Genomic DNA, 72,089 nt, shown 5'->3' on the forward strand with positions numbered 1-72,089 from the left:
AACAAAATAACCCAATTCAAAATGGGACACAGAACTAAACGGTTCTCAACAGGGGAATCTCAAATGGCTGAGAAGCACTTAAAGAAATGTTCAACTTGTTGAGATCCTTGATACACTTTGACTTTTATTTTGTGCAGGGTGACAGATATGGGTCTGTTTCTATTTCTCTACATGTGGACATCCAGTTAGAGCAACACCATTTGTTGAAGATGCTATCTTTCAAGGTCTGTAAAGAATTGTCTTGTTAATATGATGGGAATTGCATTGAATCTGTAGATTGCTTTCGGTAAGATGGCCATTTTTACTAAGTTAACCCTACCAAGACATGAACATGGAAGATCTTTCCCTATTCTGATATCTTCTTCTATTTCTTTCTTCAGAGACTTGAAGTTTTTTCATACCAATCTGCCACTTGCTTGGTTAGAGTTAAACCAAGATACTTTATGTTTTTTTGTGGCTATTGTGAAATGTTGTTTCCCTAATTTCTTTTTCAGCCCTTTTATCTTTTGTATACAAGAGGGCTAGTGATTTTTTTTTCAGTTAATTTTGCATCCAACCGTTTTTCTGGGGTGTTTATCAGCTGTATTAGTTCCGTGGTAGAATTTTGGGGATCACTCATATATACTACCATATCATCTGCAAACAGTGATACTTTGATTCTTCTTTTCCAACTTGAGTTCCCCAAATCTCCTTTAGTGTCTTATTTCTCTAGCAAGGGCTATAAGTATTATGTTGAAGAGATGGTGCATCCTAGCTTTGTCCCTTATTTCAGTGAGATTGATGTAATTTTCTGTCTATTTAGTTTGATGTTGGCTATAGGATTGTTGTATATTGTCTTTCCTTATGTTTAGGTATGTGCCTTGTATCCCCGATCTCTCCAGGACTTTAAATATGAACAAGTGTTGGATTTTATCAAATGCTTTTTCAGCATCTAAGGAGATGATTATGTTTTATTTTTCTTTCAGTTTGTTTTTATGATGTATTACACTGATTGATTTTCATATACTGAACCACCCCTGCATGCCTATGAGGAATATTACTTGATCATGCTTGATGATATCTTTGATGTGTCTTGGATTTTGTTTACAAGTATTTTGTTGAGTATTTTTTCATCAATATTCATAAGGAAGATTGGTCTGAAATTCTCTTTCCATGTTGGGTGTTTGTGAGGTTTATGTACCAAGGAAACTGTGGCTTCATAGCATGAGATTGGTAGTGTTCCTTCTGTTTCTATTTTGTGGACTAGTTTGAAGAGTGTTGGTGTTAGTTCTTCTTTGAAGGTCTGGTAGAATTTTGCACTGAAACCATCTGGCCCTGGGGTTTTGTTGTCGTTGTTATTTATTTTGTTTGTTTTTGGATGGTAGACTTTTGATGTCTGTTTCTATTTCCTTAGGGGATATAGGAATATTTAATCTGATCTTAATTCAACTCTGATAAGTGAAATTCATCAAGAAAATTGTTGAATTCATTTAGATTTTCAAAAGTTGTGACATATAGGCTTTTGAAGTAATACCTAATGATTATTTGGATTTTTTCATTGTTTGTTTGTTATGTTGCCCTTTTCACTTCTGATTTAGTTGATTTAGCTAGTGTCTTTCTGCCTTTTAGTTAGGTGGCTAAGTATTTGTCTATCTTCAACATAAAACTAACCACATTAAATCTGTTGGAAGAAAAAGAGGAGAAGACTAGGATCAGAAGGAAGGAGAGGAATACCTCCTCTATAAGTGGACTTGGGGAGGGGCAAGCCTGGAGAAGGGGGAGAGAAAGTGGGATTGGGAGGGAATAAAGGAGGGGTTTATGGGGGATACAAAGTGAATAAAGTGTAATTAATAAAAAGTTTTAATTAATAAAAGAGTTTTAAAAAGTGGGGAAGAGCCTCAAACTCATTAGCACAGGCAACAACTTCCTGAATAAAACACCAACAGCTCTAAGATCAACAATAAATGAAACCTACTGAAACTGAAAACCTTCTGTACAGAACAAAACAACAGCCTTCAGAATGAGAAAAGATCTTCACAAACCCTACATCCTCTAATAGAGGGCTAATATCCAGAATATATAAAGAACTCAAGAAATTAGACACTAACAAATAAAGTAATTTAATTTAAAAATGGGGAACAGAGATAAACAGGGAATTATCAACAGAGGAATGTCAAATGGCAGAGAAACATTTAAAAATGCTCAACAGCCTTAGTCATGAGGGAAATGCAAATCAAAACAACTCTGAGATTCTATCTTATACTGATCAGTATGGCTAAAATCAAAATTTCAAGTGACAACACGTGCTGGAGAAGATGTGGGAAAACAGGAACCCTCCTCCATTGATGCTGACAGTGCAACCTATACAACCACTTTTGAAATCAATCTGGCACTTTCTCAAAAAATTGGGGATAGCACTACCTCAATATCCAGCTATACCACTCGAGTTTATACCCAAAAGATGTCCCACCATTCAACAAGGACATTTGTTCAACTATGTTCATAGCAGCTTTATTTGTAAAAGCCAGACTCTGGAAATAACCTAGATGTCCCTCAACAGAGGAATATATACAGAAATTGTGCATATTTACACAATGGAATACTACTCAGTTATTGAAAACAAGGAAATCATGAAACTTGCAGGCAAATGGATGGAACTAGAAAAGATAATCCTGAATGAGGTAACCCAAAAACAGAAAGACAGTATACACTCACTTATAAGCAGATATTAGCTGTATAATATAATAAAAGAGCCATCTACAGACCTAAAGAAGCTAAACACTAAGGAGGACCCTAGGGAGGATGCTTAAAATTCATTCAGAATGGCAAACAGGATAGACACCAGAAGCAGTGGAAGAAAGGATATAGGATGAAATCCCATTATAGACAGTCTTCTGAAAGACTCCACCCAAGAGAGGATGGAAGCACATGCTGAGACTCACAGCCAAACTTTGGGCAGAGTGTAGGGATCTTATGGAAAAAGGGGAGGCAGGGTATAGAAATACATGGAGGGGACAGGAGACCCAATAAAACTTAAAAAGCCTTAGCCCAGGAGCTTCCACAGAGACTGATACACCAACCAAAGACCATAAATGGAGAGGGCCTAGACCCGATGCTCAGATGTAGCTGATTGGCAGCTCAGTCTCCTGAGTAATGGGAGCAGGGTCTGCCTTTGTCATGAACTCGATTGCCTGATCTTTGTTCACTTGCCCCTTGTGATGCGATCTTGCCAGGCCACAGAAGAAGAGGATCCAGGCAGTCCTGCTGAGACTTGTTAAGCTATGGGTAGAAGGCAGAGGAGAACTCCCCCTTTCAGTGTACTAGGACAGGGGATGAGGGGAAGACAGAAAGAGGGTGGAACTGGCAAGAGCTGAGGGAGGGGACTTCAATCTGGATACATAAGGAATAAATTTTGAAAATATGCTCAACTTCCTTAGTCATTAGGGATATGCAAATCAAAACTACTCTGAGATTCCATTTTACACTTGTTAGAATGGATAAGATCAAACTCTCAAGTTACAGTGTATGCTGGCACAGGGATAGGGAAAAAAGAACACTCCTTCATTGCTGGTGGGAGTGTAAACTTATACAACCACTTTGGGAATCAATCGGGCCTTTCCTCAGAAAATTGGGAATAGCTTTGTCTTAAGATCCTGGTACACCAGTCCTAAGAATACAGCCAAAAGATGCTCCATCATACAACAAGGATACTTGCTCAACTATGTTCATGGTGATTTTCTTCATAATAGCAACAATCAAGAAGCAACCAAGAGAATTCTCAAAAGAGGAATATCAAATGGCAGAGAAACACTTAAATAAATGTTCAATGTCCTTAGTCATCAGGGAAATGCAAATCAAATCAACCCTGAGATTTCACCTTACACCCATCAGAATGGCTAAGATTAATAACTCAAGTGACAACACATGCTGGAGAGGATGTGGAGAAAGAGGGACCCTCCTCCACTGCTGGTGGGAATGTAAACTTACACAGCCACTTTGGAAATCAGTCTGGCACTATCTCAAACAATTAGAAATAGAGCTTCCTCAAGATCCAGCAATACCACTCCTAGGCATATAACCAAAAGACGCTCAAGTATACATCAAGGACATCTGTTCAACCATGTTTGAAGCAGGTTTATTTGTAATAGCCAGAAGCTGGAAACAGTCCAGATGTGCCTAAGTTGAGGAATGGATATAGAAATTGTGGTACATCTACACAATGGAATATTACTCAGCAATAAAAAAAAAACAATGAAATCTGCAGGTAAATTTTGGGGACTGGAAAAGATCACTCTGAGTGAGGTCTCCCAGAAACAGAAATACACACAGGCTATATACTAACTCATAAGTTGATATTAGACATATAATATTGGATAAACATACTAAAATCTGTACACCTAAGGAATCTAATCAGAAAGGAAGACTCTGGCTTAGATGCACAATCCCCATTCATTAAGGCAAAGAGGATAGACATCGGAGAAAGGAGAAAATAGGGAACAAGGCAGGAGACTACCACAGAGGGCCTCTGAAAGGCTTTACCCTGCAGGGTATCTGAGCAGATGCTAAGACTCATAGCCAAACTTTCAGCAGAGTGTAGGGAATCTTATGAAAGAAGTGGGAGATAGTAAGACCTGGACAGGACAGGAGTTCCACAAGGACAGCAACAGATCCTAAAAGTCTGGACACAGGAATCTTTTCTGAAACTGATACTCCAGCCTTGGACCACTCATGGAGATGGCCTGGAACCCCTGCACAGATGTAGTCCATGGCAGTTCAGTGTCCAAGTGGCCTCCATAGTAGTGGAGAAAGGGACTGTCTCTGACATGAACTGATTGTCCTGCTCTTTGATCAGCTCCCCCCTAAGGGGGGAACAGCCTTACCAGGCCACAGAGGAAGACAATGCAGCCACTCCTGATGAAACCTGATAGACTAGGATCAGAGGGAAGGGGAGGAGGACCTCCTTTATCAGTGGACTGGGAGAGGGACAGGAGTGGGGAAGAGGGAGAGTGGGGTTGGGAGGGAAGGAGGGAGGGAGGTACAGGATGGATACAAAGTGAATAAACTGTAATTAATAAAAATAAAAATAATTTAAAAAAGAATATATATATATATATATATACAACCAAGATGTCCCTCAACCAAAGAATGGATAAAGAAACTGTGGTACATTTACACAATTCAATACTACTCAGCTATTAAAAACAAAGAAATCATGAAATTTGCAGTCAAATGGATGGAACTAAAAAAGATCATCTTGACTGAGGTAACCCTGACACAGAAAGACACACATAGTACATATTCACTTTTAAGTGCACTGTAGCCATAAAGTATAGGATAAGCATACTGCAGAGACACAGACCCAAAGAAGATTAATAACAAGGAACATTCAAAGGAGGATAGATGAATCTCACTTGGAAGGGAAGAGAGAATAGACAGAGATATTGGCTGAGGAGGGGAACAAGGTAGCAAAAGTAGATAGTTAAGAGGATGGAGATCATACGTGGAGAGAGTGAGGTCTAGAGGACAGAGGTCTGTAGAGAAAGGAGAAACTAAGGCTGCTTTATCTCTGTGACGAGCTGAAAACCTAAGTCACGGTAGACCCCTGGGAAGACATGAGGAGGATTCCAGCTGAGTCTTCTAGTAGCAGAGGCCATAGGGACTGAAAGGTATACCCTTTAACTACACTAGTTTTCTAGCAGAGGGAGGGGAGCATCAATCCACCCACAAAATTTTTGACCCAAAATTTACCCTGCCTTCAAGATGTACAGGGATAAAGTTAGATTGGAGACTGAGGGAATGCCCAAAGAATGCCTGGCACAACCAAAGACCCCACAATATGAGAGAGTGCCAACCCCTGACACTATGAATGATACTCTGCTAAGCTTGCAGACTGAAGCCTGTAAGAATTGTCCTCTGAGAGGCTCTACCCAGCAATGGGTCAAAATAGGTGTTGAGACTCACAGGCAATTGTTGGATGTTGCATAAGGGATCTTGTGGAAAAGTGGAAGGGAAGAGAAAAGGATGTGGAGGTGACAGGAGCTCCACAAGAAGACCAATAAGGCCAACTAACCAGGACCTAAAGGAGATTGCTGAGGCTGAAGCATAACCAATGATAAAGCATGAACTGTACCTTGGCCCCTTCAAAAATGTAGCAAATGGACAGCTTAGAATTCATATAGGTCTTCTAGGAAGGCAAACGAGGACTGCACTGGACAAGTACTCACTTTCCAGCTTTTTGGGAACTTAAACTCTGGCAGAAATTCCTTGCCAGACCATGGGGGAAGAGGACATGCTGAGTCCTGATGGAAGTTGATGAGGTGGAGTGGATGGGAAAGGGAGCTCCACTTTTTTGAGGAAAAGGGAAGGGTGGAGTGTGGAAGGAGAGTAGGTAGGACTAGGAAGGGAGAAGAAATCGGGCTGCAAGGATGACAAGTAAATAAAAAATTTAAAAATTTATGTTTCTTTTTCATATATTAGTTTATTTACTTTACATCCCAAGGGTGCCCTCTCCCTCCTCTCCTCTCAGCCCTGCTTCCCCTCCTTCCCCCTTCCTCTTCCATTTCCTCAGAAAAGAGAAACCGCCCTCCCCCTGTATCAACCTTCCCCAGTACATCAAGTCACATCAGGACTAAATATCAGGACTGCCAGTCAAGGCAGTCCCGCCAAGGGAAAGTCCATGTTAGAAACAGCCCTTCCTGCTCCACTCACCAGGAGCAATTGTGGTACATATACACAATGGAATACTACTCAGCAATTAAAAACAAGGAAATCATGAAATTTGCAGGCAAATGGTAGGATCTAGATCAGATCGTCCTGAGTGAGATATCCCAGAAGCAGAAAGACACACATGGTATATACTGCCTTATAAGTGGACATTACACATATAATATAGAATAATCATACTAAAATCTGTACACTTAAAGAAGCTAAGCAAGAAGGAGGACCGTGGGTAAAATGAAAAATCCTCATTCAGAAAGGCAAACAGGATGGACATCTGGAGAGGGAGAAAACAGGCAACAGGACAGGAGCCTACCACAGAGGCACTCTGAAAGACTCTACCCTGCAGGGTACCAAAGCAGATGCTGAGACTCATAGCCAAACCTTGGGCAGAGTGCAGGGAATCTTATGAAAGAAGGGGGAGAGAGAAAGATCTGGGAGGGACAGGAGCTCCACAAAGAAAGAAAAAAATCTGGGCACAGGGTTCTTTGCTGAGAGTTCTTTGCTGAAACTGATACTCCAACCAAGGACCATACATGGAGATAACCTAGAACCCCTGCTCAGAGGTAGTCCATGGCAGTTCAGTGTCCAAGTGGGTTCCCTAGTAATGGGAAAAAGGACTGTCTCTGACATGAACTCAGTGGCTGGCTCTTTGATCATCTCCCCCTGATTGGGGTGCAGCCTTACCAGGCCACAGAGGAAGACAATGCAGCCACTCCTGTTGAGACCTGATAGACTAGGATCAGAGGGAAGGGGAGGAGGACCTCCCCTATCAGTGGACTGAAGGAGGAGCAAGTGTGAAGAAGAGGGAGGGCGGATGGGAGTAGGAGGGGATGAGGGAGGGGAGTCGGATACAAAGTGAATAAACTGTAATTGATAAAAAGAAATAAATTAAAAAAGAAAGAAAGAAAACCAAGCTCCCCAACTGTCCCACGTGTGCAGGAGCCCTGGGTCCAGAACATACATTCTCCTTAGTTGATGTCTCAGTCTCTGAAAACCCTCATTGGACTGGATTAGTTGCCTCTGTTGTTCTTCCTGTGAGGTTCCTGTCCCCTCCAGGCTCTTTCATCTTTCCTCCAATACTTCCACAGGACTCCCTGGAGCTCCACCCTGTTTGGCTGCAAGTCCTAGCATCTGTCTCTATCTTGTGCTGGCTGGAGCCTTCCAGAGGACAGTCAGGTAAGACTCCTGTCTGCAAGCAAAGCAGAGTATTATTATTAGTGTCAGGGGCTGGCTCCCCACTGTGGGGTGTCTCAGTTTGGCCAATTATTAGTTGGACTTTCCCTCAATCTCTGTTCCCTCTTTATCCCTGCACTTCTTGTAGGCAGGGTAATTTTAGGATCACCGGTTTGGTTGGTGGGTTATTGTTCCCTCCATCCACTAGTCCTGCCTGGCTAAGAGGTGCTTACTTCAGTCTTCATGACTCCCACTGTTAAGATGTAACAAACACATTGTGAAATAAATTAGGAATAGGGTCATATTTTTAAAAAGTAAACAAAGTGTCATTAATAAAAATTAAAAAAATAAAATAAAAGATGATAGGAAAATATTTTTTAAAAATAAAACCCCTCTCCTCAAAATACCTTGGAGTAAACCTGATGAAGAAACAGAAAGATCTCTGAAATTAAACCTAAAACACTGAAGAATGAAATTTAACAATGGTATAATGTTAAATGATGGTCTAACATCTAGTGCTCAGAAACCGGAGAACAAATATTACAAAAATGGTTATAACATCAAACGCAATCTAGAAATTCATTGATAAACACCCTTTGAAATCCCAATGTCATTATTCACAGATATTCATAATGCACCTTTAAAATTCATATAAAGTACTAAAGAGCTTAGATATCCAAAGCAATTTGAGCATAAGAATGATACTAAAGGGATTACCTATTTGATTTTAAGTTATACTATAAAATCACAATGAGTACAATAGCAAGGAACTGTCATGTAAGCCAGTGCAATAGAATAGAGGATCCAGGTATAAATCGCATAAGCACAATCAACTGATTTTGGCAAATACACTCAAAAACTCTTTCTGGGAGAGGCAATAACTTCAACAGACAATTCTGGGAAATTTTGGCATCCACATGTAGATCAACGAAACTAGATTAATCTCTTATCATCTATAAAACTTAATCCAAAATATCAACCTTACTCTAATATCTGAAATTGTTACAGAAAAAAGTAACTTAAAAACTTCAATATATCATCATAGGCAAAACCTTTCTGAAAAGGATTCCAGTTACTCAGGGAATAATGCCAAAAATTACTGAAGTTATCCATAATCCCAGACCTCAAATTATACTACAGAACTATAATAATAAAAAGAAGCATGGTATTGGCACAAAAACCCATACATAAATCCCAGATCTAATTCTAGACAGCTATGGATACTTGATTTTTGACAAAGAAGCCAAAATACACTCCAGAGAAAAGATGCTATCATCAGCAAATGTTGCTGGTCATAGTGGATGGCTGCGTGTAAAAGACTGCAAACAGACATGTATACATTATGCTGAACAAAACTCAACTCCAAATAGATCAAGGACCTCCACACAAGACCAGACACCTTGAAACTGATAGAAGAAAGTGTGGAATAAGTTTGAACTCATTGAAGGAAAGAACAGAACACCAAGAGCCTAGACATTAAGACCAATAACAATAACTGGGATTTGATGAAACTAAACAGCTTCTGTATGGCAAAGAACACCATTATTTAGGCAAAATAACAGTCTATAGAATGGTAAAATACCTTAGCAACTGTACATGTGATAAAGAGTTTATCTAAAATACATAAAGAACTAAAAATGCTAAGCATCAAGAAATCCAATAACCCCATTTAAAAATAGAGTATGGAATTAAGCAGGGGATTCTCAAAAAATTAAACACAAGTGGCTGAGAAACACTTAAGAAATGTTCAAGGTCCTTAGCCATCAAAGAATTTCAAGTAAAAAGTTCAGTATCCAAGTGAGTTTCCTAGTAATGGGAACAGGGACTGTCTCTGACATGAACTGGTTGGCCTGCCCTTTGTTCACCTCCCCCTCGGGGAGTGGGGGGGGAATGTAGCCTTACCAGGTCACAAAGGAAGACAATGCATCTACTCCTGATGAGACTTGATAGAGTAGAATCAGATGGAAGGGGAGGAAGACCTCCCCTATCAGTGGACTGGGGGATTGGCATGGGTGGAGAAAAGGGAGGAAGGGTGGAATTGGGAAGGGAAGAGGGAGGGAGCTATAGAGGGGATACAAAGTGAATGAACTGTAATTAATAAAATTACTTACATATTCCATTTCAAACCAATCAAAATGGTCAAGATTAGTAAAAACAAATGACAACAGGCTTGTCATGATGTAGGGAAAGAACACTTACTTGTGTCTGGTAGGAGTACAAACTTGTACAGCCACTCTAGAAATGAGTGTGGCAGTTCATCCAGAAACTGTAAATAACCTGTAGCATTCTTGGGCATATACACAAAGTATTCTACATCCAGTTACAGAGAGACACTTGCTCATCCTTGTTCATTGTTGCTCAATTCATGTTAAACAGAAATTGCAAAGAGCCTAGATGTTCATCAACTGATCAATGGATAATGAAAAGGTGGCACATGTGTGCAATGGAATATTATTTAACTGTTAAAAATGAAATTGGTAGATAAATGAATAGAACTATATAAAAAAAATCATCCAGAATGAGGGAACACACACCCAAAATGCAATATTATGTTTTCACTTATATGTGGATATTAGCTTTTAAAATTTTGGTATGTATGTGTGCTGCAATCTTACAATTCTTTGTAAGGGAATTGGGTGATGACAGAATTTTCCAACAAAGAGAAAATAGAATATAGTGTGATGGAGAGAGAAAGAAGAAACTAGAATGAAGGATTAAACAATGATGAATAGAGAGTAAAGGAATTAATATTGGCAGAGACAGCACACACTAAAGGTCATTTGAAAAAGCATGTAGGTTTTCTGTAGAAACTTCCCAAAATATGTACATATGAAAGGAATCTAAATGGAGTCTCCAAGTAATAAAGGAAAAATATCCCAACTAGATATCATATGCCACCACGTAAAGCCTTCAGTGACAGGAATGGGTTATATCTTATTAAGTCCTTGGCCAAAGAGGCCCCAGGGAAATCCCAAAACACCAAAGGCTATTTCCAAGGCTATTTGTTACTCTTCTGAATCTGATGGTGAGATCCTATTGCTGAAAACTGCACTTATGTCATCAAACACAGAGAAATTAGGCTGAGGCTTCACTAGAATCTCTTATCCCTACTGACAGGTACTCCACACTGTACTAGAAGAGAAAATAATCATCAATGAATCCCAGCTATGAATGCTGTTATCTACAACAGTGACCTACCTGCAAGATATACTGTTGCAATAATGGCACAGATGTTATGGGGGTAAAATAACGATCTCATTGCATTTGAAGGCTCATTCTATGCAACAGAACCCATATCTGACACTGCTAATGTGGCCAATAATATGAGACTAGATCAGCCATGTACCTAGGGTTAAGCACTATGGATTTTGTTAAAAGAACATAACAATAAAAAGACTCCTAGTCACATACTGTTATACCCATAGATCATTGCCTCACTCAGCTCTTACCAGAGAAGCTTCTTCTTGCATAGATAGAAATTAACACAGCTAAACACAAACAGACAATGTCCAGAAAGAGAGTGACTTTAGAGCATTCATTTAATGAAGATAGGATGTGTTTATCAAATTCCTCTTCTTAAAGTTCTGGGATCTATGTGGAAGAGCAAGTGCCAAGATTATAAGATCCAGAGGTGATGGTTGACTCTAAGAAAACAGTATCTTCCTGACACAACAGGAATGATAAACATGTGAATTTACAAAGATTGTGGCAGTATGCACAAGGCCGGAAATCCTATATTTTGCAGCAAAGATATGAAACTGGAGGACTTTGTATTGAGTGTAATAAACCAGACATAGAAAAGCAAATATTAAATATTATTTTTCATATTAGAAATAAAAATAATTTGATTTAAATGTAGAATAGTGATTTTGAGGAACTGGGAATGATGGCAGAGATGGAGAAGAAGGGTACAAGAACAATAATTGGAATGACTGGAGCAAAGTGCAGAAAACATGAAAATATCACAACAAAGTCCATTAATTTATGTAAGTAATGCATGTAAAAACAACCATGAATAACTCAAACTTAAAATCACTGAACTCATCATAAGATAGGCAGACACTGAGTTCAGGCCTGTCTGGCAATGTAGTAAGACCCAATAAAAAAAGAAAGGATATAGAGACAAAGGAATAAGAAAAGAGAAACATATCTGAGTCAGGGTCAAATAGAAGACTGTTGCAAGACTTTGTTTAATCTGAAGCTGAGGAGAATTCTTCCTGTGTTCTTTGGACTATAATTGCAAGATGTCAATAAGTAAATTATCCTTTCCTTGATTAGAAAATAAGAAGAAAATAGAAAGCAGAACCCTACCTTTCTATGTCATCACAGTTCCTGAAATCAGATTGGAGTTTTACAGCCAGGGTGACTTAAAAAAAAAAAAAAAAAAAGACACCAGATTAATGTACATGGTCAGAAGGAGAGGAACCTTCTAGCTAGGTGAAGGAACAAATCACCCTTTTATAGCATTATAATTGGAGAATGGATTAAGAGGGTGAGATCGAGAATAAGAGTTACCATGATGAGGTGTAGGTGGTGAGCGTTCATGTGTATGATGATGGCAGGTATAGATTGGGAGGGTGGGTGTTGGTTGAAACTATCTGGGATACTCAGGATGAAGCAAAGAAAACCATTTTATGGCTAGATATCATAGATCATTTATGAGAAATGTATATCTCATCACACTAATATCTCTTAGCCAATAAATAAAATATAGATTATGTAACTTGCAATGAGTGATTATATGTAAAAATAAGGTCACAGATTAGAACATAAAGCATTTGGTTTACAAAATTTTAATTTTAAAATGAAAGATTTTTATTTTAGTGAAAATAAAATAAAAAGTCTTAGCTCAACAATATGAAAAAAATGTATTTCAAAGAGGACAAATAATTCAGCATAGGGATGTGTCAGAAAAATTAAAGAGGGAAATTAGAAAAAATTAATAAGCCTCTAGGTCCCATACACCACTGGGGCTAAGCATAACTTAAATCCGGACTATTCTAGTAGTTACAGTTAAAGAGAACTTTGACAAAATCTTTGACACAAATCCAAAGCTTCGACATTGGGGGCGGAGCCAAGATGGCGACTAGCACACACAGTTTCTGAGCGGTGGGATACCTGATCTTCTGAGTTGGAGAATGGAAGGACCCCCAACCCAGGATAACCACAGCGAGGCTTTCTGAACACCAGAGAACATCGCAGGAGGTGAAAACTTTGGCCTCTGGTCACCCGGAGACTTGCTTGGGGAAGGAGAGAAACGATCCTTTGTTCTTGCGGCACTCCCTTCCCCCAGACCTCCTTCCTCCTCGGCATAGCGGCACAGCGGACTCATCTTTCTCAGCGTAGACCTAACTGCCTGGGGTATACAGCCGCTGAGATGGAGCACCAAGCACTTTAGCGGCAGACAAAAGCCCCAGTACGTGCCCTGGAGTCCCAGATTCGCGAAGCGGCTGCACCATCCTCCCAGGGCGCGAATCTGCGAGACAGCGTACTAGCTCTGCAGGATCACCATCACTGATGGTACGGCCCGCCCAATCCCACAGTGACAGAGAATACACTATATACTCACCAAAACCAGGTGAAACGTCATACAACCTGGACACACCAGGCGCTGGGCCTCCCAAGCTTGGAGAGCACAACGAAGAGATCCCAGGACTTCCCAGAAAGCTTTGGGACTAGCAACCCAGTCTCCAGTTACAGCAGGACATGGCAGCGGAGCAGCACTGAACTGGCGGGGCACCACAGCCCTCCAGTTTAAGACTAACCAGGGCCAAACCAGAGAACAGAGAGCCTAGTTACCCCATCTCTGCTGAAGTGACCACCCTGAAATCTCCAGCTGCAGCAAGACCTCAGAACCTGGCAGTGACAGCAGCACAGAACTGGCGGAACACATCAAAGAAGCAGGGCCAAATCAGAGAGCAGAGAGCCCCGATACCAATATCTCTGCCAAGAGACCTGCCTGTAAGTGAGTGCACCCTTGAGAATCTGCAGTTCCCCAGATCCTGGGTCCTTCTAAATCAGAAGCCAGGCATCGAACCCCCTCCCACCCACATACCCACTTTGGGAAACAGAGGGGCACTAGGGACATTGAAGTTCCTGCCCTGTGGGCCTGATTGAGGAGCTAAGACAGTTAATGCCAGAAATTGCGCTGCGATCATCATTAGCGCCTGCGACATATACAGTGCAGAGCCCCTCCCACACACTCAAGGGTTCAACATTAGCCATCACTCTGTCCCTCGAGAAACTCATCCACGCACACTTACACACACAGACACACACACGCACGTGCACACACACGCTTGCATTTGCCCCGTTTGCGCCTGCGTACTTTCCTCCCACAGGTACAGCTAGTCCTCAGCACACGCTGAGAGTGCTCAGCTTCCTGAAGAACTCTCCAGACACCAGAGAGAGACAGCACCAGTCTGATCTGCAGAATCCAAAAACAAACAGGGAAGGTTTCAGATAAGCCAATGGCCAGAGGTAGGTGAAAGAACACTTCCAACATAAATCAGGATATCATGACTTCACCAGCAAACCGCAAAATCGATGGATACTCCAATTCAGCAGAAGCACAGGAAAATTATTTTAAAGCCATACTTGCCCAATTATTTGAGGCTCATAAGGAGGAAATGAACAAGTCTTTCAAACAGATGGCCAGTCAATTGGAGGCAAAGAAAGAAGAAATAGACAATATCCTTAAAGAAACACAGGCAAACATAGCCAAACAAATAGAGACACAAGTAGAGGAAAAATTAGTGGCATATAAGAAGGAAATGAAAAAAGAAATAGAGGCCATCGTAGAGAGACAGGAATCCAAATTCAAACACATGAAAGAAATGGTGCAAGGCATGAAAACAGAATTAGAATCAATAAAGAAAACACAAAATGAGAAAACCCTTGAGCTGGAGAACTTGGAGAAAAGATCAGGAACCACAAAAGTAAGCATCACCAACAGAATACAAGAGATGGAAGAGAGAATCTCTGGAGCTGAAGACACACTTGCAGAAATGGATACTTCTCTCAAAGAAAAAGTAAAATCAGAAAAGTTCCAATCACAAAATATCCAAGAAATCAAGGATGCTATGAAAAGACAAAATCTAAGAATAATAGGAATTCACAAAAAAGAAGACTCCAGACTCCAAGGTCCAGAAAATATTTTCAAGAATATCATAGAAGAAAATTTTCCCAACTTAAAGAAAAAGATGTCCATAAATATACAAGAGGCCTACAGAACTCCAAATAGACTAGACCAGAAAAGAAACACATCACGTCACATCATAGTCAAAACACTAAATCTACAGAACAAAGAAAAGATATTAAAAGCAGCAAGGGAAAAGGGCCAAGTAACATATGAAGGTAGACCTATCAGAATCACACCGGACTTCTCATCAGAAACTATGAAAGCCAGAAGGGCCTGGGCAAGTATCATGGAGACTCTAAGAGATCACAAATGTCAACCCAGACTACTATACCCTGCAAAGCTTTCAATCAACATAGATGGAGAAAACAAAATATTCCATGACAAAACTAAATTTACACAATATCTACACAGCAAACCATCCCTACAGAAGATACTAGAAGGAAAACTCCAATCCAATGAAAACAAATTCACCCAAGAAAACAGGGCATACAGATAATATCCCAACAAAAATGAAAAGAAAACAAGCAATGAAACAGGGTTAGATCATTGACTCCATTACAAAAGGAACTAACATGCATTGGTCACTATTATCTATCAATATCAACGGACTCAACTCACCAATAAAAAGACACAGGCTAACAGAATGGTTAAGGAAACAGGATCCAACATTCTGTTGCATCCAAGAAACACACCTATGCAACAAAGACAAACAATACCTCAGAGTAAAGGGCTGGAAAACTGTTTTTCAAGCAAATGGTTCCAGAAAACAAGCTGGAGTAGCCATCCTAATATCTAATAAAATAGACTTTCAACCCAAGTTAATCAAAAAAGATAAGGAGGGCCACTATATTCTCATCAAAGGAAAAATCCCCCAAGAGGACATCACAATCTTGAATATCTATGCCCCAAATACAAGAGCACCGACATTCGTAAATGAAACATTATTAAAGCTTAAATCATACATTGATCCTAATACCTTAATAGTGGGAGACTTCAACACTCCACTCTCACCAAGGAACAGATCAACTAGACAGACACCAAATAGGGAAATAAAAGCACTCACAGAATCCCTAAATCAAATGGACCTAATAGACGTCTACAGATCGTTTCACCCAAACTCAAAAGAGTACACCTTCTTTTCAGTACCGCATGGAACCTTTTCCAAAATAGACCATATAGTGGGCCACAAAGCAAGCCTCAACAGATACAAAAGGATTGAAATAATCCCTTGTATACTATCTGACCACCATGGACTAAAGCTTGACCTCAACAACAACAGAAACAACAAAAAGCTGACACGTACATGGAAACTGAACAACTTACTACTCAATGACAGCTGGGTTAAGGAAGAAATAAAGAAAGAAATTAAAGACTTCCTAGAATTCAATGAAAAGGAAGGCACAACATACTCAAATTTATGGGACACATTGAAAGCAGTGCTCAGAGGAAAACTTATAGCACTAAGTGCCTGCAAGAAGAAATTCGTAACATCACATACAAACAACTTAATGGCCCAACTGAAAACCCTAGGAAAAAAAGAAGCAGATACACCCAAGAGGAGCAGAAGGCTGGAAATAATCAAACTAAGGGCTGAAATCGATCAACTAGAAACAAATAAAACTATCCAAAGAATCAATGAAACAAAAAGCTGGTTCTTTGAGAAAATCAACAAGATAGACAAACCCTTAGCCAAACTAACTAAAAAGCAGAGAGAAACTATCCAGATCAGCAAAATCAGAAATGAAAATGGGGACATAACCACAGACATTGAGGAAATCCAAACAATTATTAGGTCATACTACAGAAGCCTATATGCCACAAAATTTGAGAATCTAAATGAAAAGGATAATTTTCTTGAAAGATTCCATCTACCAAAACTAAGTCAAGATCAGGTAGAAAGACTGAATAGCCCTATATCTCCCAAGGAAATCAAAGCAGTCATTAACAGTCTCCCCTCCAAAAAAAAGCCCTGGACCAGATGGCTTCAGCGCAGAATTCTACAAGACCTTCAAAGAAGTGCTAACTCCAATTCTCCTCAAGCTATTCCACAAAATAGAAACAGAAGGAACACTACCAAACTCATTCTATGAAGCCACAGTCACCTTGATACCTAAACCACACAAAGACCCAACAAAAAAAGAGAACTTCAGGCCTATCTCTCCTATGAACATTGAGGCAAAAATACTCAATAAAATACTTGCAAACTGAATCCAAGAACACATCAAAGATATCATCCACCATGACCAAGTAGGCTTCATCCCAGGCATGCAAGGATGGTTCAACATACGGAAATCCATCAATGTAATCCACTACATAAACAAACTGAAGGAGAAAAACCACATGATCATCTCCTTAGATGCTGAAAAAGCATTTGACAAAGTCCAACACCCATTCATGTTTAAAGTCTTGGAGAGATCAGGGATACAAGGCACATACCTAAACATAGTAAAGGCAATATATAGCAAGCCTATAGCTAACATCAAACTCAATGGAGAGAAACTTAAATCAATCCCACTGAAATCAGGGACAAGACAAGGCTGTCCATTGTCCCCATATCTCTTCAACATAGTACTTGAAGTCCTAGCCAGAGCAATAAGACAACTAAAGGAGATCAAGGGGATACAAATCGGAAAGGAAGAGGTCAAAGTGTCACTATTTGCAGATGATATGATAGTATACATGAGCGACCCCAAAAATTCAACCAGAGAACTCCTTCAGCTGATAAACACCTTCAGCAAAGTGGCAGGATACAAAATCAACTCAAAAAAATCAGAAGCCCTCCTATATACCAAAGACAAAAAGGCTGAGAAAGAAATTAGGGAAACAACACCCTTCACAATAGCCACTAATAACATCAAGTACCTTGGTGTGACTCTAACCAAGCAAGTGAAAGACCTGTTTGAGAAAAACTTCAAGTCTCTGAAGAAAGAAATCGAAGAAGATATCAGAAGATGGAAAGATCTCCCGTGCTCATGGATTGGTAGGATTAACATTGTGAAAATGGCCATCCTGCCAAAAGCAATCTACAGATTCAATGCAATTCCCATCAAAATACCAACTCAATTCTTTACAGACCTTGAAAAAAAGATTCTCAGCTTCATATGGAGAAACAAAAAACCCAGAATCTCCAAAACTATCCTGTACGACAACAGATCATCTGGAGGTATCTCCATTCCTGATCTCAAGCTGTACTACAGGGCAACAGTAATAAAAACTACATGGTATTGGCATAGAAACAGAAAGGAGGATCAATGGAACCGCATAGAAGACCCAGAAATAAATCCACACACCTATGAATACTCGATATTCAACAAAGAAGCCAATTCCATTCAATGGAAAAAAGACAGCATCTTCAACAAATGGTGCTAGACCAACTGGATGTCTACATGCAGAAAAATGAAAATAGATCCATATTTATCACCCTGCACAAAACTAAAGTCAAAGTGGATCAAGGACCTCAACATAAAACCAGATACCCTAAATCAATTGGAAAAAAAAGTGGGGAACAGCCTAGACCTCATTGGCACAGGAGACAACTTCCTGAACAGAACACCAACAGCACAGGCTCTAAGAGCAACAATCAATAAATGGGACCTCATGAAACTGAAAAGTTTCTGTAAAGCAAAGGATACCGTCATCAAAACAAAACGACTGCCTACAGATTGGGAAAGAATCTTCACTAACCCTTTATCTGACAGAGGACTAATATCCAGTATATACAAAGAACTAAAGAAGCTGAAAAGCAGCAATCCAAGTAATCCAATTAAAAAATGGGGAACAGAGCTAAACAGAGAATTCTCGACAGAGGAATATCGAATGGCAGAAAAACACTTAAAGAAATGCTCATCCTCATTAGCCATCAGGGAAATGCAAATCAAAACGACCCTGAGATATCACCTTACACACATCAGAATGGCCAAAATGAAAAACTCAAGTGATAACACATGCTGGAGAGGTTGTGGAGAAAAGGGAACCCTCCTCCACTGCTGGTGGGAATGTAAACTGGTACAAGCACTCTGGAAAGCTATCTGGCGCTTTCTAAGACAAATAGGAATAGTGCTTCCTCCAGACCCAGCTATACCACTGCTAGGTATATACCCAAAGTTTGTTCAAGTACACAAAAAGGACACTTGCTCAACCATGTTTACAGCAGCTCTATTTGTAATAGCCAGAACCTGGAAACAACTCAGATGTCCATCAACGGTGGAATGGGTACAGAAATTGTGGTATTTTTATACAATGGAATACTACTCAGCAATCAAAAAGGAAGAAATCATGAAATTTGCAGGCAAATGGTGGGATCTAGAAAAGATCATTCTGAGTGAAATATCCCAGAAGGAGAAAGACAAACATGGGATATACTCACTTATATAGACCTATAAGATATGATAAACATAATGAAATCTATACACCTAAAAAAGATAATCAATTGAGCGGACATGGGGTAAGATGATCAATCCTCATTTAGAAAGACAGATGGGATGTGCATTGAACGTATGACAGGAGTCTACTGAGTGCATCTGAAAGACTCTAACTAGCAGTGTTTTCAAAGCAAAGACTCATGACTAAACCTTTGGCAGAGTACAGGGAATCATAAGAAAGAAGGGGAGTTAGTCTGATGGGGAAAGGATAGGAGCTCCACAAGGACCAAATATATCTGGGCACAGGGTCTTTTCTGAGACTGACATTCAAAACCAAGGACCATGTATGGATATAACCTAGAACCTCCACTCAGATGTAGCCTGTGGTAGCTCAGTAACCAATTGGTTTCCCAAAGTGAGGGGAACAGGGACTATTTCTAACAGGAACTCAATGACTGGCTCTTTGGTCTCCCCACCCCCGAAGGGAGGAGCAGTCCTGTTAAGCCACAGAGGAGGGCTTTGCAGCCAGTCCTGAAGATACCTGATAAAACAGGATCAGATGAATGGGGAGGAGGTCCCCCCATCAGTGGACTTGGAAAGGGGCACGGTGGAGATGAGGGAGGGAGGGAGAGACTGGGAGGGAATGAGGGATCGGGACACGGCTGGGATACAGAGTTAATAAAATGTAACTGATAAAAATAAATAAATAAATAAATAAATAAATAATCCAAAGCTTCATAAGTCCCATAGATGTACAGCTGCTAACTGGGACTTGACACTTTCTCTGACAGGTCCAAATGAAGAAAGAAGGTATAATCTGAGTGAACTAGTTTAGTCATGGTTGACTAGGGTTATGTTCATCTTGGTCTTATCATTTGGTCCAATGGAAGACAAAGAAAATCACAAGAGTCCACAGATGAATAAGGTGGATGTAATTCTTCATGGTACACCCATATTCAATAGTCTCTACAGCTCAGCCCCAAAACCAGAGGCCTGCAGTGCCTGGATGGGCAGATGCCTTTCCACCAAGCTTTGAAGTTCTACATTTAGCCCCAAAAGCTAGAATGAAGACTTTTCCAGTTTCTTAGTGCCTTGACCCCTAAGGTTTTCCACTGGGGTTCCACAAATCTCAGTACAGCATACTGAGAAACCTAGTCCACAAAATTTCAGAGAACATCCAAAACTTCTGCAAACAATTTTCACTTTATTCTCAGCTGGAGTAATACCCCTATTTGAATTCTCATCTCCTCAAAGCCTTTCAAAATTGGAACTGATCATGGAAAAGCTTGAAATACTTCAGTCTCCATTTCAAATCCCAGTATTACCTGAGTAGTAGAATCAGGCACCTGTCTCACTGAAAGTTCAAACTGGGGGAATCCAAGGTGGCACTGCCACCCAGGCATGGTATCTGAACAGCAGCTCAGCAGTGAGAACAGAGCTGGACACAAAATAACTATTAAAAAAAAATGAGTGGCTCTACTGTATACACAAGACAGACTGGCTGGAAAAGAAGCGAGAGAAACAATAGCCACACACACACAGCCACACACACGCACACATACACACACATACACACACACACACAAATCCATAAAGTATCTTGGTGTAACTCTAACCAAGCAAGAGAAAGACTTGTATAAAAAAAATCTTCAAGTCTCTGAAGAAAAAATCTATGAAGATATGAACAAATGGAAGGATCTGCCATGCTCATGGATTGGTAGTATTAACATAGTAAAAATGGCCATCCTACCAAAAGCAGTGTACAGATTCAATCAAATTCCTATCAAAATACCAACAGTTTTTTTACAGATTTTGAAGGAAAAATACTCAAGTTCATATGGAGAAAAATACTCAAGTTCATATGGAGAAACAAAACACTCAGAATAGCTAAAACAATTCTGTACAATGAAAGATCTTCTGGATGTATTTCCATCCCTGATCTCAAGCTGTACTGTAGAGCATCAGTAATAAAAACTGCATGGAACTGGTGTAGAAACACGCTAGTGGATAAACGGAATAAAATCAAAGACCCAGAAATAAACCCACGTATATAGATACTTGATTTTTGACAAAGAAGTCAAAGTCATTCAATGGAAAAAAAGACAGCATCTTCAACAAATGGTGCTGCTCTAACTGGATCTCTACATGTGGAAAACGCAAATAGATCTGTGTTTATCACCCTGCACGCAAGTAAAGTCCAAGTGGATCAAAGACCTCAACATAAAATCAGGCACACTAAATCTGTTAAACAAAAAACTAGGGAAGAACCTTGAACTCATTGGCACAGAAAAATCTTCCTAAACAGAATACCAACAACACAAGCTTTAAGATCAATACTCAATAAATGGGATCTTTTGAAACTGAAAAGCTTCTGTAGAGCAAAGGACACTGTCAAGAGGACAAAGCTATAGCCAACAGACTGGGAAAAATCTTTACCAACCCTACATCTGACAGAGGGCTAATATCCACAATATTTAAAGAACTGAAGAAATTATACACCAACAAACCAAGTAATCCAATTAAAAATGGGGCACAAATGTCCTTGTTATGTAGTTGAGTATATTTTGGATATATGCCTACGAGTGGTAAAGCTTGATCTTGATGTAGCACTATTCATAATTTTCTGAAAAAGCACCAGATTGATTTCCAAAGTGGTTGTATAAGTTTGCACTCCCACCAGCAATGGAGGAGGGTTCTCCTTTTCCCAAATCCTCTCCAGAATGTGTGGTCACTTGAGTTTTATTAATTTTTAATTTTCTTTTTTATATTAATTACAGTTTATTCACTTTGTGCTCCAGCTGTACTCACTTCCCTAATTCCCTCCCAATCCCACCCTCCCTACCTCATCTCCTTCCATGACCCTTTACAAGTCCACTGAGAGGGGAGGTTCTACTCCTCTTCCATTTGACCCTAGCCTGTCAGGACTCATCAGGACTAACTGCATTGTCTTCTTCTGTGGCTTGGTAAGGCTGCTCCCCAATTAGGGAGAGGTGATCAAAGAGCCAGCCACTGAGTTCATGTCAGAGACAGCGCCTGTTGCCCTTACTAGAGAACCCACTTGGACTCTGAGCTGCCATGGACTACACATATGCAGGGGTTCTAGGTTATCTCCATGCACAGTTCTTGGTTGTAATATCATTCTCAGAAAGGACCCCTGAGCCCAGATTGTTTGGTTCTGTTGCTCTCCTTGTGGAGCTCCTGTCCCCTCCAGGTCTTTCTATCTCCCCCTTCTTTCATAAGACTCCCTGCACTCTTCCCAAAGTTTGGTTAAGAGTCTCACTATTTGCTTTGATACACTGCTGGGTAGTGTCTTTCAGAGGCCCTCTATGGTAGGCTCCTGTCCTGTTTCCTGTTTTCTACCTTTTCAAAGTTCCTGAGTTTTTATTTTAGCCATTCTGATGGGTGTAAGTTGAAATCTCAGAGCTGTTTTGATCAGCATCTCCCTGATGACTAAGGACATTAAGCATTTCTTTAAATGTTTCTCTGCCACTCAGTATTCCTTTATTGAGAAATATCTGTTTAGCTTTGTACCCCATTTTTAATTGGATTACTTGGTTTGTTGGTGTTTGCATTCTTAAATTCTTTATATATTCTGGATATTAACCCTCTGTCAAATATATGGTTGGTGAAAATCCTTTCCTAATCTGTAGGCTGTTGCTTTGTTCTGATGAGTGTCCTTTGCTTTACAAAAGCTTTTCAGTTTCATGAGGTCCCATTTATTGATTGTTGTTCTTAGAGGCTCTGTTGTTGGTGTTCTGTCCAGGAAGTGTCTCCTGTACCAATGAGTTCAAGGCTCTTCCCCACTTTTTCTTCTAACAGGTTTAGTGTGTCTGGTTCATAGCATATCTATTCGTAATAGCCAAAGCTGGAAACAACTTAGATGAACCTCAACGGAGGAATGGATGCTAAAGTTGTCCACAACTTTATGGAATACTACTCAGCAATTAAAAACAAGGAAATCATGAAATTTGCAGGCAAATGGTGGTAGCTATTAAAGATCATCTTGAGTGAGGTAACCCAGAAGCAGAAAGATACTCATGGAATATACTCACTTAAAATTGTATATTAGCAAAATAATACAGGATAAACATACTAAAATCATAGACCTAAAGAAGATAAATAAGAAGGAGGACCCTAGGGAGGATGCATAATTCTCTTTCAGAAAGGCAAATAGAATAGGTACCAGAAATGGTTGAAAAGAGGAAACAAAACAGGAACCTACCATAGATATCCTATGAAAAACTCAACCCAGCAGGGATTCTCAGATTCAAAGCCAAACTTTGGGCAGAGTGCAGGGTGGCTTATTAAAGAGTGTGTGTAGAGGTGGGAGGATAGAAGAACCTGGAGAGGACAAGAGCTCCATAAGGAGACCAGCAAAGCCAAAATATCTAGTCTCAGAGGGGTCTGCAGAGACTGATGCATCAACCAAGGACCATGCATGGAGAGGACATAGACCCTCCCCCCCCACTCATATGTAGCTAAGAGGCAGCTCAGTCTTCATGTGGGTATCCTAGTAAGGGGAACAGGGTTATTTGTGATATGGACTCTGTTGCCTGCTCTTTAATCACTTCTCCCTGATAGTGAGGAATTGCCAGGCCACAGAAGAGGAGAATCCAGGCAGATCTGATGAGGCTTGATAGGCTAGGATCAGATGAAAGGGACCCCTTTCAGTGGTCTAGGTGAGAGGGATAGCATGGAAGGGGGAAGGAGGGTGGGACTGGGAGATGAGTGAGGCAAATACAATTGTGACATAAAGTGAATAAATTATAAAAAAGAAAAAATAAAAATAAAAAAGAATGTTTAGATAACTTAGTGATGGTTCACAATTGTCTCTAGCAAGCTCTCTGAAATTATCATTCTTCTTTAGACTAATGAAGTCACAGTCAATAAATTCTATGGAATTTTCCCCTACCATCTCAAATGCTAGGAAAGATTTGAAGAGCAGTGTGAGTAATGCTACTCTGTTTTGAGAGTATAGATTAGAGTCAATATGGTGACTTAAGTTATATTTAAGGAATATAAGACATTGCAATGTATTAGTAGGGTGGGTTGAAGCTGGTGCAGTGACTTCTCAAGAATTCATTTTTTTTCCTTTTCTTCTCCCATTCTGTAATATGCAGCACATTTTCTGATTTTTGGCCCAGTTCCAATCTTTTCACAACTCTGCTAAAACATTGTAATGTCTTATTTTAGACCATAGTTACTCCCATCTTTGGCTAAAAGCATATATCAACTTCAAAAGTTATGTATATTTTATATGACAAGCTACTGGAGACTGGCATTCTCCAAATACCATTGTTTGTGCCAATAAGCCTAGCCATAGATGTAGATTATCTTGGAATAGTTCTACAGACAACCGTTATTCATTATAAAAAAGCTTATATATATATGAAACAATCCTATAGACATTTACAATTCTATAGATCTTCATAAGAGTATCAGTTATAAGGGACACAGCCACAGGATACATTGGAACTAACCATTCAGATAGATCATAGATAACTTTAGAAGTAATAACATTGGCCTATGCTATAATTTATGCAATACCTCTATGAGTTCTGGTTCATATTAAAAGGAAATAAATGTTCCATTTGCAAACTTCTCAGATACTCGTAGCAGATCACAGAATTGGAAGCCTATTAACAACTAGCATGATGCACATTTCATCTAATATAAGGTAAGCAGATTTAACATAGGACAGATGAGGTTTGTCTTAACTAGTAAAAAGAAAAGCAAGAACCATATGTGAAATGGGGTTGGGGAGTATGGACAGAGAAAACTAGAAGCAGGGCCCTGATTTTAAGAAAATTATGTCTTCTCTGTCCACTCTACCCAGCCCCATTATTTCACATTTATTATAAAATTCATATTCATATTAAGCAGGAGTTTCTTTTTTAAAGATAATTAAAGGTTTTTCTAGCCTAAGAGTTGTATCTCTTGCCTTGCCAGTCGTCTGCACTGATGGACAAGCAGAGAGAACTTTGAACCAGACTTTAAAGAAAAGCAGAAGCTAAATTTTCCGAATATGAGACCTTTAACCCTACTGTGAGCCCATTTAATTCTGGGTTAAACATTTGCATGCACTTTGTTATAATTCCATAAGGCAACACAATTTTTCAGAGCAAAATAAAATTCTTCAATGCAAAGAGACTCTTCAGCTGGCAGAGAAAGTCAGGCATGCATTGTTCAGTGCTTTAATTAAAGAGATATTATTTCCAAGTCTTTTCAAAGCTGAAGAAAAGTGATTTGGGGCCAGTTTCAAAGTTATTCATTTATTACAAGCCAGAAGTTCATTATTTGTGGGAAATGTTCTGGAAAATTTCTGACTAAGATGAGAAGGGCCACTTCTCTGCTGTTCCAAGTGTCAAACATAAAGAGGTCTTTATCATTAAAGCTTTTGTCTGCAAAGATTAAAATTCCTCACTGCTGGCTGTGACGGCATTACTCTTCTATAATGTGGAAAAACAGGTCACACATTCAATTTTATCTCAATGAACTTAGCAATGTCTATTTCATCTTTATGCTTTGGGATATTGGGGAAAACAGAATGAGGAAAATAGCTTGTTAAATGTAGGCATCAAAAAATAGAGTATGAGTCCCTATGGTTTTCAGGCCCTGAATGAAGTTCTACATTTATAGGGATAAGAAAAATAATGCAGATGTGCAATTTAATGGTGTTTAAGTAAATGAACTCAGAAACCTGATTTTTTTTTCTCTTACAGATAATATGTTTGGCCAAGTAGATTTACCTGAAATGGGCTTTGTTATGTGATTTGTTTTGCTAAAAAGCAAAGAAACATTTATTTACATCAGATAGAGAGGACACTGACAGACCAATAGAGGACAAATCATGAGTTCATTGGGGGTTACTTACTGAAACATGGTGACTAAAAGGCAGCTAAATCACCAAGAAGTTGTGTTTATAACATACAGGTACCACTAAAGAGTCGGGCTACCACTGCCTCCCTGTAGCACTAAAAGCTGTACCACTGAAGACTCCCACCTTCCACTCCACTGTTGGCATCTTATATAATATCAGGGACAGGAAGGGCTTCATGTAGATCTCATGAAAATTTCTTGACGAAATGCTAACACATTAGGTCTCTTGTGGGTGGTCATCAATTATAGCTACTCTTCAAAAGGCAATGGTGCCATCAAAGATGTCTGGGCTTGACATGTTTGGGATTGACATGATGGGGCCTAAGATTCTGTAATCTTTGGGGTTTGTAAATCTCATTACCCAAGTTCACATAAGGGTAGATCTCTAGAAAAATGACTCTTGGAAATTGAAGAGATGTGAAACCAGCCTTGGAACAAGTGCTTGTGTCATTTATAAGGACTTGTTCATTTCCAGCAAAAAGGTTGACCAGGTCATCTAACACTTTCCTAGAAGCAAAACTATTTTCAGATACGTAGCTATACTTCCAACTTAGTAAAAAAAAAAAAAAAAAAATCCTAAGATCACTATTTTGGGGAGTATATGCAAACTGGAAGTACAGCACATGAGCACTGCCTGATGGCTTCTTCACCTTATGGCAAGAAGGGGGGCTTTGGATTTGTCTCCGGAAATTAGACATGAGTCCACATCAAGCTTGCTTTGTAGTTGTGCAACATAATCCTTGCAAAGAAGTGGTAAGAGTTGGAGAGCAAAAGTTCTCCTAGTTTATGATCTCCTGTAGCTTGAGTTCCAGGAGCTATGATATTGACAAAAATCATTTACTCATTGGTTATGCTACTGGCAGACTGCTATGAAATGCAAGCTATAGGACAGAGGTTAACATTCATAAAGAATGTTCTTGGAATCTATACCTACAGGAGAGTGGGAAAAGACAAGACATGACAGATGGAAGCCTCATGATCTGAGGGTCTTAAAAGGTTGAATATTCTGGGAGAGGGTAATGACTTTGGGTCTGGGATAATAGCAGAAAGAACCTGATTGAAAATTGTTGTCTTTCTATAGCACCTTCAACCTCAGGACAAATGTTTTGTTTTTTGGCTTTTTGGTTTGGGGGTTTTTGTTTGTTTGTTTGTTTGTTTGTTTGTTTTTATATCATGGTAGATGATACTGTATCCTCCATAAGGGTGTAGAAGTTGTGAGGTGCAGAACCTTCACTCATAGTTCCACTTTTTGCAGGGTAAAGATATAAGAAAACCAGTATTGGAGCAGAGATGATTAATTTGAGTATGTATAAACATAAGAGCAATGTACACCCTGGCCTCTCCTTGGAGCTACTGGATTATGCTGTATCTGAGGTGGACTTAGAAATTCACATCAAAATTGTATAACCTTGAAGTGGGAAAAGAATATTCACAGTGAAGAAACTTGGCAAGCAAAATCTAACCAAGGGACCTAGCATAATAAAACCAGCAACACCATGTAGGTATTATGTATAATTGACATAACATGACATGGAAGAAAATTTACCCCTGGGAAACAATTTCTATAACTCAGAACTCCAGTTTAATTATATTCAAATAAATCACAGGACCACAAATTGAGTGTTTCTAGACAACTAGAAACTCTTCCCTAAAATGACCAAAGAAACACTAGAAAGTACCATGGAATAGAAGACACATTAGAATTAAATGCAATACAGAACCGAAAAAGGACACTGATGTAAAAAAAAAAAAAAAACTTAATGGTGAGGAGGAGAGATGGTTTAGTACTTAAAAGCACTTGTTTTTCTTGCAGAGGAGCTGGAGTCAAGTCCCAGGATTCACACAGTGACTTGAAACTGTCCATAACTTCAGTTCCAGAGGATATAAGGCCCTCTTCTGACCTCTATAGGAATGCACATGGTACACAGACATACATTCAAATAAAATATTTATACACTAAAAGAAAATAAATCTACACAATGGAATATTACTCAGCAATGAAAAATAAGGAAATCATGAAATTTGCAGGTAAATGGTGGGACCTGGAAAGGATCATGCTGAGTGAGCTGTCCCAGAAGCAGAAAGACACACATGGTATATACTCATATAGACATATAATATATGATAAACCTCCTAAAATCTGCACATCTAAAGAAACTAATCGAGAGAGAGGACCCTGACTAAAATGCTCAATCCCCATTCTGAAAGGCAAAGAGGAAGGACATCAGAAAAAGAAGAAAACAGAAAACAAGCTCCTGTGTTTGAGAAGGCTTATTTCACTTGGCATAATGATCTTCAGATTCACCCATATTGTTATATTGTTATGGATGGTAAGGTTTCATTTTTTGTAGCTAGAATAATGGCTTAATATTCTAAATTCATCTTCTGTCACTCCAAGACCAGAATTAATGTATTGAATAAAGACTTTGAGAGAGAGAAAGTGTGGAAAGGGACAGCTGGAATTGGGAGGCATTTGTAGGGCAGTATGGAAACTTTCTTCAATCTGTGAGGGTGACTCTAGTGAGAAGTAATAATGGAGGATATAATCTAAACTGACCCTCTTTTTTTTTTAGCAGTCAAGGCTTCCAGTGAAGGCTGCATTCAGTTGAAATGTTAGCAAAGGGTGTCCACAGAGAGCCTTAAACAACCCAGGCTGATGCTAGGAGAGAGAATAACTCTCTAAAAATGACAGCAGGGACCCATTGCTGAGGACAATAACCACAGAGCTCATTGAATGTAGAAAGGTTGAGTAGGTGCCTACATGAAGCCTTCAGCCCTGATGTCTATGGAGGACTGTTTATGTAGGAACTATCTACTATCTCTGGCTCTTACAATCTTTTTATCTCCTTTTCACTAGTCTTAAAGGGGAAGTTTGAATAAAGACATATCCTTTAGTATTGAATACATGAATCTCACCCTGATCACATTGTCTATTTAAATGTCTGTATTAATTACTATCTACTACAAGAAAGTTCTCTGATGAAGGTTGATTAATGCACTGATTTATGAGTATAACAATATGTCATTAGAAGAATTTTATTACCATATTTTTTAATAAGATATTACCATTAGGTTTTCCCCGAGGCTGATGATCTCTCTTGTATCAAGTTCTTGGCCACTTTGGCAAAGTCAGGTATGAACTTCATATCATGAACATGGGTCCTAAATCCAATTATGGAAGTACTCTGTCACTCCCATAACATTTGTGGCATTGCTGCACCAGTATATCTTACATGCAGGTCACTGTTATTAGTCTCAGAATTTATAGCAGGGTGCTATTAATTATTACTTTTATTGCCTAGTAGCATGCAAAGTACCTTCAATCACCAAGAAAACTAGTCAACTAGGGCCAAGTTTCTATTGAGCACAAACTTCATTTATCCTTGTTCAATTCCATGTATAAGTGGTGTTTCCAGGAATAGAACCTTACTTTAGGTTATGGAAGTTAATAAATAGAATTATATACAATGTATACAAATATACAATAATGTATAAAGTTTGAAGAGGGTTAGGGGATCCATTTGGCAGAAGACCCAACAAGATACAATTAACCTATTCCTGCTACTGGGGTTTTACTTAGAAATATAAGATATCTATCTTGGGCACTATCTGTCCTGTTTTCTGGTTACAAAATAATTTAAATCCATTTCATATACAATATATTTTAGGCAGCTTCTAAATTAGTAGGCTTCCATATAGAGTTCCAAGAGACACTAACAATAGTTGTCCCACATACATCAGTTATAAACATTGGAGAAATCAAGTTGCTATTGACTTAGAATCTCTATTAGATAGCTTTCATGGTACTGGAAGGTAATAGGCATTCTTTGTGTATGGAAAAATAGTTATCAATCTTACCCAATCATCTACCTTGTAAGTTACAGTAACAATTGACCTGGCAAGACATGTCTACCAGAGATATTAACCAACTACTTTTTCATTAGGTTTAAGGCCCACTCCAGAAGTTTAAACTCATATCTGGAACACATACCTAAGAAACTAACTTATCTACCAAGACATAGATAGTAATTGTCACTTATCCAAAGTCAACATGTACAAAACACTATGGTCTAAATGACAGTAACAATATTTTCTCTTTGTCTTGACTTATTCCTAGTGAGTCTGAGTCTATACAGTTGATATACAGGAAATTCTCAACAAAGTCTAGCTAAAGTATTCTTGTCAGTTCATATTAATCTACATACATGATCACAATGTTCTCAAATAGGTAATGACATCTAGAGCATAAATATTTATTGCCTAAAATAAGGAGACATATATTTTATTTTATGTATTTTTAAAGAGAAAAGTATTTATTAATGAACATATACACAATGTAGAAGAAACTTACTTTAGGGAGAGCCTCTAAGTGGAATAATAGAGCTTTGGCCTCTTATATTCTCTGTTTCCTTACTGCTATGAATTAGAACATCACTCTTTCAAATGTTCCTTGCAAAATGTTCTCCAACACTACAGTTTGCCAAACTACAGATTCAGCAAACAACAACAAAACAGAATCCTTGAAACCATGGGCAAAGTTAAATCATTTCTTCTTGACCATCTCAACAACAGAGACAGTATCTCAGAGAAAATAGCTAGAAACGTGTTTTCCAAGCAAATAGACCCAAAAAGCAAGCTGGAGGAGCCATTCTAAAATCAATAAAACAGACTTTCAACAAACATTAAACAAAAGATATGGAGAAGAACATTTCATACTCATCAAAGTAAAAATCCACCAAGATGACATCTCAATTCTGAATATCTATGTGCCAAATGCAAGAGCACCCACATTTGTAAAAGATACATTACTAAATCTTAAATCACACATTGAACCCTACAGAATAATAATTGGAGACTTCAACACTCACCTCTCACCAATGGACAGGTCATTCAAACAGAAACTAAAAAAAGAAATAATGGACGGCTAAAATGTACCTAATAGATATCTACAAAACAAATCATCCAAACACACACACACACACACACACACACACACACACACACACCACCTCACAGAACCTTCTCAAAAAGTGACTTGGTCACAAAGTAAATTTCAAAAGATACAAAAATTTGAAATAACCCCTTCTATTTTATCAGACTACCATGGATTAAAGCTGGATTTCAATAACAACAGGACAACAGAAAGCCTAAAAATGCATGGAAACTGAACTAATCTCTACTTACTGACCATTGGGTTAAGGAAGAAATAAAGAAAGAAATTAAAGATTTAATAGAATTCAATGAAAATGAAGAAAAGACATTTCTAAACTTACAGGATAAAAAAAAAGCAGTGCTAAGAGGAAAGTTCATAGCACTAAGTGCCTTCATAAAGAAAGTGAAATGATCTGATACTAGCAACTTAATAGCAAACCTGAAAGATCTAGAACAAAAGGAAACAAAAACACCCAAGAAGAGTAGATGTCAGGAAATAATAAAACTAATGACTGATATCAACAAACTAGAAACAAAGAATTAAGAAAACCAAGAGTTGGTTCTTTGAGAAAATCAACAAGATAGACAAACCCTAAGCCAAAATAACAAATGACAAAAAGACAGCACCCAAATTTTCAAAATAAAAAATGAAAGGGGGGGCATAACAAAAGATACCCAGAAAATCTAAAGAATCATTAGGTCTTATTTCAAACACCTGTACTCAACAAAATTGGAAAATATAAACAAAATGGTGATAGACACCACTTAGCAAAGTTAAATTAAGATGGTTATAGGACAAATAATTTAAATAAACCTACAACTCCTAAGATAATAGAAGCAGTCATAAAAAGTCTTCAAAAATAAAAAAAGCTAGGGCCAGATGATTTTATCTCACAATTCTACCAGACTTTCAAAGAACAGTTACTTCCAATACTCCAGGAGTTATTCCACAAAACATGAACAAAATCTCATTGCCTAATTCTTTCTATGAAGCCACAGTCACCCTGATACCTAAACCATGCAAAGACTCAAAAGAGAAAGAGAATTTCAGAACAATTTTGCTTATTACCACTGATGCAAAAATACTCAATGAAATGCTCACCAATAGAATCCAAAACATCATCCATTATGTCTAAAACATCATCCATTATGACCAAGTAGGTTTCATCCCAGGGATGCAGGGATAGTTCAATATATGAAAATCAATTAACATAACAGGGAGGAGGGAGTGTGGTACAGGGGGGATACAAAATAAATAAACTATAATTAATAAAAATAAATTTAAAAAAGAAATGTTCAATGTCTTTAGTCATCAGAGAAGTGCAAATCAAAATGTCTCTGAGATTCCATCTCAAACCAGTCAGAATGTCTAAGAACAAAATCTCAAGGGATAGCATATGCCAGCAAGGATGTGCAGAAAAGGAAACACTCTACATTGTTGGTGGGAGGGCAAATTTGTACAACTACTTTGGAAATGAATCTGTCACTTTCTCAGAAAATTGGGTACAGCTCTTCCTCACGACCTAACTATACCATTCCTGGGCATATACCCAAAAGTTGCTCCAACATACCAAAACAACACTTGCCCAACTAAGTTCATAGCAGCTTTATTTGTGATAGCCAGAGTCTGGAGACAACCTAGATGTCCCTCAGCCAAAGAATGGATAATGAAACTGTGACACATTTATAAAATGGAATGCTACTCAGCTATTAAAAACAAAGAAATCATGAAATCTGCAGGCAAATTCATGAAACTAGTAAAGATCATCCTGAGTGAGGTAATCCAGACCCAGAAAGACACACATGGATTTTAGCCTTACAGTACAGGATAAGCAGACTACAAGGCACAGGCCCAAAGAAGATGAGTAACATAGAGGATCCAAGGGAGGATGCATAAATCTCGCATGGAGAAAGAGATAGAATAGACAGAAGTGGCTGAAGAGACTGAACAAGGTAGGAGGGGGTGCATAGAGAGTTAAGAGGGAAGAGATCAGACCTGGGGAGAACAGGGGCAAGAGGACAGAAGACCTGTAGGGAAAAATAGAAACTGAAGGTGGGGGTGTCTCTGTGAGTATCTAGATATCTATATCAGGATAAATTTCTGTGAGGATATGAAGGGGACTCCTAGTAGCAGAGGTAATAGAGGCTGAATACCCTTTAATTAGACTAGTCTCCTAGCAGAGGGAGGAGAACTCCAATGCATCCACAAAAACTTTGACGCAAAATCTGTCCTGCCTACAAGATGTGCAGGCATTAATAAACAGCAGCGAGATATGGAGAGTGTGCAGCCTTGCCTTGTCTCTGGTTGCAGTAGGATTGATTTAAGTTCCTCTGTTTAGTTTGATGTTGCCTATAGGCTTGCTGTATATTGCCTTTACAATATTTAGGTAAGTGCCTGGAATCCCTGATCTCTCCAGGACTTTAAACCTGAATGAGTGCTGGGTTTTATCAAATGCTTTCTCAGCTTCTAAGGAGATGATCATGTGGTTTATTTTTTTCTTTCAGTTTGTTTATACAGTGGAATACATTGATGGATTTTCATATTTTGAACCACATACCTGGGATGCATACCTGGGATGAAGCCTACTTGGTCATAGTGGATGATACCTTTGATGTGTTCTTAGATTTGGTTTGTAAGGATTTTTCTGAGGATTTTTGCATCAATGTTCATAAGCGAGATTGGCCTGAAATTCTCTTTCTTTGTTAGGTCTTTGTGAGGTTTAGTTATCAAGGTGACTGTGGCTTCATAGAATGAGCTTGGTAATGTTCCTTCTGTTTCTTTTTTGTGGAATGAGTTTGAAGAGTATTTGTGTTAGCTCTTCTTTGAAGGTCTGGTAGAATTCTTCACTGAAACCATCTGGCCCTGGGCTTCTTTTGGATGGGAGACTTTAGATGACTCCTTCTATTTCCTTAGGAGATATAGGATTATTTAATTTATTTACCTTGATTCAGCTAAGGAGGATCCTAGCAAGGATGCTATTTCATTCAGAATGGCAAACAGGATAGACACCAGAAGCAGTGGAAGAGAGGAAACCTATTATGGGTTGGGAGCCTATTATAGAGAGTCTTCTAAAACAATCCAACCAACAGGGGATCGAAGCAGATGCTGAGACTCTGTCCAAACTTTAGGCAGAGCACAGGGAGTCTTATGGAAGAAGAGAGGGTTGGGGCTACAGAAACATGGATGGAACAAGAGCCCCACAAGGAGAGCAACAAAGCTAAAGGATCTGAGCCCAGGGCATCCTACAGAAACTGATGCAGCAAAGAAGGATCATACATGAAAAGGACCTAGACATCCTGCTCAGATGTGGCCAATTGGCAGTTCAGTCTCCATGTGGATTTCTGAGTAAGGGAAGCAGGGGCTGCCTCTATCATGAAATCTATTGACTGCTCTTTGATCACTTGCCTCTGGTGATGTGACCTTGCCAGGTCACAGAGGAAGAGGGTCCAGGCAATCCTGATGAGATTTAACAAACTATGGGAAGTTGCCAACGGTGGAGAACTCCTTCTTTTAGTGGACTAGGGGTAAGGGATAGGAGAAGAGGGAAGGAGAGTGTGATGGGGAGAGTTGAGGTAAGGGGCTTCAATAGGGATATATAATAAATAAGCTGTGAAGAACAAAAATTAAAATTAAAAAAAAAGATAGGGCAGCAACTAAGGGAATGTCCAACCAATGCCTGGCTCAACCAAAGAACTATCCTGTGGGAGAGTGCCAACCCTTGACACTATGAATGATACTCTGCTAAACTTGCAGACAAGACTCTATCACAGTTGTCCTCTGAGAGGCTCTACCCAGCAATGTCTCAAAATAGGTGCTGAGACTCACAGCCAAACATTGAGTGATGCATAGGGAGTCTTGTGGAAAAGTGGGAGGGAAGAGAAAAAGACGTGGAGGTGACAGGAACACCACAAGAAGACCAACAGGGTCAACTAACCAGAACTCAAAGGGGCTTGCTGAGGCTGAAGCATCAACCAAGGACCATGCATGGACTAGAACTAGACCCCTACAAAGATGTAATCATTGGGCATATTAGGCTTCATATAGGTTCTCAAGTAATGGAAGTGGATACTGCATCTGACAAGGACTCTTTTGCCTGCTTTTTGATCTCTTCAACCTGGCAAGACTGCCTTGTCAGGCCTCTAGGGAAGAAGATAAGCTCTGTCTTGATGTGACTTGATGAGCTGGGGTGAATAGAAAGGGGAGTTATTCTTTTCTGAGGAATTAGGGAAGGTTAAAGGGGGGAGACAGGGAGGGTAGGGCTGGGAGGCAAGAAGTGATAGGGCTACAACCAGGCTATAAGGTAAATAAAAATTAAAATTAAAATTAATAATAAACACATACATATGTATTTCTTAGCCATTTTTATTACTTCTTCTGAGAACTCTGGTCAATTATGTAGCTTATTATTTATTTATTTATTTATTTTAATTTATTCTCTTTGTATCCTGGCTGTAGCCCTCTTCCTCCATCTTCTCCCAGTCCCACCCCCTTTCTCCCCCTATGCCTCTTCCCTAGTCTACTGATAGGGAAGGACCTCCTCCCCTTCTATCTGACCCTAACTTATCAAGTCTCATCTTCCTCTGTGGCCTGGCAAGGCTTCACCCCCGGAGGGGGAGCTGATCAAAGGACAAACATACTAAAATCTAAAATCTATAGTCCTAAAAAAGCTAAACAAGAAGGAGGACCCTAGGGAAGAGGGTGAAACCTCACTCAGAAGGGCAAACAGGATAAACATCAGAAGTAGGAAAAGATAAAGAACAGGACAGGAGCCTTCCACAGGGAGCCTCTGAAAGACTCTACCTGTCAGGGTATGGAAGGAGATATTGAGACTCATAGTCAAACTTTGGGCGGAGTGCAGTAGACCTTATGGAAGAAGAGGTAGATAGAAAGACCTGGAGGGGACAGGAATTGCACTTGTGGCTTACTTTTTAATTGGGTTGTTTCCTTGGTGGTTAGCTTTTAGACTTCCTCATATATTGTAGAGATAAATCCTCTATCAGATCTTCTCCACTTTCAGCTGACAAAGATTTTTACTGTTCTGAGGGTTGTCTGTTCATTCAGTAAATCATTTCCTTTGCAGTACGGAAGATTTTCAATTCCATTAATACCATTAATTTTCAGTTGGTCTTACTTACTAAATAAGTAGAGTTCTATTCAAAAAGTTCTTATCTGAGCCTATATCCTGAGGTGTATACTCTGCAGTCATTCTTCTAGAAGTTTTAGAAGTGTGGATATAACAAGAGATATTTCACTAACTTGAAATTGTCCTATGTGCAGGATGTAAAAGAAAAATCATTTTATATTTCTACAAGGAGTTATTTGGGTTTTCCTAAAATATTTGTCAAAGATGTCTTTTCTCTGATTATGTTTTGGACTTATTTGCCAAAAATCAGGTGGCTGTTGATTCATAAACTTATATCTGTGTCCTCCGTGGCCTTTTAAATTGTTATTCTACAGCACTTTGAATATTTTCTATTGTACAAGTATTTCTCTTCCTGGGACAGATTAATTGTGTTATATTTTATTTTGAGATCATTATAGAAAAGATGAATGAAATAAGGAAGATATATAGAGATAGAATTGCTGAATTAAACTCAATTTGAAATTATGTTGGAAACGAAAAAGTCAATTAGGTTAATAAAACTTCAAAAGAAAGTCTCACCTATAAAGCAGATCATGTGGGAAGCAATCTGGGGTAGAAGACAAGGAAGAGGAATAATTTTACTTGATAATGGCCCAAAATAAAATTAAATATAAATATGGACAGAAAAGAAGAGAGCCCGGGAACACTATGAAAATACCCAACCTTTGTCAAAGAAAGAGACAAACACCATAGGGAAGGTACACAGAAAGTTTTCAAGGAAATATCCTAAATATAGAGAAAGAGATGTCCATCCAGGTACATGAGGCCTAAATAACTTTAAGTAGACACCACCAGAAGAGAGACTTCTCACAACATACTATGGTTAAAATGTGGAATAATGAAAGGGGATTAAAAACTGTAAGAAAAGTCAACGATAAAGGTAGGCCCAACAAAAATAACAGCTAATTATTCAATAGAGACGTTTAAAGCTAGAGGAGCCTAAAATGATGTATTCCAATTTCTGAAGGGCAACAACTGAAAACCCGGTGTATTATACCCAGAAACACTAATAAAATTGAGGAAGAAATAAAAGCTCCCCATGATAAGAAAAGATTAAACAATTATATTGCCACTAAACTAGATCTACAAAAGACTCTTGGAGAAATACTTCCATCTGAAGTGAAGGACAAACATACTCTAGGTGTCAGAGGGAGTTAATAAACAATTTGATAACAAAGTTCATCAATGAGGATCCAAGAAGACACTGTGGACAGCAACAACATCAACAATAAAAGCTTTGGTAGTAATAAATGCAGGTTGGTCAATAATAGCTTTCTTTACTAATGCTTTCAATTCTCCAATAAAGAGATACAGACTAGCAGATGGGATTAGAAAATAGAACCCATCTTTTTGCTGCTGCCAACAAACACATCCCCCATCAGAATTAGACACAACTGCAGGGTAAAAGAAAAGTAAAAAAAAAAAAAAATGGTCCAAGCAAATTGAACCAAGAACCAAGCATGTGTAACTATTCTAATATCCAACAAAACATACTTTGAACCAAAACTAATCAGAAGAGATCAAGAAGGTCACTTCATACTCATTAGAAGAACAATTCACCAAGAATGTATTACAGTTCTAAATATAGATACATCAAACATGTGAGCACATATTACACACACATACACACACACAGAAGTTACTACTGAATCTAAATCTAGCAATTAATACCAATTGGATAGTGGATTACTTCAGTACTCACTCCACTCTCATCAATAGTTAGATCATGTGGGCAAAAACCAAACAAACATACATTTGGGCTAAATGACATCATAAACCAAACAGAACTAACAAAGATCTATAGATATTTCACAGAATGTTTTCCAGAGTTAACTACATATTTCAACTGACAATAGCAAGATAAACTGGATGTCAACAGCAACTGAAACTACAGATATTAGAAAAACTCATATAACCTAAACAATACACTACTGAATGATAGCGGTGTCAGGAAAGAAATCAGGAAGAAAATTTAAACTGTCTTAGAATGGAATGAAAATGAAAATACAATAAGCTGGGTACAGTGGCCCACGTCTGTAATTCAGCACTCAGGGAAGCAGAGGCAGGAGGATCTCTGTGAGTTCAAAGCCAGCCTGATCTTTAAAACAAGTTCAGGACAGCCAATTCTGCACAGAGAATGCCTGTCTTGAAAAGCAAACAAACAAAAAGAAAGAAAACACAATGTAGGATACCAAAATATATGAGACTCAGAGTTTTTATCACTAAATGCCTATCCAAAATTTGAGAGAGGTCAATGAGTAAAACAATGCTGTACCCGAACACTTTGAAAAACAAAAACAACACCCTAAGACAGGAAATAGGAAGAGATAATAAAGGTGAGGGCTAAAATTAATGAAATATAAATGAAAACAAGACAACAGAGAGATAAGAGGAAGAAGTTGTTCTTTAAAAATAATAACAAGCAAAATTAATCAAAAAAGAAATAAAAGTTCAATTAATAAAATTAGAGATGAAAGAGAGACATTATAACAGACAATTGGGAAATTTAGAGAATCATAAAGACATACTTAAATTTTTATTGAGTTTAAATTTCAAAGAAAAGGATAAGTTTTAGATGTATATGGCCTAACCACATTCAATCAAGATGAAGTATATAATTTAAATAAACCCATAAAACCAATGAAATAGAAGCAGTAATTTAAAATCTCACAAGAAAACAAAGCCATGGACAGATGTATTCAGCACAGAATTCCACCAGCCCTTCAAAGAAAAACACACACATCAATACTCCTCAAGTTATTTTGGTTAATTAAAAATAGATAATGAATGAAGACTTTGAAGTCAAATTCCTAGGGTATAGGTCAAGCTGTACGTTACTGGTTATAACTTACAATAGGTATTTTAAATCTCGTTGAGCCTTCTTTCTGGTATTATAAAATAGTTTGATGGATCTAAAGAGCATGAGGCATGTGTGGAAAGTCTTCCTGTAATGACTTGCTGTTTTTGACTCTGCCTGAAAGGAACTGCTGCTCCCGTGAAACCAGCCACAGCTCAGTGGCTATATTTATGCCCTATTGCATCTGGCCTTAGTGGGCCTAGTGTTTGTAGGTGAGTCATTTAAGAGGAAACATGTAATTTTATGTGTCTCCACATCTTCCAGACAGTAAAAGGTAACACAAAATTCAAAAAACTTATACGGTGAATAAGAAACCAAAATCAAGTCATTGCAGAAGTCAATTCCCTGCTCTGGTAGCTTAGGGTGCTCCATGTGTTAAAACAGTGTACAAAATGTTCAGGTTAGCACACGAGAGTCATGGCTCAGCAAATCCGTATTATTGCTCTGATGCTACTCAATGACCCTCATGAATATTGATGATTATATTTGAAACCCTGGTGCTGACAACTTATTTCTTGACTGTTATAGAATTTTGAATGCGGCAAGAGAAGAGCACATAAAGCTCTACTTTAAATACCTGTAGATTGTGTCTAGACACCTACAAAAGACTCATGAGCCAAGGATGGGTGCATGTGTCTATAATTCCAGCATTCTGGGCTAAAGTAGAAGGATGGCAAGTTCAAGGATAGCCTGGAATACAGAGAAGACAGGACCCTGTTTCAAACATTGAAAACCTACACATGACTCAGCTCTTCTCAAAGCCTCATTTATACAATAAGGAAATACATAATAACTGAAAAATTTAAACTAAGCAAGAGAGAGGACCCTAACTAAAATGTCCAATCCCCATCCGGAAAGGCAAAGAGGATGGACATCAGAAGAAGAAGAAAACAATAAACAACCTAGGAACTTACCACAGAAGGCCTCTGAAAGCCTCTGCCCTTCAGACTATCAAAGCAGATGCTGACCCTGATGGGCAACTGTTGGGCAGAGTGAATGGAATTTTAGGTAAGAACTGGGAAATAGTAAGAGCTGGAGAGGACAGGGTCTCCACAAGGAGAGCAACAGAACAAGAAAATTTGAACATAGGGAACTTCCCAGAGACTCATACTCCAACCAAGGACTATTCATGGAGATAACCCAGAACCCCTGCACAGATGTAGCCCAGGGCAGTTCAGAGTCCAAGTGGGTTGCATAGTAATGTGAAGAGGGACTGCCTCTGACATAATCTGATTGGCCTGCTCTTTGATCACCTCCCTCTGGGGGGGAGCAGCTTTACCAGGCCATAGTAGAGGACAATGCAGCCACTTTTGATGTGAACTGACAGACTAAGATCAGAAAGGAGAGGAGAACCTCCCCTATCAGTGGACTTGGGGAGTGGCATGCAAGCAGAGGGAGGAGGGAGGGTGGGATTGGGAGGGGAGGAGGGAGGGGCTTATGGGGGGATGCAGAATGAATAAAGTGTAACCGATGAATAATTAAAAAAAAGGGAAAAAATAAAAAAAATAAATAAAAGGACCAATAGAGTTTACAGTAAAAAAAAAAAAAAATTAATCATGAATTAAAGTTCTGAGTGCCCCTTTCTTCTGCTCTGCCCAGGATTTCTGTTTTTAGCACTGATTCAAGCTCTCCTATCTTCATATTTTAAGTCTCTTACTAGTTCTAAGACTCTTATTTCTCCTGATCATTGATTGCTTCATGGTAAACAATTATTTTGTCAATTCTTATGTTACCAATTTTAGGAAAAAAAATTCTAAGCAGGAGACTATATTCAAAATGCATACAGATTTTACTTAGCTCCATTGCTTGTAGGCCACATGGGTAGAGACGAGCAAATTGAGAATTATTTGTGACTTTAAAACAGCCCAGTCTCCCCCAACCCATATCCTTCTCTGTATAATTCTGTGTTTTCATTCTTGACAGAACTAAGTGGTTATTTCCAAAATGTTGATTTTTCTAGGTAGGCCTGAAAGGTGATGCTTTGGACCTACAAACGTGAGTGTGTCACAGCCCAGGCATCAATGCACACAGCCAAGCACAAGCATGTTCCAACATTCTCATGAAAGTGGCCTTTCAAATCACTGAAAGAAAAACTAATTAAACAAGTTTAGCATTAATCATTTCTGGAGGGGAACCAAGCCCAGGCAGTCACGCCAGTTGGTCTTAATCACAACCCCTTAATTTAATAACAATCTACACTGGGAATTGTAACATCATGTGAGGTGGACCTGGCAAGCTTCTTTATCCGGTTCCAGATGGGAAACTTAATTGATTTGTTCAAATTTGTTCAAAGAGTTTTAAAGCACAGAACAAGACCCGGAATCCTGCTGCTTCATCCCTACCAGATTCTTGCCACTGAGCCAGCACCCAGGGACCAAAGAGAAAAAGAGACTCCATTTTGCGTGGAAAAGCTCAATACTAGTTTTTGCTAAATTTAAAGAATTTATAATGTAGGATAAACATACTAAAATGTATACTCCTAAAGAAGCTAAGCAACAAAGAAGACCCTAGGGAAAATGCTCAATCTTCATTCAGAAGAATAAATGCAATAGACATCGGAAGCAGAAGACAGGGAACAGGACAGGAGCCTACCACAGAAGGCCTCTGAAAGACTCTACCCAGCAGGGTATTGAAGCAGATGCTGAGATTCTAGCCAAACTTTGGACAGGATACATAGAATTTTATGAAAGAAGGGGGAGAAAGAAAGACCTGGAGGGGACAGGAGCTCCAAAAGGAGACCAACAGAACCAAAAAAAAAAAAAAAAAAGAAGGGCCCCGGGGGCCCTGAAGAGACTGATACCCCAACCAAGGACCATGCAGGGAGAGAACCTAAAGCCCCTACTCAGATGTAGCCCATGGACTCAGTCTCTAAGCAGGTTCCCTAGTAAGGGGAGGAGGGTCTATCTTTGGCATGAACTCAGTGGCAGGCTCTCTGATCACCTCCTTTTGGGGGATGCAGCCTTACCAGGCCACAAAAGAAGACAATGAAGCCAGTCCTGATGATACCTGATAGGCTAGGATCAGATAGAAGGGGAGGAGGACCTCCCTTATCAGTGGGCTAGGGGAGGGGTATAGGGAAAGAAAAGGGAGGCAGAGTGGGATTGGGAGGAGACAATGGAGGGGGCCACAGCCAAGACACACATTGAATAAACTGTAATAAATAATAATAATAATAATAATAATGAAACAACAAAAAAAGGATTTAAAGGATGTGATGCTTTCTTACTGAATCCTTTGTTCCTGCTTCCCTTACAGTTTCCTAGGGTGACATTTGTGTGGCAAACTATAAGGGAGGTATTAAAAGCTTGATATCATTTGATGAGAGTAAATGTCAACATATTTTTCATGCTACTTAGCATGAAAACATCATTTTTGTTTGTTTCTTTATTTGTTTAATTAATTTAGGTATTTATTCGCTTTACATCCCAATTGTAGCTGCATCCCTTCTCTCCTCCTGGTCCTGGTCCAAATCCTCTTCCTCCTATCTCCTTCCCCTGTTCCTCCAAAAAGGGAGCCCCATGAACAACAACAACCCATCCCAGCACATCAAGTCTCATCAGGACTGAGTGCATCCTTTGTCCTTGTGGCCTGGCAGGGCAGCCCTGCCACATGGGGTGATCAGAAAGAAGTCAATATAGCCCATGTCAGAGATAGCCCCTGCTCCCCTTACTAGGGAACTCACATTAAGACCAAGCTGTCCACTGGCAACATCTGTATGGGGGTTCTAGGTCAAGCCCATGGATGGTTCTTGGTAGGTGCTTCAGTCTCCACAAACCCAGTTGGCTCTGTTGGTCTTCTTGTGGAGCTCCTGTCCCCTCCAGGTCCTTCTGTTCTTCCCTTGACTTCCACAAGACTCCTTAAGCTTCACCCAATGTTTGGCTGAGAGTCTAAGCCTCTGTTTTAATCCATTTCTGGGTGGCGCTCTGTCTCATCTTTTTCATATTTTATGGTTCAATGATATGGGGTGGATCAGTCTACAGTATACATGTGTATATGTTCAAGAGTGTCATTTAAAAATCAGTGGTAATCCATGGGAATAGACCAATGACATGCTATGGAGAATAACTCCAGTGTGACATAGTGATGTGCATTATCTACAATACAAATTACCATAAACAACTTATTAATTTGACAATCTGTCTAATGTATATTACACCAATGTAATTTCTAGGGATTACTTCTAACTCAAAAAGGGTATACACTGATCTTAAAAAATATAGTAAGTAGAGAAACCGACCTTTTCCATAGATTTTTTTTTTTGGATAATTAAACCATACTGCGTATGAATTAAACCACTCTGCACCCAGGAAAGTGACAGCATAGAGACTTAGTTATATGAATATGAAAATTTCATTAAACTTCAGAGCAGATTGCAAAGAAGATTGAATGTCATTATTCTACCTTTGAGAAAACACAGCTGGAGAGAGACAGAGACAAACGGAGAAAAGGGAGAGAGAGAGAAAAAAGAGACAGAAAGAGAGAGAGCACCATAGTTAGAAGCACAGATTTCAGTAGCATGCTTTTCATTTTACTGTTATCTCTACTCAAAATTATTCCATGCCTGGTATCTGTATAATTAAAATACCATTTAAAAACTAGAGGAAAAATCCACTCAGTTTTTCTTTTCTGATTTACATGGCTCACAGCTTGGCATAAGGCTTAAGATGATTAGTTGCCTTCGCAACCACTTGTCCCTCCCTTTGCTGTGTGACTTTGTGGCCTAGCCAGCTCTCAGAGTGTGAGATTAACATCTATCTGGTTTTAGCACTGTTCTTACAGCAGATTTGTTACTGGCCTGAAGTGGAGACTTTCATTAAAAGCTAAAGTAGGACATCCTATTTCCTGACTGTGAGCTCTCTGACAATGGGCCCATGTGTTTCCTCGGTGCTGGACTGCTGTCCTCCTTCCCATCATCATGGAGGTTCATGGCTACCTGGTAGGACCCACTCAACAGAAGTCTATTGATCCAGTCACTTTACAGATGAGGAGAGTGAGTATTGTCTGCCTGTCTACTATGTAATGCTTTTCTCTATTCCAATTACAGATGGTGGAAGGCCTGACTAACTGGGAGGGGGAGGATCCCAGAAAATAGGGAGTCACATTAAATATCTTTAAATATAAATTTTCCCTTCTGCCCCATAGCTCTAGCACAACCACCAGAAATAACAAATGGTGTTTGTGCTTTCTCTTCATGATTCAGAAAGTTTTTTTTTTTCAGCAGAAAGAACAGGGTACAGATATAAGGGACACTAAGATAACCAAACCTTTAACACGGAATGACCTTTAGAATATTCAACTTGAAATTGGAAGGGAAACCCACGGGAGCAGAAGTGTGACATACTAAGGAAAGAAACTGCAGTATAGGCTGGAGCTGAATATTTAATGCCACTTTTATGAATGAAGTATTCGATGCAGAGCAGATTCTCTTCTCTAGAGTTAGAGCCACAAAGCCAATGTACCACATGGCTACCATGTGAGTTCTGTGCATCTTTTAGGTGAGCCTAAGGCTCAGAATTAATACTCCATGACTTAATGCACATGAGACATGAAATTCAAATACCTTTGACCTTCTTGTCTCAGACTGCCAGAATTCTGTGCATATCTATGTATGTGTTGTTTTCCAAGCATGTGGTTGGCTTGGGTCTGAAATCTTCACAAATGTATGAGGTTTGAATGAGCAGGGCATGAGAGTATTTCTTATTTTTGTTCAATTTTTTCATACATTTTGATCATATTCCTCCCGTCCCCATATTTCCCAGATCCTCCCCATCTTCCTATACATTCAACTTCATTCTCTCCTTCTTTCCCTTTTTTCTCTCTCTACAAAAATAGAATAAAATCAAAACAAATAAAACAGTAAGATAAAACATTAAACAAAAACAAAATAAAAAGCTCACATACACACAAAACATGGAGTCCATTTTGTGTTAGCCAACTACTATTGGGAGTGGGGTCTGCTCTGGAGTATGGTTGATATTGCCAATGACCCTCCAGTGGAGAAAACTGAATTTCTCTTTTGTAGTAGGTATCAATTGCAAATAACTTCCTGGTTAGGGTGGGACTTTGTGTTCATTTCCTGTTCTCAGGACTAGGATCTCATTGAGTTAGCACCTGTTCAGGTTTTGTGCATACTGTCATGGTCTCCATGAGTTCACGTGTGTCAATCTTACTGTACCTGAAAGATGCTGTTTCCTTGGAGTCATCTACCACCTCTTGTTCATTTTCATTTATTTATATTTATTTATTTATTACAGTTTATTCACTTTGTATCCCTGCTGCAGCCCTCTCCCTTGTCTCCTCCCAGTCCAGCCCTCCCTCCACACCTATTGTTCTTACAGTCTTTCTACCTTCTCTTCTGAATAGATCACTGAGCCTTGAAAGGAGGGATTTGATGAAGACATCTCATTTAGAGCTGAGTACTCCAAAGTTTCTCGCTTTCTGTTCATTGTGTGGTAGTCGGTCTCTGTGTTACTATTACTCTGCTAAAGAAACTTAGCAATAAAATAACTCCTCAGACCATAGTTATGGACTCCAAAAGCAGTGTATTTCTCATCCCTCATGCAGTAGATGCTGGTTAATACAAATGTATGTTTTTGATTACAGCCTATTGCCATGAATGTGGCCTCATGCTGCCTTTGGGATACATTACCAATAACATTTTCAAATATTTCTCCTATTCAGTCATCTTTCGGAATGTTTCACTATGTTTATTCCCAGAAGATTCAAGCACCAGATTCACGCCCTATATTGCACATAGGCCCCAGGTTGGATCACAGATGGAGGCCATCAGTAGCTGGAACAGGTCAAGTAAGAAGAGACTTCAAAATTACAGTAATCCAAGTAGCACCTGAGCCTGCAGCCTACAGCACCCAGTAGACCCAGGTCAAGTTCGGGCAGGGCTATAAAGCTATGTGGCTTGGGCAATTGGGCAACTGTGACCTGGGTCTCAAAGAGAAACGCATTTGCAAAAGAAGAGCAAGATATTTCAAGGAGACAAACGATCAAGATTTTCACAAGAGGTAGTTTCAGATTGCCTGGACATGTAGAGTCATGGTGAAGGGGAAGGTCATGGAGCACACTTTCCTATGCCTCCTGGTATGTGGCCCAATTAATGCTGTAAAAGGAATTGTGTTCCGTGTGGAGGAAGCTGATACTGTCAAACTTTCTTTCCGCTAAGTCAAAAGAATTTTTTACAGAGATCATCTCATTACCTTACATTCAAGGCAAATTGCATTAGAAAGAAAATTATTATTTATTTTATTATTTACAGTATGTTTTGAAATATACATATGAATGGAGATTTAAAACATAAGTTTTACTTTCTGTATTTAAGATATATGGAAAAGTTATAAATAGTGAAGTAATTTCTCATGTGTGCATACCTGGCAGAGAAACCACAATCTAGTCACTTTCAAAATTTTGTAAACAGTATGGCTTTACTGGTTATTACTCCTGAAGTAAACTTCCAGACCTCTCCATTCTATGTAACTGCTATTTCTTATCCCTAAACTTTCATCCTCTCTTTTCCTCCCCTTTACCCTTCCTAGTTTATTCTTCATTTATGAATACTTGGCTTTTTAAATATTTAAATATTTTAAGCATGTAAGTGGCATCATGCAATGTTTTCACTTCTGACTTATTTCAAGAGCTCAGTGTCTTCTAAGTCTACCGTGATAGGGTCTCCTTTGCTAAAGCAAATGTGGCACACACACGCACACACATCAATGTGCTGGTTTGAACAAGAACACCCCCAGTTGGTGTCACTACTGAAGGAAGTTATGTGGTGGTTCACATTCAGCGAAGCAGGCTGGAGAGTTTACTGCCTTGCCCTTTTTCCAGTTTATTCTCTGCTTCCTTTTGTAGCTGAAAATATGAATTCTCAGCTTCCTGCTCCAACCAACAACCATAATATCCCCTCCACTGTTACGGATTCTCCCCCAGAATCATAAGCACAAATTTTTTTTCCATCCTTAAGTTGCATTTGCTCACAGTATTTTATCACAGCAACAGAAAAGGAATTAATATATATGTAACTTACATTGGTTCCTACATGTAATGATGAAATAGACACAGGAGATAATTTTAAGAATTATTATTTTACTTCTTTCAGAAATGGGTTCTTGCATCATATGGTGGATCTATTTTCAAATTTGTATATTGTTTTTACCATGGGCTAACAGTGAAAAAAAGGTTATTTTTACCTCACAATCTTTTCACAAACTTTTTTAACTTGTCTTTTTTAATTTATTACAATTTATTCACTTTGTACCCCAGCTGTAACCCCCTCCTTCATCCCCTCTGCACCCCACCCTTCCATGCCCCTTCCCCAGTCCACTGATAGGGAGGTCCTCTTCCTCTTCCATCTGACCCTAGCCTATCAGGTCTCATCAGGGGTGGCTGCATTGTTTTCCTCTATAGCCTGGTAAGGCCACACCTCAACCCAACCACCCCCCAGGAGTTGGTGATTAAAGAGCCAGCCACTGAGTTCATGTCAGAGACAGCCCCTTTTCCCATTACTAGGGAACCCACTTGGAGACTGAGCTGCCATGAGCTACATCTGTGTAGGGGTTCTAGGTTATCTCCATGCATGGTCCTTCGTTGGAGTATAAGTCTCACAAAAGACCCCTGGGCCTAGATTTTTTGGTTCTGTTGCTCTCCTTGTTTTCACAAACTTTTTGACAACAGCCATAGTAACAGATATGAAGCAACATCTAATAGTCACTTTGATTTACATTTCCCTAATGAACAGTGTGTTTAATTTACTTTCAACTAACCTGTTTGTTATTAATGTTTCTATTTTAAAAGAATATCTGTTTGAGTAGCCTTTCATTTAGAGGGCTGAGTATGTTCCTAGGCATCAAACCTAAAGCCTTATATGTGGCAAACAAACACTTTACCCTCTTTTTAATTTATTTTTTTAATTTTTGAGACAGAGTTTCACTAAAGTGCCCAAAGAAGAGCTTGTAAACTTCCTGCTTCAGCCACTCAAGTAGCTAGATTACACATTTTGGACACCAGGCCTCTTTGTAATATATATATACTAATATGTACATACTATATGTTAGTACATATACATATAATAATATGTATATATACTAATACATATATTAGTATATATATATTAAAAATAGTCAAGGAAAAATATATATGTATATAGTTTACTGAGTTTTGTGAGTATTTATACTCCTTAGAATCTTAGATATTGATTTCTTTTAGGTCATTGCCATGATCATAGCAATCAATAAGAATTTCTGTTTTCTATTTAGAAATTTCATGGTTTCAAGTCTTACCTATAGATATCTGTTAGATGTTTTTAGCCATTTGGAGTTGATTTTTGTTTATAACATATGATCAGTTCCGGCTTTATATTTTTGCTTATGGAAATCTAGACTTCACAGCACCTGTCAACACTCTTCACAATAGCCACAATAATATAAAGTATCTTGCTGTAACTCTGACCAAGCAAGTGAAATACCTGTATGACAAAAATTTTAAGCCTCTGAAGAAATAAGTGAAAGAAGACATCAAAAGATAGAAAGATCTCCCATGCTCATGGATCAGTAGGATTAACATAGTAAAAATGGCAATCATAGGAAAATCAATTGACAGTTTCAGTGCAATTTCCATCAAAATGCCAGTGCAGTTCTTTACAGACCTTCAAAGAACAAAAACAAAAAATCCAGAATAACTAAAAAAAAAAAAACTATACGGTAAAAGCCTTTCTTGATCTACATTTCTATTTTCAAGCTATGCTATAGAGCAAAAGTAATAAAAACCATGGTACTGGCATAGAAATAGACTGGTTGATCAATGAAACTGGATGAAAGACCCAGAAATAAACCCACATACCTGTAGTTACTTGATTTTTGACTAAGTAGCTAAAATCATACAATGGAAAAACAAAACAAACAACAACAACAACAACAAAAATAGCATCTCCAACAAATGGTGCTGGTCAAACTGGAAGTCCACGTGTAGAAAAAATGCAAATAGATCCATACTTATCTCCCTGCACAAAATTCAATTCCAAGTGGATCAAAGACCTCAACATAGCACCAGATATGCTAAATCTATTAAAAGAGAAAGTGGGGAAGAGCCTCGAACTCACTGGTCCAGGAGACACCTTCCTGAAGAAAAACACCAACAACTCAGGCTCTAAAGTCTGCAGCTAATAAATTGGACTCTCAAAACTGAAAAAGCTTCTGTAAGGCAAAAGACACTGTCAATAGAATAAAATGACAGTCCACAGATTAAGAAAAGATCTTCACCAACCCTACATCTGATAAAGAGCTTATTTTCAAAATATATAATGAACATAAGAAGCCAAACTGCAATAAACAAACAAACAAACAAACAAAAAATCAATTTCAAAATGCAGTGTAGAGCTAAACAGAGGATTCTCAACAGAGGAGTCTCAAATGGCAGAGACACACTGAAAGAAATGTTCAATTAGTCATCAGGGAAATACAAATCAAAAGGACTCTGAGACTCCATCTCAAGCTGGTCAGGATGGCTAAGATCGAAATCTCAAGGGATAGCATATGCCAGCAAGTATGTGCAGAAAAGGAAACACTCTTACATTGTTTGTGGAAAGGCAAATTTGTACAACAACTTTAGAAATGAATCTGACACTTTCTCAGAAAACTGGGTACAGTTCTTCCTCAAGACACTCTAACACATTTATACAATGAAATGCTACTAAAAATGAAGAAATCATGAAATCTGCAGGCAAATGGATGGAACTAGAAAAGATCATCCTGAGTGAAGTAATCCAGACCCAGAAAGACACACATGGTATGTACTCACTTATTAGTGGATATTAACCCTATAGTACAGGATAAACATACTACAAGGCACAGGCCCAAAGAAGATAAGTAACATAGAAGATCCAAGGAAGGATGCATAAACCTCACTTGGAAAAGGAGATAGAATAGACAGAAGTTGTGGCTGAAGAGACTGAACAAGGTAGGAGAGGGTGCATAGAGAGTTAAGAGGGAAGAGATCAGACCTGGGGAGAGCACGGGCAAGAGAAGAGAAGACCGGTAGGGAAAATAGAAATTGAAGGTGGGGTATCTCTGTGACTATCTGGAGACCTAAGTCAGGAAAAACTTCTGTGAGGATATGATGGGGATTTCTAGTGGCAGAGGCCACGGAGACTGAAGAGGACACCCTTTAACTAGACTTGTCTCCTAGCAGAGGGAGGAGAACTCTAATGCATCCACAAAAACTTTGACCCCAAATCTATCCTGCCTACAAGATGTGCAGGGATTAATAAACAGCAGTGAGATATGGAGAGTAGGCAGCCTTGCCTTGTCTCTGGTTGCAGTAGGATTGATTTAAGTTCCTCTCTGTTTAGTTTGATGTTGCCTATAGGCTCACTGTATATTGTCCTGGGAGGAAATAATAGGGATTCAAGCAAAGACTACTAGTAACAGAGGCCATGGAGACTGAAGAGGACACCATCTAACTAGATTAGTCTCCTAGCAGAGGAAGGGGAACACCAACCCACCCACAAAAACTTAGACCCAAAATTTACCCTACACACAAGATGTGCATGGGAAAAGATAGAGCAGTTAGAGCAGAGGTTGAAAGAATGCCCAACCAATACCTTGCCCAAAGACCCACCCTATAGCAGAGTGCCATCCCCTGACACTATGAAGGATGCTCTGCTAAGTTGTTCTCTGAGAGGCTCTACCTAGTAGTGCCACAAGGCAGATGCCAAGACTCACAACCAAACATTGGGCCATGTGTATTAGAAAGAGGGAGGAAAGAGAAAAAGACTTGTAGGTGACAGTAGCTCCACAAGAAGTCCAACAGAGCCAACTACCTAGGACCCAGAGGAACTTTGTGAGACTGAAGCATCAACCAAGGACTGTGCAGGAAGTGGACCTAGGCCCCTACAAAAATGTAGCAAATGGACAGCTTAGGCTTCATTTGGGTCTTTTGGTGAGGAAAGAGGAGACTGCATTGGGGCTGACTCACCTGCCAGTTTTTTGTTCACTTCCCCCAGGCAGGACTGCCTTGCCATACCACAGGGGAAGAGGACATGCTCAGTCCTAATGCAACTTGATAAGCTGGGGTGAGAAAGGGAGCTCCCCTTTTCTGAGAAAAAGGGAAGATTAGAGGAGGGAAGGAAGGTGGGACTAAGAAGGGAGAAGGGATGGAGCTACAACAAGGATGTAAAGTGAATAAAAAATAAAATAAAAAAGATCAGTGACTAACAGAAGTGAGAAAGAACACATATAGGCTTAAAAATAGTTTTTAAAAGACGAGATTCCATGACTAATAGTGGTGTGTTATGTCCCTTTTCTTTTTCTACCATGCCTGATTGTGTTAACTTCAAATAGACCAACCCAGAAATTTTAGGACCCTCACTGGTGATCCCTTTTTCATTGCTGTCCTTCCCAGCATAAGTGAAAGGTTTAGGGTTTGCAAAAGTTGAGGAAAGTTGCTGCTGGCTTCTTAAGCTGAGCCAACCAATTACAGGACCAAAAGTTCAGGGAAGTCCCTGCCTGATATAATCCTCTATTACCTTTTGAGTGGGGGCAGGGCAGTTCCTCTGTCTAACAAAAATATGAATCTTCAGCTTTTTCATTCCCTCACTTATGGCTCTGTGTCCAACAATCTGAGAAGTTTGCCATTTTTTCTGTCATACAAGGTCACAGGTACATGTTTTAAGTTTGCATATCCCTCTTTTGCTGAAAGCTTATCATTTCATAGCTTAAATCTCACCTCTGTACACATGAGTCTCAAATCAATTTTTTCTGCATCATGCTAATCTATTCTAAATCGTTTTCAATGACTGTATTTGGTATTTGGAGTCTCTACAATATATTCCATATGACAGCAGTAATCAATTCAGCTTGTGCTTTCAATTCCTGTTTTTGTATTCACTGGCATTTACCAGCCAATCAGCCTATTCTGTCATTGTAAAGTTCCAGCACTTTCCAAAGCTGGAGGGATAGTATTTCCTATTGATGTCCAGTTCAAAACACTACAGCAGTGGGTTGCAGCCAGTCTAAAAACTTCTACTTGGGTCTAGTAATTCATCTACTTCATCATTGAACTGCTGGCTCCTTGACCACTATTGATGTTTGTCTCATGATCCTCCCAGATCTGATTTGCAGCTCTACAGTACTTTTCTACAGATTAGAAACAAATCTGTGTCATGTTCTGGAAATCAAGGACCCTGTTACCCACATGGAGGCTCTGACAGGAGATATGAGTAGATGCCAGTAAGAAGACAAAGAGATGGAGCTGATTGTGGGAGTTCAATACACAACCCTCCTTCCTATTATCATGGTTATTACTAATCCTGAGGAATTGAGGAATTTTTAGAGGTTCAAGATCACCTTAACAATAGGCACTTGAGGGTTTCTCTCTCTCTTTCCCTCTCTCTCTCTCTCCCTCTCTTTCTCTTTCTGTCTCTCTTCTCTCTGTGTCTGTCTGCAGTCCCAAGGCCTCATACATACTACACAAACATTCTTTTACTGAGCAGTATCCCTCCCCTTTGGTATGAGAACTTAGCTTTCTAACAAAGAAGTGCCAAGCCCTTCGCTGAAAGCTGCCGGTATACTGCACTCCTTCCTATCCAGTAATGCTCTAATCAAGCAATTCCAAGATTGCGTACACTAGGTTGCTGGGTAGAGGGTGGAAAAATAAAAGTGAGAAGAGAAATTTGTATTGCCTAGCTCTTCAGGTTAAACTAGCAAAAATAAGAGAAACTTATATATTCATTTTCTATATGGGAAAAATTAGCTGTCAAGAAAAGATCTAACTATTTGCAAAATGATCAAATAAAGGAGCTACAGAACGTTTCCATTGGGTTAGCTTCCTATCGCAGGACTCTGGCTGGTATTGTTCATGGCTCTTGTCAACAGTCAATGTAGAGTCAGTGAAATTGATATGTGCTTTCTTCTACTCTAAGTTTCATTAGCTAACTCTTAGATGCAGGAGACATTTTGTTGATGTCAATCGATGCTTCTCGTAAAACAGGGATTTTTCCCCAAATTGTGTCGTATGTTTTGGGATAGCTTTTGAAACAACTAACAAAACACTTTTTCTTTCATACCTATCTCTAAGTTTTTAATATAAAAAAGCATTGATTGGACGTTTATTATAACATAGCTATCTAGCAGACATTGCAGGTACAGGGTTAGAACAAGGTATGGTTTCTCTGTCTTCTGAGTATGGAAAACAAAGAGGAAATAATCACATAAATAATACTTACACTTCTCAATTACTTTATATAAGGGTGTTAATAAATGATATCTCAATGAAGTAACATTGTAGGGGTTGTGAAGGTAGCTCAACAGTTAAAGGGCTTACAACAAAAGCAATCAGAGTGAGGACTGGAGTCACGATTGAAGAACTCATGTAGTATCAGGTATAAGTTGAGACAGGGGATCTCCAAATAAAATTACTCTACGGACTAGTCATGTTGGTGAGCTCTGGGTTCAGGTAAGCAGTCTGTCTCAATAAATAAGGTTGAGAGTAAACAAGGAATAATCCCTTCATCATCTCCAAGCCCCCAAATTCATTTTCACATATGTAAACATGAACCCACAGCCATCCCCATGCATTCTTATACACATGGAAATGCATACATACAGGCATTCACATCACACACAAATGTAAAAAACCTGACTTTACAAAAAAATCATGTAGAAACTTACCACTATTGAAATGTCCTAAAATGTTAGGCCACAGAGGAGGGCTTTGCAGCCAGTCCTGAAGATACCTGATAAGATAGGATCAGATGAATGGGGAGGAGGTCCCCCCCATCAGTGGACTTGGAAAGGGGCACGGTGGAGATGAGGGAGGGAGGGAGGGAGGGGCTGGGAGGGAACGAGGGATCAGGACACGGCTGGGATACAGAGTTAATAAAATGTAACTGATAAGAAAAAATAAAATAAAATAAAAAGAAAGTGAAAAAAAAAGAAATGTCCTAAAATATATTTATTCTGCTACATAAAAATTGTCAAAGTGAAGCTATCTTTAAAAAGGACAGCAATGCCCACTAGACATCAGAGGTTGCCTCTTTTGGCATTAGTGGCCAGTCAGATCCCAAAGATCGCCACCAATTACACAATATTGCTAAGTTTTGGTTTTACTCTTCAGAACTTGATTGTAAAGCTCTGTTGCTGAAGATACCACATACTTAAGTCGTAGAACATGGAGAAATCAACTGGTTCTTACCTGGAAGTTTTGTGCCTGTTATCAGGCCACTATGAATTAAAACCTAGATAGGAACAACAACAGAAAGTTTACCAACTTGTGAAAATTAATGGACCATTCATGGAGAGGACCTAAGCCTCCTGCTCAGATGTGACAGATTGGTAGCTCAGTCTCCATGTGGATCTCCAAGTAAGGGGAGCAGGGGCCTCTATCACAAACTCAGCTGACTGCTCTTTGATCACTAACTGCTCATGATACAGCCTTACCAGGCCATGGAGAAAGAGTATCCAGGCAGTCCTGATCAGACTTAACAAGCTATGGGCAGATGGCAATAGTGGAGAACTCCCCTTTCAGTAGACTAGGGGAAGGGGATAGGGGGAAAAGGGAGTGAGGGTGGTACTGGGGGGAGTTGAGGGAAGGGGCTTCAATCGGGATATATAATGAATAAATTGTGAAGAAAAAATTAAAAACTAAAAAAAAATTAGTCAAGACACATAAAATAATTATAGAATTCGAAGACACAACATATCCAAAGTTATGGGATACAATGAAAGCAGTGCCAAGAGGAAAGTTCATAGCACTAAGTACCTATATAAACAACAACAAAAAAAAAATTGGAGTGATTTCATAATAACAACTTAATAGCACACCTGAAAGCTCTAGAACAAAAAGAAGTAACCACACTCAAGAGGAGAAGATAGCAGAAAATAATTGAGGTGAGTGCTGGAATCAGTGGAGGGCCAGGAAACAAAGTCTGCATAACCCAGAGACATTGGGTAGAATGAAACATGACTGGCAGGAAAAAAAAGTGGGGTCAATGATCAGGACAGGAGCCTACCATTGAGGTCCTCTGAAAGATGCCACCCAACAGAGGATAGAAGCAAATGCAGAGACTCACAGCCAAACTTTGGGCAGAGCACAGAGAGTCTTATGAAAGAAGGGGGAGAGAGAAAGACCTGGAGAGGACAGGAGCTCTATAAGGAGACCAACAAAACCAAAAACTCTGGGATCAAGGGGGTGCTGCAGAGATTGATGCACCAACCAAGACCACATATGGAAAGGACCTACAACCCCCTGCTCAGAAGTAGCCCATAGGCAGCTCAGACTTCATGTTGATTTCTGAGTAAGGAGAACAGGGGAAATCTCTGAAATGAACTTGGTTGCCTGGTCTTTGATCACTTCTCCCTGGTGATGCATCCTTGCCAGGCCACAGAGGAAGAGAATCTAGGCAGTCCTGATGAGAATAGATAAGCTAGGATCAGATAGCAGGGCGGGGAGAACTACCACTTTCAAAAGAACTAGGGAAAGACAATATGGGAGAAGAGGGAGGGAAAGTGGGATGGGGAGAAGATAAGGGAAGGGGCTACAATCAGGATAAAAAATGAATAAATTATAAAAAAATAAAAAATTTAAAACATCAATGAAATGATTAATATTATGCTCTGCTTTGTTCATAGACCAGAGCCTAGCATAATCATCATCAGAGAAGTTTCATCCATCAACTGATGAAAGCAGATCAGAGACCCAAACATTAGGCATAGCTCAGGGAATCTAGAAAATCACAAGGACATGCTTTCAAAGCCTCTTTTTCACCAAATTGGAAAATCTAAAATAAGTGCATACTTTTCTCAGTGGGTACCATGTACCAAAGTTAAATCAAGATCAGATAACCATTTAAACATGCCTATAACCCCTAGTAAAATGGAAGCAAATTCAACCCCCCTCAAAAAAAAAAAAAGCCAGTAGATCAAAATTCTACCAGACTCCATACTTTCAAATATTTAACACCAATTCTTCTCAAATTATTACACAAAATAAAAACAGAAGGAATATTGCCCAGTTCAATTTATGAGGCCATAGTTATTTTGATACCCATACCAGAGTGATAATTACAGACCAATTTCTTTGTGCACATAGAGGCAAAAATACTCAATTAAATACTTGCAAACAGAATCCAAGAACACATTTTAGAAAAGATCATCCACCGCAATCAAATATGCGTCATCCCAGAGATTCAAGGATGATTCAATATAGGAAAATCAGTAAATGTAATCTACCATATAAACAAACTAAAAGCCAAAAACTATACAATCATCTCTTTTTTATTTTATTTTTATTATTAGTTATATTTTATTAACTTTGTATCCCAGCTGTATCCCGCTCCCTCATTCCCTCCCAATCCCATCCTCCCACCCTCGTCTCCTCCCTGCCCCTTTCCAAGTCCACTGATTGGGGAGGTCCTCCTCCCCTTTCATCTGACCCTAGCTTATCAGGTATCTTCAGGCCTGGCTTCAAAGTCCTCCTCTGTGGCCTAGCAGAACTGCTTCTCCCTTTGGGGGATGGGGTAGGGAGGTCAAAGAGCCTACCATTGAGTTCCTGTCAGAAATAGTCCCTCTTCCCCTTATTAGTGGAAACCAATTGGTTACTGAGCTACCACGGGCTACATCCAAGCAGAGCTTCTATTTTATATACATACATGGTCCTTGGTGGAGTGTCAGTCTCAGAAAAGACCCCTGTGCCCAGATATATTTGGTCCTTGTGGAGCTCCTATCCTCTCCACGTCATTCTAACTCTCCCTTCTTTCAATATGTTTCCTTGCACTCTGCTAAAGGTTTGGTTATGAGTCTTACTATCTGCTTTGATACACTGCTAGGTAGAGTCATTCAGAGGCCCTCTAGAGTAGGCTCCTGTCCTGTTTCTTGTTTTCTCCTACGTCCAATGCACATCCCATTTGTCTTTCTAAGTGAGGATTGATCATCTTACCCAGGGTCCTCTTTCTTGTTTATCTTCTTTAGGTGTATAGATTTCATTATGTTTATCATATCTTATAGGTCTATATAAGTGAGTATATACCATGTGTGTCTTTCTGATTCTGGGATACCTCACTTAGAATAATCTTTTCTAGATCCCACCATTTGCCTGAAAATTTCATGATTTATTTGTTTTTAATTGCTGAGTAGTATTCCATTGTGTAAAAATACCACAATCTCTGTATCCAATTCTCTGTTGGTGGACATCTGGGTTGTTTCCAGGATCTGTCTATTACAAATAAAACTGCTACAAACATGGTTGAGCAAATGTCCTTGTTGTGTACTTGATCATCTCATTAGATGCAGAAAAGCCTTTGCAAAATTCAATAGTCCTTCATGATAAAAGTCCTGGAGAGATTACGGATACAAGGCATATACATAAACATAATAAAGACAATTTGCAGGCAGTCTACAGCTGACACCAAATTAAATGCAAAGAAATTCAAAAACAACTCAAAATTCAGAAACAACTCAAAATTGTCTACTCTCTTTATATCTATTCAACAGAGTACATGATATTTTAGCTAGATCAGTAAGACATCTGAAGGAGATCAAGAAGATACAAATTGGAAAGAAGTCAAACTATCTTTATTTGCAGATGTTATGATAGTATATGTAAGAGGCATTAAAAATTAAACCAGGGAACTCCTTCAGCTGAAAAATACTTCCAAAAAAAAGTGGCTGCATACAGGAATACTAAAAAAAAAAAAAAAAAAAAAAAATCAGTAGCCCTCCAATAAACAATGACAAAAGGACTGAGAGATAAATTATGGATACAACATCTTTCACAATAGCCTCAAATAATATGAAATATCTTGAGGTAACATTAACCAAGCAAGTGAAAGATTTGTATGATAAAAACTTCATATCTTTGAATAAAGAAATTTAAAAGATAGCAGATGATGAAAAGATCTCCCATGCTCACAAGTCCTTAGCATACACAGTAAACATGGCCCTCTAACTATAAGCAATCTACAGATTTTTGTGAAATCTCCATCAAAATTCCAACAGAGAGTTTAGTATGATTAGCTTATATTGTATGTCTAATATCCACTTATAAGTGAGTATAAACCATTATGTCTTTCTGCTGCTGGGATACCTCACTCAGGATGATCTTTTCTAGTTCCCACCATTTAACTGCAGATTTCATGATTTCCTTGTTTTTAATTGCTGAGTAGTATTCCATTGTGTAAATTACCACAATTTCTGTGGATATATGCATAGGAGTGGTATAGCTGGATCTTGAGATAGCACTCATCCTAATTGTCTGGGAAAGCACCAGATTGATTTCCAAAATGGTTGTACAAGCTTATATTCCCACCAGCAATCGAGGAGCATTCCCCTTTCTCCACATCCTCTCCTCTGGGTAAGATACTCAATCCTCATCAGAAAGGCAAATGGCATAGACATCAAAAGAAGATAAAACAAGGAATAAAACAGAAGCCTACTACAGAGGGCTTCTGAAAGACTTTACCCAGCAGGATATTAAAGCAAATGCTGAAACTCATAGCCAAACTTTGGGCAGAGTGCAGGAAATCTTATGAAAGAAGGGAGAGATAGAAAGACCTGGAAGTATCTGGAGCTCCACAAGGAGAACAATAGAACCAAAATATCTGGGCAAAGGGGTCTTTTCTGAGACTGATATTCTAACCAAGGACCATTCATGGAGATAACCTAGATCCTCTGCACAGATGTAGCCCGTGGTATCTCAGTCTTCAAATGGACTCTCCAGTAAGGGGAACAGGGACTGTCTCTGACATGAACTCAGTGGCTGGCTCAAGGTAGGAGGGATGGGCAGACTTACCAGACTACAGAGGAAGATTACGAAAGACAGTTCTGATGAGACCTGATAGGCTAGGGTCAGATAGAAGGGGAGAAGATCCTCTGCTCTCAGTGGACTGCGGAAGGAGCATGGGAGGAGATGAGGAAGAGAGAGTGAGATTGGGAGGGGATGAAGGTGGTGGCTATAGCTGGGATACAAGGTGAATAAATTGTAATAATTAAAAAATATATTTGTTGGTATAATGTTCTTTTGAAATGTATACACCTTACCCTTGTTCATTCAAATGCTGATTTATTTTCCCCACTCTCTGGATATTGCATGACCTGTCTCAACTTTGTGTAAACATGACAAAATAAACAACCAACCACAATGTTGAGCAATGGATAGGAAGGAGTAGGAGGGAGAGGAGAGGAGCCAGAGGACAGGAAAGAGTTGGGAGGAGAGGAGGAGAGAGAAGGGCAGGAGAGAACTGAGAGAGCAGAGCTGGAGAGAGGACTTGCAACAACATGGAGAATGAACCAGACCTAAGATTTCACAAAAAGCAAGTATAATGTGGGTGAATCTAAATGTTAGGAAACTATGAGGTTCTTGGGGATTTAGGATGGAGTAACTATTGCCCAGCATTGTGTTCTAGGTTTAATAAATAAATCGTAGTCTCTGTGTGGTGATTTGGGTATACAACTGTTTAGGATTAACAGCAGCATTACTAAAAGATGGATCAATAGTAAATATTATTAATCAACCTAATGAAATAGAGAAATAGAATGAAATAGAGAATCAAGTAATTTTTTCTTAATTCTAACAAAATTCTTTAAAGAACTTGAAAGGACAATTCTAAACTTCATATAGAAAACCAAAAAGCCTGGATAGCTAAAACAATCCTGAACAATAAGAACTTCTGAAAGTCTCACCATTCCTGATTTCAAGTTTGCACTGCATAACTGTACTAATACAGACTACATGTTGATCAATGAAATTAAATTGAAGACCCAGACAGAAATCTACACATGATTTTTTATAAAGAAGACAGAAACACACTAGAAAAGAGACAGCTTCTTTAACAAATAGTGCTGGTCAAACTGGATAGACGCATTTAGAAAATGCAAATAAATCCATACTTATCACCCTTCACAAAACTCAAGTCCAATTGGATCAAAGACCTCAACATAAAACCAGATACATTGAACCTGATAAATGAGGAAGTGGGAAATATAGCCTTGCAATCACTGGCACAGAAGAATCTGTACTGTATGAAGTTTAATTGGATTATTTGGGTTTTTGATATCTAGCTTCTTGAGTTCTTTATAAAATTGGATGTTAGTCCTCTATCAGAAGTGGAGTTGTTAAAAAAAATTTTCCCACTCTGTAGGCTACCTATTTGTCTGACCACATCCTTTGTCTTACAGAATCCTTTCCGTTTTATGAGATCCTGTTAGTTGTTCCATAAACCTCCAAAAAATCCACCCCTGCACAGTAGGACAATATATCACAAGCAGAAGTTTGTTATCAATATAATTTGCAGATATTATTCAGATTTTACCTACTATGTATGCAATCTTCATCTGCATAGAAGTTTATATTTATTTACTGTTATATTACTTATTAAAAATTTATGTAATCACTACCATAGTCAAGATATGAAACAGAGCTATGTGACTGAAAACTGTGAGAGCTGTGCTAAAGACTGTGTAAAAAAAACTGACTAATTCGACTTTGCGATTGTTGAGAGCTGCAATGTAAAAGATCTGGAGTCAAATTTCTTGGACTATCTTTAGCCTCATCACTAATCACTTGTTCCCCACCTCTGTATCCGACATAACATTTTTGTGACTCGTGAAACATTATGTGATATCTTAACAGGCTACCAGTTTGCAACAAGCCATGCTATGGGAAGGACAGGAACGATGGCTTAGTGAAATAAAAAGAGAAAAGTATATACAATACATCATATTCTGTTTTTTGTTTATTACTAAAATTAAAGGCTCACTCAAAAGTTGTCTCTGACCTAGTTGATATGAATAGTGTACAACAAACATCTATATACAGGAGTCTCTGTGAGATGTCAAGGTCCTTCAGGTTTAGAAGAGGTAGCACAGAAGTGGTAGCATTGACTCACATTGCAGATCTATTTTTAGATTTTTTAAGAAACTCATACCGACACTGACTTCTATAGGGCCTTGACTAATTTACATTCCCCCACCCCCACTGTGAATAAGCATTCCCCTTTGCCCAAATCTCCAACAGCATTTATTTTTTTATTTTTCTTAATGACTGCCATTCTGACTGTGGAGATGTAGAGTCTCAATTTGGTTTTGATTTGCATTTCCCTAATGAGGTTAAATATCCTTTTGATGTGCTGAGTGCCCATTTGGATTTTATCTTTTGAGAATTGTTTGTTCATTTATTTAGCCCATTTGTTGATTGGGCTGTTTAATTTCTTGTTTAATTTTATGAGTTCTTTGTATTCTATACATCAGTCACATGTGTAGCCAGAAAGTATTTTCTCTATTCTGAAGGCTGTTTCTTTACTCCGCAGGGATTTTTTTTTTTTTTTTTTTTTGATATACAAAAACATTTTAATTTCATGAAGTCATGTTTGGTAATTGTTGGTATTATTTCCAGAGTGACTAGAGTCCTATTTAGAGATTCCTTGCCTATGAATGGTTTCTACATGTGTCTTCCCTACTTTGGGTGTGTTTTTTATTGTTTGAGAATTTTGCACAAGCATATAATGTTTTTGATCACACGTATCTCCTATTGGTGAAACTCAAATTTCACTTCAGGTCTTACATTAATGTCTTTTATTTGAACTTGATTTCATGGAGAGTGGGAGGTGGAGAATGAGTGTCACTCCTCTACAGGTGGGCATCAGCATTCCCAGCACCATTTGATGAAGATGCCCTCTTTTTTGCAACATGTATTGGTTTATTTCTGGGTCTTAGTTAGGTTTACTATTGTTATGATCAAACACCTTAACCAAAGCAACTTGGACATGAAAAGGTTAATTTCCAGTACTCTTAATCACTGAAGGAGTCAGGAAAGGGTGGGAACCTGGAGGCAGGAACTGATGCTGTGGCAGTGGAGGGCTGGCTGCCATTTACTGGCTTACTCATCATGGCTTGCTTAGCCGACTTTCTTTTGTTATTGTTGTTTTGATTTTTTAATTTTTTATTTATTCTTCTCTCATATATTACATCCTGACTGTAGTTCCCCCTCTCCTCTCCTCCCAATCCTCCCTAAATCTTCCTCCACACCCACTCCTCCTCTATTTTTCGACAGAAAGGGGCAGGCCTCCCAGGGATATCATGGCATATCAAACATAGCATATTAACTTGCAACAAGTCTAGGCACCTCCTCTCATATTAAAGCTGGACAAGGCAGCTGGAAAAAAAGGTCCCAAAAAACAGTTCATGCTCCCACTGTTATGAGTCCCACATGACAACTAAGATACCCAAATATAATATATATGCAGGGGACTTAGATCAGACCCATTCAGGCTCCCTGGTTATCAGTTCAGTCTCTGTGACCCCTGTGAACCCAAGTTAGTTGATTCTCTGAGTTTTCCTGTGTTGTCCTTGACCCCTCTGTGAGAACCCCCTAAGTTCTTATAGAACCCAGGACTACCTTGCCAAAGATGGAGCAAGTTACAATGAGCTGGGCCCTTTTCCATTAATCATTAATGAAGAAAATAATTTGCTTTACAGAAGCTTTTCAGTTTCATGAGGTCCTATGTATTAATTATTGATCTTAGAGCCTGAGCTGTTGGTGTTCTGTTCAGGAAGTTGTCTCTTGTGCCAATGTGTTTGAAACTCTTCCCCACTTTTTATTCTAACAGATTTAGTGTGTCTGGTTTTATGCTGAGATCTTTGATCCACTTAGACTTTAATTTTGTGCAGGGTCATAGATATGGGTCTATTTGAATTTTTCTATATGTAGATATCCAGTTAGACCAGCACCATTTGTTGAAGATGCTCTTTTTACATTGTATTGTTTTAGCTTCTTCATCAAAAACTAGGTGCCCATAGGTGTGCAGGATATATAATGAATAAATTGTGAAAAAAATAAAATTTCTTCCATAAGACTCCCTGTGCTCTGCCCAAAGTTTGTCTGTGAGTGTCTGCATCTGCTTAAAGCCCCTGTTGGATAGTTTTTCAGAGAACATCTGTCATAGGCTCTAGTCCTGGTCCCTCTCTTCTATTGCTTCTGGTGTCTATCCTGTTTGCTCTTCTGAATGAGAATTAAGTATCTTCCCTAAGGTCCTCCTTGTAGTTTAGCTTCTTTATGTTTGTAGATTTTAGAATGTTTATTCTGTATTATATGGCTAACATCCACTTATAAGTGAGTATATAACATGTGTGTCTTTGGGAACTTCTTAATGCAGAAGTTACATAGTATCTGCCACATTATTCATTCTCAAAATGGATGGAAAGGACAGAAATGGACCAGAAAGAACTCTAAAGCCATGCCTCTGCATGTTCACAGTATGCTTGATGCTTTCTCAATCACCATGTAAAGGGAACACATGTGGGTGACACCAATTGCTACTCCTTGTCTGTAAGGCCTTTTTTTATTTAATCCTGACAACAGCCCTAAGACTAAGATCAGAAGAAAGGAGAGGGGGACCTCCCCTATCAGTGGACTTGGGAAGGGGCTTGTGTGAAGAAGGGGGAGGCATGGTGGGATTAGGTGGGGATGAGGGAGGAGTTTATGGGGGGATACAAAGTGAATAAAGTGTAACTAATGAAAGTTAAATATATATATATAAATAATTTTTTACTTCTTTATTAATTACATTTTATTCACTTTGTATCGACCCTATGGTTCCCTTCCTCTTCCCACCCCAATCCCTCTCTTCCTCCACCCTCTGCATGCATGCCACTCCCAGGTCCACTGATAGAGGAGGTCTTCTTTTCCTTCCTTCTGATCCTAGTCAATTAGGTCTCATCAGGAATGGCTGCATTATCTACCTCTGTGGCCTGGCAATGCTGCTTCCCCCTCAGGGGAAGGTAATTAAAGAGTAGGCCAATCAGTTCATGTCAGAGACAATCCCTGTTCCTATCACAATGGAACCCACTTGGATACTGAACTGCCATGGGCTACATCTGTGTAGGGGTCTTAGGTTATCTCCATGCATAGTCCTTGGTTAGTGTATCAGTCTCAGGAAAGACACCTGTGCTCAGATTTTTTGGTTCTGTGCTCTCCTTGTGGAGTTCCTGTCCTCTCCAGATCTTACTGTTTCCCACTTCTTTCATAAGATTCCCTGCACTCTGCCCAAAGGTTGCCCATAAGTCTCAGCATCTGCATTGATAGTCTGCAGGGCAGAGCCTTTCAGAAATCCTCTGTGTCAGGCTCCTGACTTGTTCCCTCTTTTCTCCTTCTTCTACTGTCCGTTCTTTTTGCCTTTCTGGATAGGAATTGAACATTTTATCAAGAGTCCTCCCTCTTGATTAGCTTCTTAGGTATACAGAATTTGGTAGGTTTATCTTATATTATATGTCTATATGAGTGAGTATATACCATGTGCATCTTTCTGCTTCTGGGATAGCTTACTCAGGATGATTTTTTTCCAGATCCCACCATTTATGTGCAAATTTCATGACTTCCTTGTTTTTATTGCTGAGTAATATTCCATTGTGTAGATATACCACAATTTGTGCATCCATTCCTCCACTGAGGAGCATCTGTGCTGTTTCTAGCTTCTGGATATTACAAATAAGGCTGCTACAAACATGGTTGAGCAAATGTCTTTATTGTGTACTTGAGACTCTTTTGGGTATATACCTAGGAGTGGTATAGCTGGATCTTAATATAAAAGCAGACACACTAAACCGCTTAGAAGAAAAAGTGGGGAAAAGCCTTGAACTCATAGGCACAGGACACAACTTCCTGAACAGAACACCAACAGCACAGGCTCTAAGAGCAGCAATCAATAAATGGGACCTCATGAAATTGAAAAGCTTCTGTAAAGCAAAGGACACTGTCATCAGAACAAAATGACAGCCTACAGATTGGGAAAGAATCTTCACCAACCCTATATCTCACAGAGGACTAATATCCAGTATATATAAAGAACTAAAGAAGTTAAACAGCAGCAAATCAAGTAATCCAATTTAAAAATGGAATACAGAGCTAAATAGAGAATTCTCAATAGAGGACTATCAAATGGCAGAGAAACACTTAAAGAAATGCTCAACCTCATTAGCCATCAGGGAAATGCAAATCAAAACAACCCTGAGATTTCACCTTACACCCATCAGAATGGCTAAGATCAAAAACTCAAGAGACAACACATGCTGGAGAGGTTGTGGAGAAAGGGGAACCCTCTTCCACTGCTGGTGGGAATGTAAACTTATACAACCACTCTGGAACTCAATATGGCTCTTTTTCAGACAACTAGGAATAGCGCTTCTTCAAGATCCAGCTACACAATAAGGACATTTGCTCAACCGTGTTTGTAGCAGCCTTATTTGTATAAATAAATTTTAAAAAATAATTTAAATAAAAAAAGTCTTTTTTCTGAGAAGAATGTGGGGACTCAAAAATGAACTCATTTCTGGATTTGCTATAGAATGCATTTAATAAATTGAGGAAGAGCACAGGGGTCTTTCTGAGACTGATATTCCAACCAAGGACTATGCATGGAGATAACCTAAGACCCCTGCACAGATGTAGCCCATGGCAGTTCAGTATCCAAGTGGGTTCCATTGTGATAGGAACAAGGACTGTCTCTAACATGAACTGATTGGCCTGCTCTTTAATTACCTCCCCCTGAGGGGGAAGCAGCATTACCAGGCCACAGAAAAAGACAACACAGCCACTCCTGATGAGACCTAATTGACTAGGATCAGAAGGAAGGAAAAGAAGACCTCCCCTATCAGTGGACTTGGAGAGAGGCATGCATGCATAGGGTGGAGGAAGGGAGAAGGGAGAGAACCACAGGGGCGATACAAAGTGAATAAAGTGTAATTAATGAAGAAAAAAATGGAAAAAAATAAATTGAATTCTTCTCACAATGACCAAATATACTTCTTTTGGGTTTTTTGGGGGGTTTTTTGTTTTTATTTTTTCATAAAAAGAGGTTAAAAGTTTCAGTGACTCTGGTAATATCATTTAAATATTATTAATCTCATTCTTTCTATATAAAATATGAATTTAAATAACAAACTTTGACCCTTAGCTTTGCTTTTAATTTTGAATGAAAATCACGGTCTATGTGCAGCCTGCCTGTGTTGCAGAAAGGGAAAACCCCAGACCAAGCGGAAATGACGGCTTAACTACTAAAACCGAGTTTAATGTACCTTATAAATAAGTATAAGAGAGAGACTTGAAGACCCAAACAGAATCCTAGGCCATGAAGGTACACATTCCCCTCAGCTGACTGATATGAGCCTTAAGCATTTATTGAATTGTCATGCCCCACTCCATACACTTTCATACATATCTGTTGGTCAGGTCTTTTGAATATATAGGAATATGTACATAGTAGCCACCCTGATCTGTATATTTTTCACTCTATAGATGTATCAAAGTATGAAACCCATAAACTTATTATTATTAAATTTCAAATCTGAATTAATAATTAAATTCCTGTGCTGCTGTAGTGCTTAACAATGCTTATGAAACACTCACAGAAGCAGAAATTTTAGGACATCAAATCGACTTCTGGAAACCAGAAAACCGCAGCATCACACAAATGAAATGGAAGGCCGAACAGATACTAAGTGAATATTATTCTTTGAGTTTTACTGAAAGCTTATACTCTTTATTGAAAACCTGGGATTCAATGTGAAAATTAAATTTAATTTTCTTTTTGAAATAGAGAAAAGTAGAAATATCTCCAAAGATTATGTATAACTTCATTTCAGCATGAAAGAATACAAGAGTGGAGATGACTTGACTAGAAAATGCAGAAAATTCTAGTGGTCTGGGTGCTTTTTCAGCCAGAAATAAAGATAGAGCAGAGCACTGGTGAAGAAAGCTCTCTCTGGGCATGGCCAATTCACTCTCACCACAGCCTCTTGTTCTTGAGCTGACTTTACTTGGTGATTCTATTTCTGTTTGTACTGACTGGGGTCTCTGCAGCTAAGCAGAGTCTGGTCTCTGCAGCTCTGCGCTTGGTAAACTGATCAGTGACAAATTTATTTATTTATTTTCTTTTTTTTTTTTTTACATTTTTTAAAATTTTATTTTTTCTTATCAGTTACATTTTATTAACTCTGTATCCCAGCCGTGTCCCGATCCCTCATTCCCTCCCAGCCCCTCCCTCCCTCCCTCATCTCCACAGTGCCCCTTTCCAAGTCCACTGATGGGGGGGACCTCCTCCCCATTCATCTGATCCTATTTTATCAGGTATCTTCAGGACTGGCTGCAAAGCCCTCCTCTGTGGCCTAACAGGACTGCTCCTCCCTTGGGGGTTGGGGAGGCCAAAGAGCCAGTCATTGAGTTCCTGTTGGAAATAGTCCTTGTTCCCCTCACTTTGGGAAACCAATTCGTTACTGAGCTACCACAGGCTACATCTGAGCGGAGGTTCTAGGTTATATCCATACATGGTCTTTGGTTGAATGTCAGTCTCAGAAAAGACCCTGTGCCCAGATATATTTGGTCCTTGTGGAGCTCCTATCCTTTCTGTATCAGACTAACTCCCAATCTTTCTTATGATTTCCTGTACTCTGCCAAAGGTTTGGTCATGAGTCTTTGCTTTGACAACACTGCTAGTTAGAGTCTTTCAGATGCGCTCAGTAGACTCCTGTCATACGTTCAATGCACATCCCATCTGTCTTTCTAAACGAGGATTGATGTCCATCAACGGAAGAATAGGTACAGAAATTGTGGTATTTCTACACAATGGAATATTACTCAGCAATCAAAAAGGAGGAAATCATGAAATTTGCAGGCAAATGGTGGGATCTAGAAAAGATCATTCTGAGTGAAATATCCCAGAAGGAGAAAGACAAACACAGTATATACTCACTTATATAGACCTATAAGATATGATAAGCATAAGGAAATCTATACACCTAAAAAAGATAATCAAGAGAGCAGACATGGGGTAAGATGATCGATCAGTGACAAATTTAAAAAGTAATTCACACTACTGCTGCTGCTGCTGTTATGACTACTAGTACTATTTCTTTTTTTTTCTTTCTCTTCTCTTTCCCCTCCTCCTCCTGTTTCTCCTCCTCCTTCTTGTCTTCCTCCTCTTCCTCCTCCTCTTCCTTCTCTTCCTCCTTCTTTTTCTTCCCCTCCTCCTCTTCCACCTTCTCTTCCTCCTCATTTATTGATACTGAGTTATTTTTGTTTTGGTGTGTGTGTGTGTGTGTGTGTGTGTGTGTGTGTGTGTGTGTGTATAGCCTTGACTGTCCTGGAACTAGCTCTATAGACCAGGCTGACCTCAAACTCAGAGATCTGTCTGCCTCTGCTTCCTGAATGTAGGCACTGAGATTGCAGGTGTATTCCATTATGCCCAGCTTTGAACTTCTTTTTACATATAATCCCCTCTGTGCTCCCATGTCTATAATTTTTTATAACATAATCAACCATGTGTTATAAGTGAGTTCTACTGACATTTATTCTCGAGAGAGAAGTAACAACCCAGTCAAGAACACACTGATTCTGCTTTCTTCTTTCCAGGGTTTTAGATTGGTCCAATTGGCTAAAATAGGTCACTAGTGATGGAACTCACATGATTAATGATTTGATTTTGAAAGAATTAAATACACTAAGTTATTTTATTTTTCAATTAAAAAGTGTAATGCTGATTACCTTTCCAAATATTTCTTAATTATCATATTTTAACTACAAAAAATAATGAGTTTCATTATAATGTTTTAATGTATATGTGTAATATACTTTGATGACATTCAGAGTGCCTGCAGATTGGTTTTAGAGCAACAAGCAAAGGAATTCTGTAAGGGAAGAGATTGAACAACCATGGCCACGTGTAGCCATATTACTGGTGCAGCCATACTGCATATAGTTACATTTCTCTGAAGATGTTAGGTTTGTGAAGGCTGATTTCTCCACAGGAACATGAGAAAAATAATTTCTGAAAAAGCAAGTGTGCGTGTGTGTGTGTGTGTGTGTCTGGTTTTTCTCTCTCTCTCTCTCTCTGTGTGTGTGTGTGTGTATGTGTGTGTGTGTCTGGTTTCTCTCTCTCTCTCTCTCTCTCTCTCTCTCTCTGTGTGTGTGTGTGTGTGTGTGTGTGTGTGTGTGTGTGTGTTTACAAATACAGCTATCCTTTGACAGTCTCCCATCCTAGATCAGGTGTCACAAAACCAAGAATTACTCCTATAAAAAGTTTAAGTGACAGGGAGGCTGCTGAGCTTGTTGGTTTTGATGACACAAACCCAAAATAACTCACTGAACTTAGAGAACAAAACGACTAAAAAATTTACCAGTACCTGGAATACCATTCTTACAGATCAAGTGTGGAAAGTGTCATTTACAAAAGCAATATCAAAACAAATTACTTTAGAGAGAAAAAAAAACTACATTTGCAAAGAAAGTCACTATGTTAATTTTATAAAAGTGTGTCTCCAAGCTAAAGAAGAAATAGCTGTGAAAGTTAGCCTTAGATATGGACATTTTCAAGGATTGCAGCTTCTGTGATTCCTTTATCACAGGGAAGCATTCTAAGATCCATGATGTGTGTGTGTGTGTGTGTGTGGGTGTATTCCTGATAAGATGAAGAATTTAATAAAGAAACAAAGCTAGAAAGTATTACATTATGAGATGCCTTTTTATGACCTCATGTTATATATAACAAATTTTATTAACATTCTCCTTCAAGCTGAGCAATTGATTCTCGTGGTCCAAATAGTGAATCTGTTCTTAACGAATGATTGAATTAACTGTGAGTCTACTCGTTAAAATGTAATAATGCAGCTACAAATACAAGAATATATTATAAAATTTTCAGCTACTATATGAAAAAGAACATGTTTTTATTTGTACTATAAAGAAAAAAAATAACTTTTCTGTCAATCCTAGACTTTTTATTAAAATCTTTTTATAACTTTGCTTTTAAAATGTCTTATGAGAGCTGAGGATGCAGCTGAGTTATAGAATATTTGCATAGCCCTGGTTAAATCTCCAGTACCACAAAATGACTACACTTCCTATGAAAATGTTTACAAATTATACAATTGGCTTAATAATCCTTTTTCAAAAGAAGAATAGTGGCTCAGATGCCAAACAGAGCTCTGTTGGTGGAGAGATGATAAGTAGTGTTGTGTTAACTATGGCGATAGATGTGGGGAGATGTGTGCTTAGGCAGTTTTGTCACTGCCTAATCATTATGGAATATGCAGACAGAAGCTTAATGCTATAGTCTGTGATGTGCCAAGGGCATGTGGTATATACTATCACATAAGCAGCTTCTAGTTGACAAAAACTTTGCTAAATGTCCACATTCTAAAATTTTATCCAGAAGACCAAAGTTTGTTGGACTCTACCTTATTTGGTTCTTTCAATTTGCAGGTTTCTTCAACTGGGACTTTCTGTCATCATAACAAAATAGCTTCCTAGGGCAGGCACAGCAAAACACCATAGTCCTGATGCCTTAATCACCAGAAATGTACTGACTCCAAGTCCTGGAGCCTGGAACTCCAAAATCAATGCCAGCATATTTGTTTATTCTGTAGTTGTGAGGGGAGAACCTGTTCCAGGCTTGTGTGTCTTGTGATGGCTATCTCCTTTCTGGCAGTCATCAGCTGTCTCTCCCCTACACAGTGTACCCCTGGTTCAAACTTTTCTTCTGTAAAGATACAATAATTTTCAAATATGTCCATTTTCATGCAAGTTTCCTGATTTCTTTTTTCTTTAGAGCTGAATAAAATTTCATTAGAGTAGTGGGCAGAGGAGGACGGGAAGAGAGAACGGAAAGAGAGAACGGAAATCAGGAAGTGAGGAGCTGAGGTATTTGGGACAGGGGAGGCTCCTAGGAGTTTATGGGAGTGACCCTAGCTGAAACCTTTAGGAACAGGAGTTAAGGAGGCTTAAATCCCTACCTCCTGTAGCAAGGTGAGACTTCCAGTGGAGGGAGGGGGACACTAACCCACCCATAAAACCTTCGACCTAAAATTTATCTTGCCTAGAAGATGTGTAGGGATAAAGACGGAGCCGAGATTAAGGGAATGGCAAACGAATGACTAGCCCAACTTGAGACCCACCCTATTGGAGAGAGCCAACCCATGTCACTATTAATGATACTCTGGTATGCTTGCAGACAGGAGCCTAGCATAACTGCCTTCTGAGAGGCTTCATCCAGCAGCTGATGGAAAAAGATGCAGAGACCCACAGCCAAACAATAGGCCAAGCTCAGGGAGTTCTGTGGAAGAGTGTGAGGAAGGATAGAGAGGGACTGAGGGGTCAAGGACACAACAAGAAGACCTACACAGTAAACTAACTTGGGCCCATGGAGGCACACAGAGAAAGAACATGCATGGGTTGGCCCTGGTCCCCTTACACATATGGAACAGATGTGCAGACTGGGAAACATGTGGGTCCCCTAACAATGGAAGTAGTGGCTGTCTCTGACTCTGTTGCCTGCTTTTGGATCCCTTTTCCTTAGCTTGGCTGTCTGGTTAGGCCTCAGTAGAAAAGGATGTGCTTAGTTCTGCTGTGAATTGAGGTGCCAGGGTGAGCTGATAGCCCTTGGGAGCCTTCCCTTTTCTGAGAAGAAAGAGAGAGGGGAAGAGGGAAGGGAGTATAAGGGTAGGACTAGGAGGAGAGGAGAGAGGGGGCTGGGATCAGGCTGTAAAGTGATTAATAAAGGAAAAATGGGGAAAAAATTCCTTTTTTCCTATAATCCATCTTTTTATTTTCTTTTTATCTGCCATCAAGTCTGATTCCATTTCCTTGCTGTTGTGAATTGATGATCAACAAAAACAAATTATGTCTGAAAATGCCATGCTGAAACCTAAAACTCTGTATGCTGATTAAAGCATGAAACTATACCATTAGAGCTCACCTTGCTTATCTCCTTTCACCTCTACTGAAGATGAGGGATGCAATATTTAAATAAGAGGATATGATTCAGCTCACAGTAACTCAGATTCTGATTCAAGGTGAGGAGTATGAATAAACTACCCTCACAGACTATGAAGAACCAGAGTCAAAGTACCTAACCAGTC

This window comes from Meriones unguiculatus, chromosome 14, assembly GCF_030254825.1.
Source record: "Meriones unguiculatus strain TT.TT164.6M chromosome 14, Bangor_MerUng_6.1, whole genome shotgun sequence".
Lineage (NCBI taxonomy): Eukaryota > Metazoa > Chordata > Mammalia > Rodentia > Muridae > Meriones > Meriones unguiculatus.